This window comes from Passer montanus, unplaced genomic scaffold, assembly GCF_014805655.1.
Source record: "Passer montanus isolate IOZ18808 unplaced genomic scaffold, ASM1480565v1 scaffold27, whole genome shotgun sequence".
NCBI classification, from domain to species: Eukaryota; Metazoa; Chordata; class Aves; order Passeriformes; family Passeridae; genus Passer; species Passer montanus.
In genome coordinates this window covers 10,652,597-10,724,685 of record NW_024367372.1, presented here as the reverse complement: position 1 = coordinate 10,724,685, position 72,089 = coordinate 10,652,597, and the positions used below count along the sequence as shown (strand labels likewise).

Here is a 72,089-nt window from a genome sequence, read left to right as displayed (position 1 = left end):
GTTAAGGGAACCCAGTGGCTCCTTTCCCTTATTTCAGACAGCTGCTGTTTGTGGAGCAACTGTGCCTCAGGCAAGATGCAGATGCATGGAAATGAATTACAGAGTTGTAAATGCAGATAAATAGCCACATGAAATAAGTTTGAATTTACTGTGAAAATTATGTGTTGGTATTGTAAGTAATTTTTTATTTGCATTTGAGAGTGTTAATTCTCTCAATGCAGGGACAGTTAGATAAAAAGAGAAAATGTTTCTCAGAATTGTGCCAGGCTTTGTCAGTAGAGTGCATTTTCAGTCTGTGGTTTTCTCATGCTGGTGATGTCTCTAAACACTGGGATTGTTTCTGCCTCTAGAATTCAAGGAAGCCTTTTCCCTATTTGACAAAGATGGTGATGGTACTATCACAACAAAAGAACTGGGAACTGTCATGAGGTCACTGGGTCAAAATCCAACAGAAGCAGAATTGCAGGATATGATCAACGAGGTAGATGCTGATGGTAAGTGTTGGGAAGGTGCTGTGATCCTCTTTAATGTGTATGACCTCCACACCTGGGCTTCAACTGCATTGGCAAGACTATGACATAGAGCTCTTACAGCAGTTTCAAAATGCTGGGTAGACTCTAAATTCAGAAAGATGTCAAAGATGCTAGCAGTATTCATGAGACTAAATACAGGCAGGGACAAAGTTATGCCATTTGTCTTTAATATTTCATGGGTCACAGGCTTCGTATTGCTATCTGACCTGCCATTAACCTGTCTTTCCATCCAGCTTTTCTCTACGTGTTTTGTCAGCCCATAGCTTTACCAATGTCTGTGGTTTTGGCTAAGGCAAAAAATGTGTTAGAAGTGGAATGGTGTTTTCAATGGAAGTTTGGAAGGAGGAGTATATAGTTTATCTAATGTATTAAATCTGAAATAGAGAGGGGCTATTGGAGGTAAAGGCAGAAAACCCTTCCCATATCAAGGCTAACAGTTATTTTAAATGAACTCCAGAGAGCCCATATTGAAACACATGTTGTGTTTCTGAACTCCACATAGGCTAACAGTTTTAAAAAGGAATAATATTTCCCCTGCTCAAGGATGTCCTCTAGTCTTGTATGTTGGTTGTGATAGTGATTTTTCTCTTAACCATTCTGTAAAAGAAGAGTGAAAGCATATTGGCAAGAGTATAAATTACTGGATTATCTGGCCTTATTAAGTAAACTACTTTCTTAAAAAAGTGTGAGATGACTTTAACTGCTAGGTTTTTGCAGAGACTGAAAAGCGTCAGTGTCTGCAGTGGTATGTAGAATTTGTGTATAGTGGATTCTTTAGGCTGCAGACCAAATGGTGCTCTTGATGGATTTAAAACAGAAGGAGACTGAGGGCTTCAGACCAGTATGCCTGCCCAACTGTTTAAATTTGGGTTACAGCAGAATGCTTTGCTATTCTTCTGCGTGTTCATTGAGATTGTTTTCCAAACTGAGTGTGAGGCCTGTGTTCATATTTTACTGGTATGCAAAGCTGGCCATGATGACAGGTAGCTGTGCATGTCTCAGGCTGGAATCCCTAGGATGCAAGGATTTTCTTAAATTTCATTTGTTGCACAATTAATTTGTATGCTTCCTCAAATCAATGGGTAGGTCTTAGTTGAACAGTGACCTTTTTAATGTGATTTTGTGAACTACTTAATGTGCCTTACTGGCATATAGAGCTGCATCCTGACTATACAAGTCTAGTTTCTTCACCATACCACTTTTTCCCTAGCTTTAAGCAGCCTGAAATTTAAATCTTTGCTTTGAATGAAGAGCTTAATCTCAGGGGTGAGGCCTGGATGTCAGCAGGGATTATCAGTTTTGCAGTAAAATAACTGTAAGAACACCTACAGCTATCTTATCAGTAATAACAAATTATGACATCTTTTCTCGTGTCACTGGAATTTGCAGGTCCTTGATGCCCGTTAGAATGGTTTGTTGCTTTTGTTGTGTGCAACTTTGGTTCGTAAGGCAGTTGATTTTTAGAAAAAAAAAAGTATTTACAGTTTATTTATGAGTGATGTTCCCAAATATTAGATAACCTTGGATTGTAATGGCAGCTTAATATGCGTTCTTCTTGGAACATGCAACAACTGAGAGATTATAAAAAAATTAAATGGTTGATTTTGTGGGAGTTATTTGAAATAAAAAGAAATCTCATTATTGGCTAACCTTGACCCATCAAACTTGCATTTTACTTGTGGCTTTGGTGGCAAATGGTGTGACTTGTCCTTGAAAGAAGGCAGGAGTTGATTCTGTGCTGGAACAGAGTGGCTGCTGCATGTTATAATAGCAAAAAAGGCAGTGGTAGCAATTTAGAGAGAGGAACCAGTTCATCTGTAAGGACAGTTAACAGAGCATCTGGCAGTCTTGTCCCTGATGAAGTCAAATGCCAGATTTTGGTTTGTTTGTTACTGAAGAAAAGCTAGGAAGTTTAACGTTTGGAAGTTTCTTTTTGTTAAGGCAATGGCACTATCGACTTCCCTGAATTTTTAACCATGATGGCCAGAAAAATGAAGGACACAGACAGCGAGGAAGAAATCCGTGAGGCATTCCGAGTCTTTGACAAGGTATTACTACAAGTACAGCTACTCTTCTAAAGCAATAATGATGTCTATATTTTCCTTAGTGTTTTCTCTCTTCTTGTCTAGAAGGAGGAAGAATCCTCCAGTAGAAACAGATGAATTGGAAACATAACAGAGATTGTTCTGAATATAGAATCAGGATTTTTGCATGCTGATTCTACTTGCTTTATACAGCAAGATCTAAGCTTCAAGCTCATCCATGAGGAAAACTTTCTGGCCTTTCCTTAGAAACAGAGATTAGCAGACCTTAATGCTTGGCAGGGGTGAGAGGGGGGTGTGGGGTTTTTTTTTGAGATGCGTGGGTATAGGAGGAGGATTTTTCTCTGCCTTTTGACTTTGGGGAGAATGGGGAAACATTTGCATGGATGCACATGGTTTTATACTACCCTATGGAAGCTTTTGAAGTCAAGATGGTGTCATCAGTATTTGGAGTGACATGAAGTACTGCATGTTCTCTTTTCAAAATGTGAAGTTTGAGGTTGCTTTCATGAACACTTAAGAGCTCAGCTCTCTTGACCTTGTTTGAGAATACCTAGGCACATGTCAGTTTTCTAGAACAGGGGTTCTCCTCTTTGAGTTGTTTGAACATGACAGATGTTATACAGGAATTGTGTGGATTAGTGGCTAGTGCAGCTGTAAAGCTAATGCACGTGCATGTGCATTAAGAATACTTTGACTTTTTTTCTATAAAAAGTAGTAGTAGTACTGTGTACTTAGCTGAAAATGTGGGGGTATTTCTGCAGACAAGATTAGTGTTTAAAGCCACTGAGGTAGGTTATCTGTTGGGGATGGCCATATCCTGCTCTAAGATAGTGTATTCTTCCAGTGTATGGAATTTCTGAAGTGGCTCAGAGTGAGCTTTGGGTTTGGATATTGCAAATGGGGACACTGGTTTAGAAGTGTTGCTTTCTCTTTTTTTAATTTTGTCATAAAACTTCTCAAAACTCCTTATGAGTAGAATTTAAATGCTTCTTTGATTTGTTCTTTATCATCTTATCTGAGAAGCCTAACATAGTCAGCTGCTGTCTGGTTATAGAGGTAGTGTTAACACAGAAGAGAAAGTTGACTTCATTCTTGCTGGTGGGGAAGTGGGTCTCTTTGGCCTTGCTTAGGCAGCAGAGACTAAACAAAAACTTTTTTGGTTTTGTTTCTGTGTTTATTTTTGAAAGCTCTTTAAAAACATTAAAAATACCTTATCACAACTGCAAGTCAGGCACGTAGTTGTTACTACAGCACAATAATTGTATGGAAGGATATGGTGTCATGCATGCCTCACAAGGAGGTGGGACTGATACATACTGCAGTTTGTACAGTGTGCCAGGTCTGTACATCTGTCCCAAGTGCCATAAGGCAGCTTCAGAAGCAGTTACTGGAAACCTAGGTGTAGTTTCCACGTTAGTCAATGTCAGGATTGTTGTTCATGGTCTTGTGCAACTCTTTTCTCATAGGATGGCAACGGCTATATCAGTGCAGCAGAACTACGCCATGTTATGACAAACTTAGGAGAAAAGCTAACAGATGAAGAAGTAGATGAAATGATCAGAGAAGCAGACATTGATGGGGATGGGCAAGTCAACTATGAAGGTAAAAAGATGTTTGTCTTGACTCAAAACCATTATTCAGACTGAGGAAAGCCTGTTGCATAAGGCATTAATTTAATACTTGAGACACTAGTTATTTGCTTGTCCACTTCTGTGGACAAAACCTTAGCTGCAGTGAAAGGTGCTTTTTTATGCCAACTGTATTTTAGACACTTGATTTGAAGTACGCTGGAGACAGTAAATCACAGTGACTTTTTATCTTTTCAGAATTCGTACAGATGATGACTGCAAAGTGAAGAGACCTCCTTTACACCTTTTTTCCTCTAGAAGAATCAAATTGAATCTTTTACTTACCTCTTGCAAAAAAAAAATGTTCATTTATTCATTCTGTTTCTGTATAGCAAAACTGAATGTCAAATTACCTTCTGTCCACAAACTGCATGTAATGGTTGGTGGTCCTGTCCCTAAAAGATAAAGTTAAACATCAGTTTTACAATATAAATAATTGTACTACCTTGAAAATAAAAAAAAAAAGGAAGCACTTAGTGAACTCAAAAGTTCCATTTGCTAATGACTATTACACTGTTTGGGCTGGCCAGTTTTTCATGCATGCAGCTTGACAATTGAGCACAGTCAGACATGTGTATTAAAAGGAAAAAAAAACCTAAAGGATCCACTCTCTTGTTCAATAGTGGATTCTAGTTCAATTTGTAGTATAAATTGTCATAGCTGGTTTACTTTAAAATTGGTTTATACCTCAGGATGGTATGCAGCAAAATGGTTGAAGGATGCAAAACTTAAAGAAAATGCCCTAAAGGTCGAATGGTTCTCCTGTACGTAGCAGTGTGCTCCAAAAATAGGATGATCTTAACTATGGATGGCATGTCTGTGTTAAAATACTGGTTTAACATTGTCTGCATTGCACTATAGTGAAACGGGTGTCAGGCTGTTACCGTTCACAAAATTTTTAAAAGAAACCTTCACCAAGGGAGCATCTTTGGACTCTCATATTTTTAAAACCTTCTGTACCATGACTTGGAGCTGGCGGAGTAGCCTGTGGACTTCAGCACAACTATCAACATTGCTGTTCAAGATATTACAGTTTATGTCCATTCCAAGTTGTAAATGCTAGTCTTTTTTTTCCAATAAAAGACCATTAACTTAAAGGTGGTGTTAAATGCTTTGTAAAGTTAAAATATATATATATAATTGAGATAATAAACCAAAAAAGCAGTAGGAAGGAAGTGTTTCTATGAATGACTTGCTGCTAAATTATAATGCACATGTATGCAATAAGTTATCCCCTATCTTTTCAAGATGGCAAGAACTGACCTCCTGTAACCCAAGACCTTTGCTATAAATAAATGAACTTGTGCTTGCCTTTCATATTACGACAATGTTAATTTAGTTGGTCTCAAAGTCGTGTAGTGCTGACTCGTCAACTATCAGCACAGAAGTAACACCTCATTTCACTACAGTGGAGAGCTCTGAGCATGCATGTCAATACTGGGGAAACATGTATAGGTTGCTTATGTTTTTTTGACAGGTTATGAAAACTAGTGGGAGAATTTAAACAGCATGGACTTCATAGATATCCGTGATTCTCAAACATGCCAAAAATGCATTTATCTGCCCGCAGAAAGAAATCAAAAGGACATTTTACAATATATATTTAAAAAACCAAATTAAGCCTTTTTGGAAACGGGCTGTTATGTCTTGACTTTTCAAACACTTGCATGAATTTTGTGGGGTGGAGAAGAGGACTAGGGTTAATTTAAAAACGATCTTGTTACTTCTGCTTTGCATGCACTAGCAGTGCTTAGTCATTCCAGTTCTCTGAATAAGTGTTCTCTGATCCTTCAGCTTCCCCATGAATGAGTGGCAAAGCAGCCGTGTGCACTCTTCTTTGTCTGAAAGAAGAATGCTTCTTCTCTTTCTTTTTTCTTATTTTTTTTTTTTTAAGCAGAGCCTCCATGTGGAAGGCTTTTATGCTTGGGAGGGAGGGACTACAGCATAATTACTGACTGTAAGTTTTTGTTTCCAAATGTAATGGATTGAAAACCATAATTGTTTGATTGCATTTGGTTTTGGAGAATATTGATACCATCCCTAGGAAGAGATACAAGTCTCCATTCATCCTGTCTAACTGAGGTGCGTGTGTTAAGAACTTGGTTTGCTCAGTGGGGGTCAAGAGACACCTCCAGAAGGCAATTGAGACTGCCTGCCTTCAGTAATTATAATTTTTTTGCCCTGGGGGGTGGGGGGAGTTCTGGGTGACAAGGGACCCAGACACCTTAACCAAGTGCCTAAAAGTTAGATGGGCTGAATGTAGGCAATTGCTTAGGTATCTGTTTGTTGCAAAGGCTTAATACTGTGGCTGTGAATGCTGTCCAAGCAAACTGGCCTCAATGATGGGAATGTCTGACTACCATTTGAAAGTAGATTTTTGCATAGCAGCTGCAAACTACTACTTTAGTAGTGCTTGAGAATGGCTGCACTGATTCTGTAGACCAGCTTCTAAAAGAACCTGCTCAAGAGCAGGCAAGGTAGGAACGATGGTTGCAGCTCTGAACTAATTACTTCTGCCTGGGTGTGCAGAGATCTTGTCTAGTAGGTAAATGCTTCTTACCATCTTATCTGTCATTCACTCATGGTTGGTAGGGTAGTTCACCTAAGAACAGCTGCTTTTAGCTTACTCAGTGTGCTCTGTGCTTGCTAGCAAGAGACCTCATCCTGCAAGAGGTTCTTGGCTTGATTAGAAATTGTCTGGCAGTGTGCAGTGTTGGTATGCCCTGTAACTGAATCTGCCTGGAGGTATCTAATTATTAACTGACTTCAGTACCACATCAACCTCGAGTAAATGTATCCTCTGTACAGGACTTAAGCTCTGTTCCCTTCTGCATAGTGAATAACTAGAAAAATGAAATGGTGTCATCAAGGTCTTTTTTAATTTTTTTAAACTTTTTTTTCCTGTGAGTGTGTGTGTGTGGCTTTGGCTTTTTCCAAATGTGAAAGTGTGGGCTGGATACACTTGGTGCATGGCTTAGAAACATGGGACTGGAAAGAACTTCCTGGGTCATCAGATCCAGTCCCCTGCTATTGCAGGCAACCGTGTCATATAATCCTTTTAATAAACTGATCAAGCTTAAACACCTGCTTGTAAGTGGCTTGTTTTCATGGAAGTTCTGTAACTCATGTTGCTCTCAACTGATGCAAATAATATATGAAATATGAAGTTAATCAAAAGGTCCTCCAGCTTAGCTTTAGGTTTATCATTACATTTATTTAACTGACTTTCTTGAACCTGTTATTATTTGCACAACACTCAGGAAAGTGTTGAGTCTTTACCCCTCTTGCTATGAATAAGAGTTGGTGTGCTTGCTTATTTTTTTTAATGGAAAAGATGGATGTCTGGCTTGTTGAAACCTGTTAGATATGTTAATTGTCAAGGCAAGAAACAATTGAGTTACTTGTATTTGATACATAAATTTAAGGCTAGAGTATACATAACCATTTTTAAAACACATCAACTTGCAGTGTAGTTTTATATTTAATACTGAAATTGTACTGCTAAAGTTTAAACTGCTGTTAATCATATTCCTCTTCTGATCATAATGAAAAATAAAGGGTAAGAAAATGCTTAACATAGATTATTCATTATCATGCTTATTTTATTAATAATTCAGGCATCAAAACACCTCCAGGTATGGGGCGTTTGTTCTGTTTGCTGGGGTGGGCTGGAGTGAGGGGTGGGGAGGGTTAATGATGTAGGAAATTCTTAACCCCCAGCCATTTGTCTCACTTGCACAGCTTCAGAAGCACGGACATTCTGAGGAGCTGTTTAAGGAGCCTTGCCTTACTGCTGCCTTGGGTGCAGCGTGGCTGGGGCTGGTGTGGGCAGGGGACAGTGCTGTGGCTGCCAGCCCTGCGCCCTGCCAGGGCAGCGTGGAGCAGCCCGAGGCTGTCCTGGGCCTGCATTGCAGCACGTGTGTGATGGGAATGCAGATTCTTGTTCCCAGATGACAACATCCTAGACTAAAACCACAGTCTTGGGGTTTAGAAATACCAGAGTTAATACAGCTTGCTGATCCCCTGCCATGGAACTAACTGGAACACTTGTTTTGTTGCAATCCCCTTTGGGTTTGGGTTCTTTTTATTTCATAGTGTTGTTTTGGTTTGGGTTTTTTTTGTTTGGTTGGTTGGTTTGTTCATGGGGGTGGGTATGGTTGGTTGGTTTGGGTTATGGTGTTTTATTGTTGTTTAGGGGTTTTTTCCAATCTGCTAAGTGAAATCTGACGCAGAACTGTGGTAACACCACAGCATGTTCTGATACACAGACATACAACTATCAAGTGAACATAGGCAATGAAGGCTGATGCCCTGGTTCTCCTTACTGACATTTAGGAAACCAAATGTTTTATTTTCAACTAGAGTGGGTGGATCTTTAAAATCAGCAAGAGAAACATAAAAAGTTTTGTGGGGATTTTTTTCCTAACAGCATTGCAATTCCAAAATATTAATGATGTTGGGTTTTTTTAAAAATCCAAATACAAGATTGTGAAGTAATGAATGACATGATGAATTGTGTAAAGAACTGGGATTCCAGAGATTCTTGATGTTGTTGACTATAGAAACTTTGCATAAAGGTTCAAGCACTTAGTGGATTTTATGTTTTCTAAGAATTATCAGTGAGTATCCTAGGGTAGCAGTCAGAGGATATTTGAAAGAGTTGGTAATTTCTTTAATAGTAATAAATTGGGTTTCGAACTGAAGTGAACAAGTATCCCAATAAATGGCAGACCTGCTGATTAGGTAGACACCAAGAAAACCTCTTACAGTCTCATAGATGATTAGGCAGAGTTGTTATCTAGCAGTAAATGAGTGTGTTGCTCTCTATCCAGCTGATGACTGCAGCCAGGAGCAGAGCACACTCCAAAGCACAGCACAGCCCTTTGGGCCCTCCAACTATTAAACTCCAGGGGAAAAACTTGCAAACATTTAATACAAAAAATTGTATCACAGGCTTAAATTTCTCCTGCATCCCTGTGGAGACCAGCACCATGGAGCAATGCTACAGAAAGCTGAGAAGCAAATGTCCCAGCATTGCCACCAGCAGCCCTCAAAAAGGGGTTGCAAGTTGTCCTTTCCAGCATCCCTGTAGGTGAGGGACAAAGCCAGATCTGCCTGGCAGTGGGTACCACAGCCTCGTTTGTGGTGTTTTCTTCTTTTGATCTTTCATAGAAGTTTCATTGACTGGGAAAACTTGCACAGATCTCCTCTGAAGAGCTTATTTCATTTCAGTTGCCTTAGAAGTTAGTATCCACAGAAATACTGAAAGAATTATTCATAGTGCAGCATTTTCCTGATAAAAAACCTCCTAAAATAGTAGTTGAAGTACAATATGAAAACTGATCTAATAATCTAAAAATTAATCAAAATTATTTCAGAATATTATCCATTTCCATCTCTCTCAATATGATATATTTCAAAAACAGATTTTTCAACAAATGTCATGCTTGCTCTAAAACTTGCAGCATTTAAAATGAACACAATATTCGAATAGGAACCAACTGAATCAACTGAAAAGGCATTAAAAAGCATTCCCCATTTTACTAGTTTGCAGTGGGATTGCCAATAATAATGCTGTCAGTGTAGCAAGTATTCTGAAAAAGGGTATGATGAAAGAAATGGATGGAGGGAGAGTAAAAAGAATACCTGTCCATGGGACTGCTTTGCAGTCTTGTCCTGCCGAGTATTTGTTGTCCATAAGGCTATAAATATTTAATTGTGGGTTCCCTGGTTTTTTTAGAAGTGGTGCTGTTATTCAGCTTGTCCAGTTTTCCTGGCTCCCCATAGCTCCACCCTGCTCCATTCTAACTTCCTATTTACCTGAAAATACACAACCTGGAAAAGCTGTCAGCCTGCTGCTGTTCAGAACTTGCCAAATGTGCTCTGCTTGTTCTCAGCTTTAAAAAAAAATATATTTAGAAGAATAATTTCCTCCAGACATTCTGTTAGGAGAAAAAATGTGACCATGATTTCATTCACTGACTATCTTGTGAAGTGAAATTGTAGCCCAGAGTATTTAGCTGTCTAGGAATCTTTGTGCAACATCAACAAAATTAGTTTCTCAAGGGTTTTGACATAAAATTTGATAGATATTTCCTTATAACTAATTTTTCTATTTAGATATTAATAAATAAAAAATCCTACACAAATATACCAGATGCCCTGACAATCAGTGTGTATGAGGCTGTCCACCTTATATAGCTAAATTAAAGACAAATAGATTCAATTAGTGAATTAAGTCAGTAAGTAAAACAGATTTTTAGTATCAAAGAAGATATTTTGCACTATTGTACAGTTACGAAAGCATAGCTAAAGTATGAAAATAGCCTTGCTGATTTATTTTCCATCAAATTAATTTGTAGAGGAAGATAATTTCTTAAGTAGCTCAGGTTATTGTTATTTTCTGTATTAAACACTTGCACATGTGGAAAATACTATCGAAGAGAACTGGTCTTAGAGCACAAAATTAAGTACTCAAATGTTAAAAAAACCCCAAACAATTAAGTTATCCATGAAACTCGAGACTGGCCTATTGCAAATGTGATTGCAAAACATCATGACACTGTCTTATCTCAATCTATACTGCCCTCAGCATCTTTCCATCAGTGTGTTAAGCATTGCATTGCAACTTTACTTTTGAATGCATCATTTTATTCATACCCTAGTCACTACCCACTACGCAGCTCTTGCTCCAAAGTCAGAATTATTCTTTTCCTGTGGCTCTTAGGTGTCAGAGCTTCACAAATGCTGCGTTCTTTTAAGGACACAGTGAATTGAGGACACGCTTTATCCTCCCAAACAAAAGGAGCTGAGGTGCACTGAAGTCCAAAGCAGTATTTCTGAGAGTTCAATCTGAGATATTTTCATTTGTCAGAATCATAATCATGCCTTATGTGTTCTACAAAGACACCTTGTCAGTAAGAGCATCTTTCAAGTCTGAAAACCAGTCTAAGCCTCTGGCTCAGGCCATTGTTGTCCAACATTCTTGGAAGAAGCGACTGCCTGTAGACAGCAGAGTCTGAGTGGTCGACCCCCCCCACACAGGGCTCCATGCAGAGACCAAGAGCACTTGTTTTCCAGGGCAGCTGTGGCTCGCATTGCCCAGCAGGTCAGCTGCCTTCTTTCAGCCCCCACGTCACTTGCTATGCGTTGCCTTGTTCATGCAAAAGAAGAAAAGATATCAACTGTGCAGCATTTCTTTCATTGCACCACACCAATTCGTGCCCAGAGCAGCAGGGAAGGGAACAAACTGAAGGAAACAGGGTAATTTCATGCTAGGACCACAAAACAGGGGAGTGCTGGTGGAGCTGATGGTTTGTGAGAGGACAATAGGGGAATAAAAGTGGCAAACCCCCTCAATTGCAGCACTTTGTGCTTTCCAGCATAACCTTGTACTTTCGTTGCTGTTTCAATCCTGTAATTTAATACCACAAAAGGGAAAGCAGAACTACACCCCCAGCACAGGAAACTCGGTTGTGTGGCATCGTGGTGACACCCCAGTGAGTCATCATCCGAGCTGCTGCCATGGGGTTCCGCACTGACCTCTGTGACCTCCTGAGCCAGCAGAGGAACAGCAAGCAAAGCTCTTCCGCTTCCTCGGCCAGCCCAGCATGGGCAGGGAGTGCTTTGCCCACATATTTGCAGAGGAAATGTGGGTTCAGAACTGTGGGTGCAGCTCAGGGCTCTGCAGGAAGCTGTGCTTTCATGGTCCTAAGCTTTTCTACCCATCCCCTGTAACCATGACCCCATATCTCCTGTCCTGCCTGCTCCCTTCCTCTCCATTTTATTCTCTACCCATGTCAGGCCCAGCTTGTACCTCTCAGATGTTTCTAGGTTTCCTTGTCCCACAGTCCTTGCTCCTTTTTAATTTTTGCACTCATGGACTAACCACAATTGGGAGCTCAGCCCCACCAGCCACTGGCTTGCTCCCCTCCCCAGTGGGATGGGGGGGAGAATCAGAAGAATAAAAGTGAGAAAATTCATGGGTTGAGATTTAGAGAATTTGATCAGGAAAGTGCATGCACGTGCACAAATAAAGCAAAATAAAGCAAAATAAGGAATAAATTCACTACTCCCCATGGCAGGTGTTCAGCCATCCCTAGGAAAGCAGGGTTCCATCCCTTGTAATGATTATTTGAGAAAACACAATAACTGCAACAACATCCCCCCTTCCTTCTTCTTCCCCCAGACTTTATTTCTGAGCATAATACCTTATGGTATGGAATATCATAGAATGGTTTGCGTTGGAAGAGACCTAAAAGATCTCTTTTCTTCCCTAGAAGATCTCTTTTCTTCCCTAGTTCCAATCCCTCTTCCACTAGAGTGGGTTGCTCAATGCCTCATCCAGCCTGGCCTTGAACCCTGCCAGGGATGGGGCATCCGCAGCTCCTCTGGGCAGTTCCCTTGGGACAGCTGAAGTTGGCTTACCTGGCTACATTCCCTCTGCCTCTGTGCATCCCCAGCTTGCTTGCTGGTGGGGTGGGGTGAGAGCCTGAAAAAGTCTTGATGTTGTGCAAACACTGCTCAGTGACAGCTAAAACATCCCTTTGTTATCAACATTTTTTGTGTCACAAATCTAAAACTGGGCATCATACAAACAACTATGAAGAAAATGGACTTTACCCCAGCCCAAACCAGTACCCATCTATTTCTGTCATTAATGACGGCTGCCAATGATGTATCTTCTTCCAGATCTCCCTTCCCACAACTTTTGGTCCTAATTAGTTGACTTTTCACCAAACAACTTTATTGTCTGTGTTACCTAAGACAGGGTGATCACTCAGGTCAGGGCACAGACAAAAGTTTTCCTGTGCTCTGCTCAGGCCCCAGGTTGCAGGTTGGATCTGAGCCGTGCCTGTCTTGCTTGACTTGCAGCAGCAGAGAGCCGTGGTTGCAAAAAAGAAGATTCAGCACAGGCTGCCCCAAGCTTCAAGTTGGAGATACTTAGTCTAGGGTGAGGCAGCTGTTGGAAGCCCACCTTGGTCATCAGTGCTGCCTGTGAGAGTCCACTGCTCTGCCTCACCTCTTTCCTGAATCACTGCTTTTGTCTCAGAGGAGTTACTGCTTTTGTAAACATGGAGTGCACCACTCATATCTTCTGCACCACTCTCATACATTCTTGCACTCACGAAGAGCTTTGCTGTCCATTTTTGAGCAGAATCATACTGGGTGTAAGCTTAAGCAGTCACTTCATCCACCACTGATACTCAGCCATCTGGAATCTAAAACGTGGCAGATTTATAAGAGACAGTCTTTGCTCATGGGTTGTTCCCAGCAGACACCAATGCATTTTGAACTTAGGGCTATAATGTGGTGCAGAGACAGGAAGGAAAGATACCGACACAGAGATCCATCCCAGTCCTCTTCTCCTACCAACTCTCCTCTCCCTTTGCCTTCCCTAATCTCCATCTCTTACATGTCACGATAACTTTACCTATTCTCCAAATCCCACTCAATGAACCTAACTCTGTTAATAGGCAGCTTTAGATTAGGACATCAGTTACTATTTGCTAAACTACTGCAGGAGTACCCACACAGAAAAAGTACAAGCAAGAAGCTCTCAATTGCAGAAGTCTGCCCACACAAAAAGTCACATAAAGTTTGATTGCACTGATATTAAGTTATTGTGGTAGTTTGAAGTTTTATGAAGCCATATTTATAATAATGTCATTTTAGTACTCTGTACTTAAACACATTAGACCTGATTCCATACAGTAGGTAGTTGCTATTTGGGGGAAAATAACCTTCCTCCTCTGATGTGGCAAAAAGCTTTTTCATAGCAAAGCTGTTGCCACTAGTGAGCATGTATAAATGAAAAGGCAGTATCTAATAAAATATATATAGCTAGGTAGCTTTTTCAGACTTTTGCAGTACATTGCTTACTATGAAATAATGGAATGTAATTTAGTATTTCTCTTTTTAATAGGATAGGGAAGAATTCAGATTCTTGCTTATAATTAATGTCCATCACATGCAAGCTACTTCACACGGCCAGTCAAATGATGTTATTAGTTCAAGGATGAAATATGAAGTTATCTGTTTGCAGATTGTTAATTACTAGAACAATACTGAACCTCACATGCAGCTTTATCTCCTAAGACATTACTATTAGTTCAAGGATGAAATATGAAGTTATCTGTTTGCAGATTGTTAATTACTAGAACAATACTGAACCTCACTCCTTTATGCAGCTTTATCTCCTAAGACATTACCCAGAGGTCATATTATAATCAATGTAGGTGTTTTTAGTGATTTACAACATGCCAGGTATTGTCTTGACCAAATTCTAGATTAGTTTAATATGAACAGTTAATACAATAACAACTGGAACCAGCATTAGGTCACACAGCTGAATTGGTGAGAAAATAGAACAATATTTTTAGGGCTATTGCTGGCTGCACACTGTTGACTGCTAGTTTGGGAATTAATTTAATCTCCTCAGTTTTACTCTATGAGATTGGCAAAGTCCCCTTACCTGCAGATTTTCTAATGAATTTGGTATACTTCTTGCTGAGTGAATGGGTTGCGATTAAATATTTCAGTCTGGGATTTGACCCATTTTGCGAATTTATCACCTTCCAGCAAATTTTATCTCAATTTTATGTTTCCAAATAAGAAAACTTCATCACTCTTTTCAGCACAAACCAGTGAAAGCACCACTCTGTGATCATTTTGTTCTGTTCCTGCACTGACAGCCCATGAACTCTGGCAATTAGGCATGATTAGCTGAACAAGGCAGATTCATCATTAGCTCAGAATTTCTTTGATTCTGGCGATGTAGGTCAGACAAAGTTTTACAAAATGAAGCTTTGTGGTTTAACTTAATTTTTTATTATACTCTCTATAAAAAGAGAAGAAAGGTTTAAAAGGGAAAAGGTGTTAGTGACATAAACAAAGGTAGAAAAGCCTGACTGATGGACTTGGGGAGGAGTAAAAGATGAGTGTGTTTGGCAAAACCCTCACACAGAAGAGCTCTGCTAAGGATGATGAGAGATTTCTGTAGAGCCAGCTCTGGGAGAATCCCTGCAGAGAATAGAGGCAAGTGGGGGCAGAAGTGTGTGAGGAAAGATCTAAAATAGATAAAAAATGTGAAACATGCAAATGGCCTTGGGAATGCAACCTACTACAAATGATAGCAGCCCTGCTGCAGAGGCAAAGCTGCCACAGCCTGCATTAAGCTGAGCAAGGGTTTAGGGAACAGTGACTTGGGAGGAGTGGGATGCAATCCTTTGTGTTTCCAGTTCCAGCCATGACTAGGGATGGCTTGGCTTTCTGCCTAGTCTTCAAAGCTGACTCTCCTGTGCTGCAATCCATGTTTCCAAGCTGGGTACTACATTTTTAGGGTGTTTGCTTTGTATCCAGTTATTGCCCACATGCAGTTCTCCTCAATTTTTAAGATATTAGCAGACCAGAGTTTAGGACTTCACTTACAAGGGACTAGGCTTGAATATGAGCTAGTTGATTGAAAACTGTCAGACGAGAGCTTAAAACATATATGGAACACTTATGAGTGGTTTAAAAGACAGAGCTATATTTTTCATTTCCTTTTTTAACCTCTAGCCCTATTTTTCTATTTCATCCCACCAGTTTTAAAACTACTGAAACAGAGACAACAAAAAAGGTATAGCAGGTCCCAAATTAACACTTAGTAGCAAAATCAAATGCAAGAACTTTCCTTATTTTGAATAGTTTAGGAAATAGTCCAGAGAAAGGAATATGGTGCAGAAACATCCAGCCCAAGTTCACTGGTTCAGATGCAACTTGGAAGTTGAGTTACTGCCAGCAAATATCTGCTCTCAGTCTGCAGAGACCTCCTTGTCATGTTTCCTTACCTATGGTTGCCTATTTCCCTTTCTCAGGTGTTGCTGTGCCAGGGAACCTACTGTCTCCCATTCTGGTGACACTCCAGCTGCTAAAGAGATGTCCTTGTATTCAGCAGGCTGAGGACGCATAGCAGTGACTTTAAACCATGTGGCTCTGCAGGCCACCCTGCAGACAGAGCCCAAGGCTCCGCGTGTTGCAGTGGTGACCAGGGGCTGCTCGAGCAGCAAGGTTTGGCCAAGTGTCCTGATTGTCACCTGCTGTGGTGACACACGCTGGCCTGCTGGAGACTTGGGCTCAGCCACTTCCTGGGCAGGCTTTGCCAAGCACAGGCAGCTGATGAGCCCAGCCTAAACCAGCCATGAGAGCCCCACACTATGCTCTGGCTGCTGGGAATTACTTAAAGTCCCTTCTGGCTGCTCCACAGGACTGGGCTGGAAAAAGGGATTTATTGTTATTGTTGGTATCATTATTTGAGCAAACAGGCTGGTGTGAGGTCCCCACTCACTGCTTTTATTGTCCTTCACAAGGAAGTCAGCCATGGAGCCGGCTCCTTCCTGGCCAGCCAAGACTTCCCTGTGCCCACAGGAGCGGCGCAGCCACTAGGCCGGATCCCGCGGCCGTCGGATTGCTGCCCCAGCCCGGCACCTGCGGCTCACGGGCCGTGTCCCCAGCTGCCTGGCCCAGGGAAATGGGACAGGACATTTGCATGCTGGCAGCTGGGGAGCACTGGGGGAACTGGTCTCTGCCCAGCACTCCCAGTGCTGCCACCTGGGATATAATCGCGGAGAAGGAAACCCTTACGGCTGGACGCTGGCTGGAAGCAGCTTTGTGAATGAAACATCGGCAGCTGAACCAACTGGCAAATTCAGGTTTAAACTTCATTAGTGGTCTGTCTTGTTAATCAAATGAAAAACCCCCATCTCCCTCTGATCCTCAAATAGAGTTTATTTGATATTCATGTGAAGAGGGAAATTTTACACCTTTAAACCTCCCTATCCCCCAGCTGTTTATATTGTGTCAGTCACACGGTTCACTGGTTTTTCCTTTCTGGGTCAACATGAACATCTTTAGTACTTTTGTGATTGGTCTCTATAAAAATTATCAGGAAAACAAATTCCAGAAAAAGAATGGTCATTTAAATCAAGGGATAATTCTAGAAGGACCAATGGGTAGGAGTGTCCCAGGGTAAACCTACCTTGGAAATGAAAGTTTTCCTGGCATTGGAACAATGGCAACCATTTATGGCAAAATAGTTGTTTTTCCTTTGTCCAGCCAGTCTCCCTTTCCTAACTGAAAAGCTGTCTCATATTTTGGCTTGAATTTGGCTGTAGATTTGAAATATTTTGTAAAAATTACAGATCGTGCTTATTATGCCCACAGCAAACTGAGCAGAAGAAGAGCTTTCAATCAAATCCATCAAATTCTGGATGTCTTATCCAGCTCCCTTGCTTTGTTTTGGGGTTTTTTTTCCCAAATAAAACACCCTGAGTGTTTTGCAGTGATGCTGTTAGGGAACTGCCTGCCTGCATATAAACAGCATTGTCACATTATTTCCAAATGTACAAGTGATTAACTCAGCTTTTGCCTGTCTTCACTTTGTCTTTTTTTAGACAACTAACAGAGTTTCTTAAGTGTGTACTCAGGTCAATGAGCTCAAGAGCTAATGCTCAAAGAGGAGGACTTACTGGGAAATAAAAGGAAGAGCTCAATAAGGATTTATGACCCTCTGTCTGGTGAGGTTGAAGGCTGATCTGAGGCAATAGTGACAGGTATGCTATTATCATATGCCAAATATTTAATATTTTGCTGGAACAAGTTTGATAGTGACAGTTGACTTCCCCCAGGGCAAGTGGCCTCTTATGGATGTTATCTTCACTGTCAGCCTTGTTGGATGTCTTGAAGGACAAGCTGAGACCTAATTGGGAGCTGGATAGCAAAGGGCTCATGCATAGGGATGAGCCCTGGCTGTGGGTAGGTGGGATAAGGAAACCTGGTGTTATGAGTTCCAGGCTGTATGTGTTATGGGGTAATTAGAAGATTTCAATCTTCAGGGGTGCACAAACTCTGTTATCCAAACAGTCATTGCCTGAATTATTCACAACCCATTAAAAAAGATAAGGAAATTAAATATAAGATATATGCACATAAATCATTGTGAGATCTTCCCAGTTCCTGCTGTGGTCAAGAATGAAACCCAGCATCCATTACTATCTCCCTTTCTCACCCCTTTCTAACTTATAAAATAAAATGAAAAGTGAAATATCAATTTTGGAGCAAATATATATGAGTTGGTCACTCTTCAAGATTAATATTATGGAGGAGATTGACTATCACCTTTATGCCTTCACCCATAAGTGATTTTTTTTGTGTTTTTTTCCCTTTAAAAAGAAAATTATCAGAGAAATTAAATGCAAAATGTGTGAGTGCACAAGTTTCAGGATATTTCAAAGACAAGTTTCTAATCACCTCATTGTGGAACACTAGGGTTAATATAAACTTACATAAAATATTTTCTCTAGTTTAACTCACACCTTGCAGACTATCCAGGAACCAGGTTTTCAGAGTCAGTAATATCTCAGTTGAAAGGAGAACAGAAACTGCAAAATGGCAACGATTCTGGAAAAAAATCTGGCCTCTTTTCAATGCAGTGCTATGCCATAAATCCAGTGCCTACCTGGAGGATGTTAGAGGATGCAGGGTCACAGACCAAATGAACTTCAAAAATATACTGTGCAATAATCTTCTCACAGTAAAATGTATGTCTAACAAGTGTCTTGTTGCTATTAAGAAATTGGTAAATTAAAATAAGAGAAAAAACTGTAATTGTTGCTATAAAAGAGATCCTAGCATCAAAGAAGGCTCAGGATCTGGGATTTGGCTCAGATCCTAAAGACAGTCCAAAAAGCTCTGTGGATGGCTTAGTAAATTCCTAGGCATCAGCAGTATTTGTAGGCAACCAGATTGGTGGATTCAATGTATGTACATATTTTATGATATGGAAATATTGCAAAATCATTTTACATGGCTTGATCCGCATGGCTGTGATATGATACTTTCATGGATGGCTAAATGGGTGCACCCTTTTTGACCCAGTGAAATAGTGAAGGTGCTTACTAGTGTTTGGATTAGCTCCTAGAAATACTGTATCCCCTCAAGTATAATTTATGTTAACAGCTGATGTGAACACTGAGTACTGGGAGCTGCATGATGAGGCTGGTATTACCAGGTGCTCTGCAATCCTATGAGGTGCTGAGAGATTTCTAGTGAAGTCAGAGAGAGGGAGACTGTCAGCCTCTGGCTGGCTTGAGGCTTTGCAGAACACAAATTAGGTCCTATCTACTTCTCTGCACTTTAGCTGGAAATGCTCACTCTTTCATGCTGGCTAGTTATTGCTCTGCTTTATTACAGCTTATGAGAAACTAACAGAGTAATAAGAGTCAGGGTTTTTTATAATCGTGTTGGAGTAGTGATTTAACAGGACATCATGTTTTTCTGGAGAGATTTTACAAAGCTTGTTTTAGTAATTTGGAATGAAAACACACAAAGCAGTGCAGTCCTATTACCCAGTTAAAGATCATTGGAACAAATACACAATGTCATATGTAATAGAGTTGGATGGCTTATTTATTTGGAATAAAATACTGAAGAATTGCTCCAATTAGACTGATGTTTGTCCAGACCATCTTTGTGGGACTTGAAAAGTAATTACTGTTCTCTTCTTGCTGATCTTTTCTGGATTTTTCTTGCTCTCCTCACACTTGCTTAATCTCATAGCTTGTTTGGTTCGTGGCTACTGCAAGCCATGCAATTTAAGAAAAGACCTACAACTTGGGCTGTTGTGGTTTTGCTATGCATATGTATTCAAACAAGAAAAGAAAAAAGGCAGAATTTGAAGATAGACAGAGTCTACTGACATCACCATAGAGGTCTTTCTGAGGACCTGGAAACCTGTCAAATGAGGCATGGGAAACAGGAGGACACACACTTTTCCCTCCACTCTTTATTCACACAGACAACACCAGGATTTGAGCTCTCTCTGTGTCTGGCAATCTCCTGGACATGAACATTTTGTGCAAGACCACACAGGAAAAGATGGCATGCTCTTGAATCTTAAGAAGATAAGAGCCCACAGAGATGCTGTCCTGCTGGGAGCCTGTCTAGTCCTGAGTGTGCAGACCTGGTTCTTGGTGCCTCTCCCACATTCTCCCTGTCTGCAGCACTTGCTTCTGCTGCTGCTTTCCTGGCATGCAGTTGTACTGCAGCTGCAGTGGAAGTCCTTGCTCTGTTTCCCAGTGTGGATTTCAGATTTCAGTCCTGCAGTAAAAGCCATCTCAGGACTTTTCTGGAAGTTTCACCAACTCAGGGACTGGTAGCATTCATCAGGAGAGGATGTGAGCCTAGGAGGTAGCCCCCAAGTGCTTTATCCCTCAGGATCTGCCCATTCCAATGTAAATCATACCAGGGTTTTTGTTTAATTTTGCTTTCTTCACATAAATTTTACTTGAATTTAAGGCTTACAGCTAACTGCTTCTTTCTGCTTTGCAGCATATAGGATGAACATAATGTGTTCTCTAAAACACTGAATGATGTTCAGGAGGGCTGCAAAGACTCATGACCTGTTCAAATAATAACTGTAAACCTCCTGAGAGCCCTGGTAATATTTTAGCCAGTCATCATTCCCCAGGCTAGTGAAAAAACCCTGTATCACCCTCTGTCTGCACATGTAGCACTGGAATGATTCATCACACTTCTCTTTTTTCTCAGAAGCTGCCTGCACAGCCGTGTGGGCCTCATATGTCCTTTTGCAGAACTGAATTGGGCATCTTTTCAGAATTACAGAGAAAAATGTTCACACCATAATCACAAGATGAAGGAGCTTCGGGTTTTTCTGCCGGCATTTGGACATATGCATTTGTTTGCTACAAGCTATTTCCAGCTTCAGTGGTGACTATAGTAGTCAGAAAAGGGTTAATAACTGCTCTGCAGTTGCTAGGTAATGCTGTCTTATCATTGGGACCACTTACTAGTTAGTGACAGCCTTTCTGATGATGTAATGCTTAAGTAGTCATTGTGGAGTGCATTAAATTGCATTTTTATTTTTCTTGTTTCCTTTAGAAAGCTAGGAAATGAAACATAAAATGATATTATGGCTGCATGGATAAATCAACCAAAAGCCAGAAAATACAGGAGCTGAACATTAGTCCAAGGAGACATCTTCATCTCTGAGAGAGTGAGCTCCTTTTGTAATGTACTGTAGCACAGCATCTGTTAAAATGTATTGTTTCTTCACAGTTCTTGGACCAAAGTAGGTTGAAATGACAAATCCAAAGGGTCACTTCAATATTAAGCATGGAAATATCAAACAGGCTTTATTACGGTCAAAAAATTATTTGTATGCTTTTTTCCCTTATTTTTGTTTAATTCAGCAATTAGAGTCACTCATAAAACAACAAGCACTGTTGGGATTCAGGTTGCTTTTGGACACAGACCAAACCTCTCAAACCCACACGCAGACCAAGGTGCAGCCAGAACTCATGCAGTCAGGTCAGTTCAGAGGTGCATTCTTTGGGCATCAGATCTGAAGAAGTTGCTAATTTGTTTCTAGGTAACAGGAAAACACATTAAAGTGAATACAACTATCAATAAACATTTCATTCTCATTTCTTTTCATTTCACTCAGCCAAGTGGTCCAACTCCACGTCCCTCCTTTCCTAGACTGGGAAATGCTTCTGGAAGGAGCTGAGTCTCAGTGGGGTTTTACACCCTTAAAATCCTCAGGGCTTGAGAGTCCTTGACCCTGCCTGTGGCAGACCCCACCTGTGCTTGCTCTCAGCCTCCTGGGACCCCTTCCTCCATTCCCTGCCTTTCCCCTGCTCCCTGTGGACTGAGGCTGCTTTCACAAGGCAACACAACCCCAACCAAGGCTGCTTTAAAGTGAGCACAGTGCAGGCTCCGCAAGTAGTCCTAGACCAGCATTCAAATTCTTCCTCGACATGGCCTTTTCTTTTTCTCCTTGTAAAAGAAATAGTATTGGGAGTCTGAGGACTTGGGGCAATTGCAGTGTCTGACTATCTTTTCATGGAAGCAAGGAAAATCCACTTGTGGATGCTATTCCAGAGACCTTACACTAGATTAGATAGCAGTCACTCCATGGAGAAGCTGGGTTTACCTAGCTGGCACCAAACAATGGAGAGAGAAAGGTACAGTTAAACACCAGGTTCTTTTTTTCATCTCTTTGCATGATCATTTGTGAACCTTTTGGTGACTAGGAGAAACTGCATGCTCCCTCAAACCCATATGAATGTGCTGAACTCAGCCCAGATGCTGCTGGGAGGGGCTGCCTTAGCCAGCAACAGTGGCAACCCAGCATCTTTGTACTTCCCATCTGTCAAATTAAAAGGTCCTATTTCAGGCTTTCCCTCATGTATACTCCTACAGTGGACACATGAAAGGAGACCAATTGCTCCCTGACTGAGATATGTGTGGGACTCAGTGTCAGGAGAGAACAAGAAATCTGCAGGCTTCAGCACCCAGCTTTTGTATGCTGCTGACAAAACTAGCAGGAATAAAATATGCATGCTGAAAAGAAAAGGGAAATAATTGTTTCCTTACATGAGCCTTTCTCTGGGATCTAGGACATGCAGTCTTAATAATGGTGGACACTACACAGAAAACAATACACAGGGTGAGATCATTCTTGTAGTCAGGTTCAGTACAGGCATTATTTAACAGGACTGCAGAGTACAGAGATTGTTTGCAGGGCAAGTCTCTCCTATGACAGGTCATTCAAATGCTCGTGGCAAGTGAAATTACTGCTGATATGACAAAGTGGTAGCAGGAAAATAACTGACTGCAGACTGTGAACCACTTTAGATAGAAAGACTTTATTATGCTGAGTTTTAGCCCATATGTAGGTAGCTATAATAAGTAGGATGAAGTATCACCATAGCTGGGAATGGCATTACCAGTCACATTTTATTCCATTTGATTAGATAGGAGAGTTCATCCTACTCACTTTCTTGTCTCATCTCAGAAAATATAATCCTCTAATACCTGATACAAAACATCATCCCAGCTGAAGGAGCAGAACTGTTTTGAAGTTGTCCTGTTTTGCACTTGTGTTTCTCCCCACACAGAGCAGGTGGTAGGTAGATGCCTGTTGCAATGCTGAACGTCTGCATGGAGGGCTGACAGACGTGTTTGTGAGGTGAAGTCTGGTGTGCTGATTTGCTCATTTCTGAATCCTCCATTAACAATGGTGCCATGTCTGATGCATGAGAAGCATTTGAGAGAGTTACAGAAACATTGAAGGCTTTAAGGGGAGATGGTTTAGCTCCACAAATCAAGACCATCAGAGATAATCCCAGGTGATGATTCTCTCACTCTTTCCACTTAAGTAATAAAATCACAACAGAGAGTGAAAGAGGATGGTGAGTGATTGCACTACATTACTAGTGAAACTGAGCTATCATGTTGGTGCTCTTTGCAAATACTTTTCAGTGTAAGGATCAGTGCTCTCTGCAGTCATCAGTCACACCAGTGTACCCTTATAACCATGCTGTCTGAGCTTCCTGCCTGTGATGCTGGCAATTCTTGCTGCCCTGCATTCCAGAGAAACAACACAGCATGCCAGCAGTCCTCCTGTCCTCTTCCAAGTATAAACCTTGTCAAAATGTGGCCCAGAATTATTTATCTGGTCTGTAATGTATCTAATTGCAGAAAACTACAGCCACCTGAATCAGTACCTAGTGTAGCTCTGGTAGTGCTGCTTGGAGTGAACAATTCAACTTCCTTTGGCTTGGGAGAGGCAGAATGTCGTCCTCATTCACTGGCTTTGCTGCAGCAGATATGGACTTGGGTTTACTAACATGAGAAATACACAGGTTAAACCAAATAATGGAATAAACACATATTTCCAGTCTCTATTTTTCTAAGTATATCTAAGCTAGACCAGTGTCTATCCAAATGTCTCCCAAGATTTTGTGGCTTCTGCATGGATCCACAAATCCTTCCCCTTCTTGCAATCATTTTATTTGGCTTATTCTGCAAGTGACAAGATTTTAGGTAATATAAAAGCCTTCTCCAAAGCTTTCTTTTTGTCCCTACTTGCACCTTGCCAGGTTAATGAGTTCCAGCAGCAACATCTGCCTTCTGTGTCCAGCTGCTGCCAGTCTCCAACCTCTGCTGTGACCAAAATATCTGTCTGGTGTTACCTCCCAGGCAGCCCTTGAAGGGCCCCCAGCACCCTCCACACACATATGTGAATCAGAGACACCCGTGGTTCTGGGCACAAAGGGGACACTGAGGGTCCTGTGGGGAGCTCTGCTCCATCTTCCTTCACCTTACACCATCCAGGCCTAACCCTAGACTGAGAATGTCTGTTTTGTCCTTCACCCAAGCCCTCTCACAGTATCTTTGTCTGCAGGATTGGGATCCTGACAAGTTATTTCCATTCTGTTCATATGCTGTGTCATTCTCATCAAATGGCTGCAGAGGTTTTTTCATGCCTGTCCCCTCCTCAATAAATATGCAGTTTGGGAAGCAGATTTAATTTTGCTGATTTTTTCTGACTATTTATTATGCCGGGTTTCTAAGGCACTTGCACTTGGCTCAGCAATTCCTCAAAAAGGGAACGGTGCCTATTGTAGTTAACCCTGTTCAATGTCTAATGAATAATTAAATAGCATGTTGTCTGTAGCTCAGTGTTGTCAGTTGGGTCAGTCAGTTGCTGGTTTGCTGCTTCTATCAAACAAAAACCTTGCTGTGAAGCTTGCTTAAAATTCAGCATTTGCTAATTAGCATTGTTTCGAATGTAATTGTAAGTGCCACTTCTTCAGGCAATTCAAGAGAGCAATGTAGAACTTCAGTGTCTCTATGGAGACCATCTATAATTTCAAAGACAGAAACAACAGTTTAATGCCTTGTAATACTTAAAAAAATCACCAGTAGCTCTTTCCAAAATACCCCCAAAATACCAATAAGAAAGGATGGGGCTCTGCTCATATACAAAGCCAATTTGTTGAAGATCACTGAATTGTCATAGAGATGATTCAGTGAAACTAGTTGAGAGCTAAGTTAAAGCACCAGGATTAGTCTCAGGGGTGTAAATTAAATACTGAATAAATATTTAAAATGCAAAAGATCAAAACATTAGGCACATGTGCCAGCTGTAGGAAGGTAAAACGATTTTGTTAGATTTATGTACAGAAACACCAAGAAATAAATTCAACAGCCCTGCTAGCCATCTGGTTCACAGGACCATAAGCCACAACAGATCTTGATTTCTGAAGCAGAAGTGAAGAGGGTTAGATCACCCACACTGGGCATCTTGCCCCCAGCAATGCCTTGTATCCAATACCTCAGAGAAAAGCAGCTCTGGGGTGACACAAAGGCAGGGTCTCCTGTGCAGGAACAGTGACCACACAGGCAAGCTCTCCTGGATGAGCAGTGCAGGATTTCACAGAATCACAGAATAATGAGGTTGGAAGCAACCTCTAGAATCATCAAGTCCAACCTATGTCCTAACACCTCAACTCAGAATCTAGACTATAGCACCAAGTGCCATGTCCAGACTTTTTTAAAACACACACAGAGTTGGTGATTCTAACACCTCTCTGGGAAGAGCATTCCAGTACTTTATTATTCTTTTGGTGAAAAATTTTTTCCTAATAACCAACCCATACCTTCCCTGATGTAGCTTGAGACTGTGTCCTCTGGTTCTGTCAGCTGCTGCCTGGTGGAAGAGACCAACCCCCACCTGTCTACAGCCTCCCTTCAAGAAGTTGTAGAGAGCAATAAGGTCACCTTCAAGCCTCCTCTTCTCCAGGATAAACAACCCCAGCTCCTTCAAACATTCCTGTACAAACATTTGTGTACAAAGCTGTGCCTCCTCCTGTAGAGAATATCACGGCTGGTCAAAGCCCAGGGCTGAAACTGGTGGTGCTGCAGCCCGCCAGGGAGAGCAGAGCTGGCTGCCTGCAGCAGGGCACGGGGTAAATGCAGCTCCTCAGGCCTGCAGAGAGGCCACTGAGTCCTGGGAAACTCTCACATCATCGACAGAACAGTGCTGGGTATGATGTGGGGAAAATAAGCACAGCAAAAGCCCTGCTCCCTACAACTGAGGAGCAAAATAAAGGAAAAGGCAGATAGGGCAGGAGAAAAGGTGCCAGCAACTGTGAAAGCGCCCTGTTCCAGTTCAGAGCTGTGCTTAGCACTGGGCAGCTTCTGGGAGCTTCCTCATCTGATGACATGTCAGGACAGCAGGAAGGGTGGGAAAGGGAAACTAGGAAAGGAGGAGGAGAGGCTTCCTCATCTGATGGCATGTCAGGACAGCAGGAAGGGTGGGAAAGAAAGGGAAACTAGGAAAGGAGGAGGAGACAGGAGAGAGCCTGGGTGGGGACCAAAGCCCTTCTCAAATTTGGTGGAGACACCAGATATGAGGAGGGAGAAGCCCTGTCCCACAGTTGATGGGGAAACATAGTGCCTTGAAAGGCCCAGCTCTGTATCAGGCAGACTTTGGGCAAAAATACTTTGTGCCCTGAATTTCACAGGTCAAACAGAACACAATGAGTTCAAATCTCACCATGCAGCCTGTGAGAAGGCACAGGAATAAAGGTATGCTCCTCTGCCTGAAAAGAGCCAGCAGAAGTTAAAGAAAACATCTAAAACAGGTCTTTATTGCTTAAAGGTCCCTACCTTTTTCAAGGTTTCCTTGAAAACGTCTGCTCTCCTGGTGTGAAATATCCTAAAATAAATAATGCTATCTTCTCCAATGGTACATTATAATCAGAGTAGGAGTTTTTAAAAACCAAGCGGAAATGTGTGGTGTAATTTCTAGCTGAGCTGATCAGAGATCAGTTTTCTTACATCCTTAGAGGTATTTTAATATAGTAGAATTTCTTATTGTACCTTGTTAGATCACAGGAAAGATTTACTACTCAAAATAGTAAAGGAATGTGTTTTACCATATTCATTGTCTTATTTCCATTGCCCCTTTGGCAATAATGCTCATTAGTGTCTATAAAAATAGACATTTAATGAGATGTTTACTTCATTTAATTAAAGTCTAATATTTTTTGCCTGGAGTACAGTATCTGCTTAGTCTTTTTTTCTACAACAGATACAAGTTAACTACATAACTCAATATTAACAGCGATCAGAGATTTTGTTCTTTAATACAAATTTTTTCCTTATTATTCACTCACTGTTCCAGCTGATGCCAACTCAATGCCCTTCATGTTTCATACGCAGCAGTATTTTTTAGAAGAAACAAATGCTTTTTGCATACCAGCTCTAGTTTTTAGGTAGCTTATTAGGGATTTCTTGTCTTGCAATATCTTCATTTGGCGCACTAAAGTATAGGCAGCTATAGGATGAAAATAATGTTTTGTTAAGTGCAGATTTCACAAGTCCTACTTGGCATATAGAATCACAGAATCATAGACTGGTTTAGGATTCAAGAGACCTAAAAATCATCTCAATCTCTCTGTTGTGGGCAGGAAGACCTTTCACTAGACCAGGTTGCTCAAGAGCCCTATTCAACTTGGTGGCTCACTCCACTGCTGTCTGTGCCAGCTTGATGCTCAGCTCTCTCATTTTTGTTTCCTCTTTCACCTTTATCTTTTTGCTGTCCCAATGCTACTCTCGCTATATGTGACTAGTTATCAGAGCCTTCAGATTCCATGTTGAAATTCTTTCCTCATGGAAGCCTCTGCCTCACCCAGCCACAGAGCTGTTCACATTGCAGCTGTCCAGCGTCTGCATGAGCACACAAAGGGTGCAGTTCTGCAAGCAAATGTCTCAAAACCACAGGTTTGAGTCTTGCATCACAGCTGAGAGCTGAAGAAAGTGAGTAGCTGGAAGCCCCACATCCACAAAGCAAGCAGTGTGCGAGGGCAGAGCTGGTCATGCCAAGCCAAACAGCAGCAGAGTTGAATCAAGCCAGATGAATTTTGCCCAGAGTCTTACCCCCAGACATCATCCTTTTCAATCAGCCAACACTTAGCCTGAACTTATGCCTCATCAACACAGCCATATTTCTGTGGAACTTTTTTCTTTTCTGGTGGGGACTTGACTAGGAAAAATATTAAAATAAATACCCACTAGAAATTCTACCTCCTTTCAACCCCAGCTCCAGTGAGAGAATGCTGCTTGGATCCACACAGCTGGAATCAGCTGGACTTTACACCACTGAGGTATCCTGCCTGGAGCCAAAGAGGCCCCACCTCTCTAAGCAGATGTAAAACCTTTTTGAAAACAAAAAAATTAGGCTCCCCCCTCATTCCACTTTCTTTCTGTTTGTTGGCATAAATAGATACATGACTTATCTCAAGAGTGATATCTCAGAGATATATCTTCTGACCCACTGGATTGCACTTCAGATTTCTGCTTCAGACCTCTCTTTTGTACCATACCTCTTCCACTTCAGACTAGGTCAGTTATTATTGTGTTAAGAATATTATAAGTGTTTTTAAAACTGTAGTGAATTAAAACCAACAATTTCTTATGTGTCTCTTCTTCCTTTCCAATGACATTGTTTGGGGAATATATCATAAAAATATCTCACTGGTGTGATGTATGGCACTAATCTATCATGTGAGCACTATCTTTTCGGTGATATATTAGAACAATGCATCATTAAAACATCATTGATGTAGATACATATTACTCAGCTACCAACTGGCTAGCAGAAATATATATATATATATATATATATATATATATATATATATATAGGAATGAGATGAATTTAATGTATTAAATCAAAAGTGCATGGATTTGAATCTAAAATAATAATATCCAAATACTGTTAAAAATGGTGTTAGGTCATATATTAATAGCTATAATGAGAGATGCCACAAGACATTTAATTAAAAAAAAACAAATGCTGTTTTAATGAAGTGGTGGAAGCTGCCCTTCTACCACCCACATTGTTTTCCTGTTTCAGAATGGACTAGAAAGGAAAGTAAAAGTAGGAATAAAAAGATATAGGGCAATAGTCCAAAGGCATCACTGCCTCCCACAGCTTTGATGGAAAATAGGAAAAACAAGAAAAACAAATTAAAATATTTAAAAGGAGAAAATAAGTACATTTCTTTTAGGATTTGCTGACAGCTTTGGGTCTTTCTCATATGCCTGACTTTGAAGGTTAAACAGGATCCCTGAACTTTATTAAACTGAAGGGAGGTGGATCATATATGTGGGCACCAATAGAAAGAATAAAGGGAAATATGATGTGTGTGATTCATTAGTGTCTAGCAAATTATGTGATTTTGTCCTGAAGTATTTGTTGAATTCCCAGTCGTTCTGGGAAATCTAGAGTGATTTCTTTTGCCGAAATGAAAATATGGGGTCACATCTGTTGAGGGGAAACTGTAGTGACAGAGCCCTTTCCACTTGTGCCAGAACATGATGAACCTGCTGTTTCTCAATGGTGTTTGTTCTTCCTGGCCCCTCATCTTTTGGGAGTATTCAGGACACAGGGGGTAGAAAAAGGCCACTGTATTATTCTACAGGAGTCCTTTTTGCCTGCAAGAGCAAGACAAAGCAGAAGCTGTGTTACAAACCTCTGCCTGCTCTGGGTCCATTGGAGGATGTTTTTGGTTCTGCAGGAATTCTCAATGACCTGAAAGCTAACGTTTTTTTAATCATCTGCTTTTCTTTTTACAGGGTAAGGATATTCTACATGGTTAGTAATTTCATTTTATAACCCACCTTTGAACCATAGAAAAATTAACTAATTTTTCAGAAGATTATTACAGCAAAGCATAACAACTCCTCCATCCAAAGTCAAGAATCGTATAGTTGTCCAAGCTGGAATTGCAGTTAGCAAGCTCCCTCAGTGTCTTCCTAGAATTTAAACTGTATTTTAACTTCCAGAACTTCCACCAGTCCTTTACATTTGTTAACCATTTTTAGTCAGTCTGATGTCTTGTAATACCATATTACTAGCATAACCAAATTTTCACTGCCCACTGTCATAGCACAATAGATTCATCTCAGTAATATAAAAAGTCATAGAATAATTTGGGTTGGAAAAGACCTATAAGATCATCAAGCCCAACCATTAACTCAGTTCTACCAAGTCCACCATTAAACCATGTCCCTAAGTGCCACATCTAGGGATCATTTAAATAACTCCAGGGATGGTAACTCCATCACTTCTCTGGGCAGCCTGTTCCAATGCTTGATAAGCCTTCTGGTGAGGAAATTAAGTGGGCAGGGTTTGGAAAGGATAATCCAAACTCCAGAGTATCTCTATGGTGCAGATGTACTATGATATGCAGAATCAGAAAGCTACATATGAATATTAGACCGAAATCTTGAAACATTGTGGTTCAGTGATGAAACCACAAATTATTCAGCTCAGTTAACAGAAGGAAAGAGACAGAGGAGCGAGGAGCAGCAGGTTCAGCACCACGAGGAAACCACTTGGTAGCATTTTGTAATGGTGGGGGAGGAAGAGAGTGTGTTTCCGATGCCTGAGGCATCATTTTCCACACGAAGACCTTTCCCAGTGTACTGCCTCAAGTACATCCCGCACTCCACCAAAGCTCTCCACATTGCCAGGCATTGGGTCATCATATGCCTTATAACTTGCAATAATTAATTTCCTTTTCCATGGAAAGACTATGTTACATCAGTGAATATCATAGACACGGTGAGGTGGCGGCAGATATCCTGGTTCTGCTGTTAATAATGCAATACAGGACTCAGAAAATAAAGTGCCATGTAGTTTAAAGGTCTGGGAACATGATGTGGATGTAAAAAATTGGTAGTACAAACTCATTTGTTCTTTTGCAGTTTGGGCCATATTTTTTCTGTGGCTTTCAGCAAATCCCTCAGGTTTTCTGAGCCCAGTCTGTAAAATCTGGCTTGCAGTCTTTTGTCACGTCCCACATAAGGGACCATTAAAGATTGATTCATTTGTGTTTGAAAATTGCTGTGGAGATGAAAACTGCAGTATAAATTCTGCCTATTGTTCCAGTGGCCTCCTGATTTCAAAGGCTGCCAGGGTTAAAGTGGTACTAGAGTGATTTAAGTGGAAATCAAGTCACAGTGTGGCTGATGCCGCAGTCAGACAGAACATGTTCAACCAGCAGCAGCCTGAGAGGAAGCGATACAGAGAGATGATACATAAAGCTCTTCAATACCACAAAGTTGCACATAAAATAAATCTCATTACTGCTTTTCGCACTCTCTGGCCACTGTTCCTACAACTCTATTGGGCTCTGGCAGTAGTGAGAAACATATTAATGAAACAGAACAGTATCTGGGAAGGATAAAGTGCCAGGTTGTATGATGTGAGACACAGACATCCTTTGGAGTTTACCAAGAGTGAGACAGTAATATGCACGCTCAGAATAAAACCCTTGCCTTTGCAAGCAGATAGTGAAACATCAGAGGGGCAAAGAGGTGGGAAGACAAGCTCACACTGTGACACACAGTGACTCTGTCAGAGTGCATGAAAGGAGCTGGCAAACGCTTCATCAGTGCCTTTCATAAAACCTGTCAAGGTAAGAAAAGAGGTGAATACCAAAGCAATGGATACCAGTGTGCTTGCCTTGATAAGAGCCAGAGCACAAACCCATGACTCCACCCCACAAGGACACAGCTGCTTGTTGCTGCAGACAGGAAAAGGTCCAGAGACTTTCATTCAGATTTTCTGTCTAAGAAACGAAACAGCAAAATTAACAGGGTTAATTAATAACCTTAGAAATCCATCATTAATTAAAAACCAGTACTGGCTCATTGAAGTCCAAGGATATTGGCACTCACAGTGTGGATGATGATGCTTGAGACAGCCCTAATCACCTAATTGAACACGCTGTTGATGTGTGCAGCCTCGTGGCACAGGAGTGGGAATGCCTCCTGCCAGTGTGTGTGCCCTGCTGCCTGTGGGAGGCCTGAAAGCCATCGGGAAACCCGGGGCAGCCTGGAAGCAGGAGCTGCGCTTGGGAGCTGACCAAAGCCCAGAGATATCTGTAGTAAGCCATATGTCAAACAGAAGATGTCTGACTTGTGCTGCAGTGTTGTTGCCATCACTCCTCTCCTTTCTGGCTGTGTCTGTGGAGGTGACCGTGGTGGCAGGACCACAGAGCCACACACACCTGCGGTGACAGCCTGGCCCCGCCGCTCGGGGCAGGACAGCCCGCTCCAGCAGCCTGGGTCTCTGTCAACCCAGAGACCTGGAAAAAGATGCAAACAACACACAAACACGGGGAAAATGCCATCCAAATGGTGAGAAACTGCAGATGATTCAGCAGGTTATCTGACTCAGCGCTTTCCTGCTGAGCGCAGGCTGCCGTGCGGTGGCACAAGGTGTGGGAACAGCTTTCCCAGCATGCAGGGGAAACAAAGGCTTTTTGGTGGGCATGGGAGCAAAGCAGCCCAGGATAGCCCTGGAAGCTGCCAAGATACCACTATGTTTCCTGCAGTAGCCCTTTTCCTCTATACATTTCAAGGACTAACAATAATTTATTAAAACATTGCCTTTCTACCCTGCCTTTCAGTCACAGCATTTTATAAGCATTGCCAAACAAAGCTTCCCAATCCTTCTGGAAGGTGATTGCTATCCATGTTTTGTGGCTGGACAAGCAAAGTCCTGGGGAGAAGAAAGGCTGGCTGCTCCCAGCCTTGTCCAAATGGGCAAGGAAACAAACACCCAGGGGCCATAAAACTTCCCCTTTCTTCTTTCATGGCCTTTCCTACCCCAGATATCCCACCAGGAAAGAGAGACTGGGAATTCTGGTGTTTCTGTCTGTCACTGTGACACACGGGAGCTTTCCCAGAGGGATGGGATTGTGTGTTTCACCACAGCCATGCCAGGAGCAAAGGGAGCCATCTCTAGGACAGAGAAAAAGGCACGTGCCACCTGACAGATCATTTGCGTGCACCAGCAGGGAATTTTTTGCGCCCAGGACTTTCAGGACTGACTTTTCCCCTGCCAGCAAGATGGCATGACTTAGGGTTGGCTGAAATATGCAGTCTGTAAGTGAGCAGGCCAAGTTTTCGTCATCTAAAAAAGGGAGATGATCAGGGTCAAGACATTGGAGTGACTGCTCATAACCAAGCTGTCTTATTAGATTGCTAGCTCCAATTTTGGACCCAGATGTTGTAGCATATAAAAACTGACATAAATTTATGGTAGAAAAGTTGCCTTTGGGCTCTCTAGTGTCCATCATGAGCAATGCACACAGTTACTTAATGTTTCCTCTGGGCATCCAGCATAAACACTGCTTTTACGTAACATACCTACACACATGCACATATGTGCAGGAGGATTTGGGAATAGCTTCCCTGAATTCTGAGTGGAAAAATTAGTCTACCTGAATGCCATGTTGAATTTCATTGTGCTCATATCAATACACATCTGGCACAGCTGTGGCTTTCTCTGGCAGACTGACAGAATGTGCCTACCACAACAGCTACATGGCAAAGGCCTTCTGTTTGTAATGCTGCCTTCTGCAGCCCTCTCCCACCCCTAAGAGTCTTTAGATCATATAATCTATACCATTGTTTCAGTTGCTCCTTTTTCATCCAGCAGATAAATTATTATGAAGGCAAACTTTGCCTTCCCCTGACCACAGCTTCCTCCATATAGCGAAGATAGATTTAGACAAGCCACTCATCTCAAAAAATATCTAGGAAAGCATTCATCCTATTTTAAAAACTCCCTGCTCAACACCATAGCAGCAATTGCCTCAAAAAATCCCAAACTATAAAGAAAGTAAACAAATACAACATCACTGAGAATGAGAAGAAAGCAATAGTAATGCTTGCTATTCTGCAACCACTCCAAAATTCAAAACAAAGCAACTAAAATTGCTTTCCTAATTCTCTTTTTATCCTTTTCCCTAGGCCTTTTCCATAAGGTACCTAGTGGAAATTAAAGCAATAGTTTTATATAGATAAATCCATAGCATTGAAAAGAGTCTGATCTCTTTTCCCTAGCTGCTCAAAGACTGCACCAGTCTATGTGGTGTTTGAAAATCATGTGGGAAGGAGATCATTCTCTCCTAAATTCAATAAACTTTTAGAATCACATTTATTCACTTCTATAGAGTTTTCCATACGGGATTTCAGAGCCTTTTATACAAGAAGGTGCCCCCTTTTCTCCTCTTCTCTCCTTCCTTTGTGCTTGTTCTTTCATCAGCACAAAGCTGAAGTGAACAATAGTACACACTCAGCTTTACATCCCGCAACATCCAGGACTCTGAAGAACAAAGAAACAAATACCCAACCAAGGGACTAAAGATAGCAAATTCAGTGTGATGGGTACCTTTAGCTACAGTGGAAAGTTCTGGTGCTGGTGGAAGAAGGTTCCTTTTAGGAGCCAGAGAAGATGAGTACTGAAAGCTGGTTCTGATGTGGGCTGGCTATAAAATCCTAACTGAGTCACTCTGCCTCTCTAAGCTGCATTTTCTACAGCTGCAAAATGGGGGTTTAGCCCAGAAACCTGGGTAGTGGTTTTATAAGGCATTATAAAGGACTGCAAGGATATAAACAAATAACTATTTTTTCATGTGGGAGTGCAGGAGCAAAGACAGAAGGGAGAAGAGCAAATACATTGAGTGGGAGTGTGGGGATAGCAGTTGGGACAATTTATTAATTTGGTTTCCATGTCATTCTCATAAACAGCCTACAGATGAGTGAATCTGCTTGTTGATCACTCTCTGCCTGCTGGGTGTTTCCCTGCACTAGGTCCTGGGTCCTGCTCCATGCTGCCCTGCATCTCCACCCTGTCAGAGCTTGCTCCCACCTCAAGGTGCTGAGCCCAAGCAGCTCCCTGCTTTGGTCCATGGGGACAGATGGGGTGACTGTGACTCTGCACCCTTTGGTCACTGCATCATCCTGTTTGCCCTTGGTCTGGAAACTGGGCTGGGGAATCACATATCCTTCCCCAGCTGACTTGTTACAGAAGGAGAAAGAAAACTGTTTTTCTCTCCCTAGCTCAGATGTCCCTCAGAGACCTCAGTGCAAGGCTGATGACGCCTGTGGAACCTGGGAAGCAGGGAGGGGGAGTGGGGCAGGTCAAATCCCTGTGTGATGCTGTGTAAGGAAAGATGAGATCTTGCATTTGTCCTCTTCTCACTGAATCTCTGGTAAATCATGTCCTTGCCTGCTGCTATAATCACTGATTGCATGTTGTTTGCCTGTTGCATTAAAGCTGCTTTCTTAATTAATATCATTTTAAAGGGCGGGCTTGGCACAAAGGAGACAAGCTGTTTTGAACTCCAGTAAACACATTTTGTATGTGACCATCCTAAGCAACTCCTGCAGGGTTTCTAGGGTGAGCAGGCAGAAAGCACCACGAGTTAATGACCTGTGTTTTAACCACCTGATGCTGGTCAAAGCTTTGATCTATCAGGTTTAAGGCTGGGTGGAGGAGGGGAGGCAGAGTGCTCTGCCACGCTCCCCAGTACCACCAGAACTGTTAATCAGCCTGCTCTGCAGTCTGCTGCAGAGTTTGCTTTATTAAAGCTCCCTGCTGCCTGCACACGTTCACTGGCACAGACACCGAGAGACAAGCAAACCCTTACCCGAGAGCTGAGCGCTCGCTGCTGCATTGCAGAGTTTGCTGCCACAAAGTGATGGGGGTAGGTAATCGCAGGTGGAGACTGGGTCCTCCCTCAGCTCGCCTGCATCTGCAATCTCCTGGATTTCTCTAACCGGATACAAGGAGAGCTGGCAGCAGAACATGCTTTTTAGGGTTTTCTATCCAATTCCTGAATATCTGGATGGCATTGCTTATATTAGTCTCAAGTGTAGTCTGTACTGCTTAATGTGGGTTTTGTTCACAGTTACTCTAAAAACCTAAAAATTAATGTCCTTTGTGGTACTTGAAGGGGTAAGCATAATTGTATTTATTATTGTTATAAACTAACCTTGCCTCTGCCTAGAGGCCCTCTCTAAGGCTGAGGATGCCATTGTGCTGTTGAAATATTCAAATTAAATTCTGCTGCCTTTCAAGGACCTGGCAGCCTGAGCATTACAGGCTTTTTGGTTTTCCTATAGGTTGTCTCATAAAGAAGATTGAGCAGGATTAAGTAACTTTTGGAGGAAACTGTAGGTGATTCAGTTAATTTCCTTTGTCCCCTCCTACCCCCCCTTCCCCTGCCCCCCTCACCCTGGTTAGGCTTTTTTCCTTTTCTTTATTTCTTCTGTGACAGCACAGAAACATTTTATTATTTCTTAAGGTTTAATACCAAATAGCTGCTCTGTTTGGTAATATCTGTAACCACATTGGATTTGTTGTTTTTAACAGACAATTTTTTCTGGAAGAAAGCTGGTATTTGTTTAAGAATTGTTAGGCATGTCATTTCTAATCTGTAAATATGCATGTGGAAATTTGATTGTAATAATTTTGTTCTTTGTGAACAGCTGATCTAGGATTTCTTAGTTCCCCTTGTATTTTTCAGGTATGTATCTCTTTTTTTTTTTTTCTTTTGTGAAACAAGGATGGCTCAGATTTCTCCTCCTTACGTGTTTCCTGGTGATACAGTACTGCAGTCTCTGCCTTACTCAGCTTATGTCTAATTGCAGAGCGTTTAGCAAAAGAATTCAAATGTAAGTTTTAGATTTGGAGTTAACCATCTATTACACTCAGCTTTGTTAGAAGATGTCATCTGAACATCAAAGATAGGCCTGGGGTTTAATTTCTCCTTATTAGATTGTGTGAAGGTGGGCTTGCATCAGTCTGAATCAAGAACTTGTGGCTTGGTAGAGTTTAGGGAAAAGGAAATTTTCTTTCCACTGAAAAGCCAGGATATATCTGTGTATGTGTGACATCTGTTGCAGCACTGCTTGTTGACAGTCTTCTGGGACAAGCTGGCCAGAAGGACTGGATATTGTGGGAATTAAAGCTTGGTGTTCGTATGGCAGCTTAACTGCTGAGTGCCCATGTTCTGAAGGAAAAATGTGATTTACCTAAAAGATCTTCTGGGGCTGGATTTCTGGAGCTGTTGAAAAAAATTCTTGACTGGTGGGAGTCCTGGTTTCCAGATGCTTCCAAACACAAAGTCTCATTGTCAAGATGAAGGCTCTGACAAAAGAAGCCAGATACTATTTCATTATTATTTTAACCTTCCACATCAGAATTTTCATACAACTAAAGCAAGGATGACACTTGACTACCTTCCAGGAATGGTAAGGGTTAACATAATGTAATATTCCTGCAAGGAACACATTGGTAAGTGACATAGTTGTTATGCTGTTAGTGGCCATTTTGGAGCAATTTTTCCTCATTGTTCAGATCCTTCTGTAATTCACTTCTTCCAGTGACCCTTTCAGTGTTAATCCACCACACAGAAGCGTTGCAGTTTTAATTAAAAAGGAAATCTCTATCTCACTAAGCTTAGTCTGCCATCTGATCATGCAGTATGGTTTACAGACAGTATTATCTGTCTAATTTGCATCATAAAACCATGACTTAAGCAAGGCAGAAGACATTGGCAACCCCCAGGAAGTAATGCAGCTCTAACCAAAACCAGCCATGTTTTAAGCAAAAGTTCACTGTAAGAATGGAGATGTGTATCTCACATGGTGCTGCACACAAGGAGGGTTACAGGGACCCAGAGAGCTCAGTGGGATACCTCTTTAAAATAAAACCTGTAGACTGAGTTTGGAGCAGCTCCTGAAAATATATGCTCCAGCTTGACAACAAGATGGGAATTTGAGGTGAGATTTACTGGATTCAATTTTTTGGCTTTTGGTAATGAAGGCTAGTAGTGCCTACTGACCTTTAAAACCTGTGATCTTATATACTGGCAGTTGTTATGTTCCTGTCTCTTGGAACTTCATTAACTAAATTGAGTGGTAAGCTGCAAGGCTATGAACTGTCCTGAGGGCCTACACATGACAAAAATTCACACTGGGCTGGGTGGTATCCCCAAATCCCATTCCAGCAGGTGATCAGCAGAAGTCCACGACTGGGCAAAAATCTCCTCATAGTTGTTCTCACATTTGCAGTTCTCAAGCAGCTGTCCCAGGGCAGAAATGGCTCAAAGGAGAGCAGTAACACCAGCCTTGCTGCTCAGCTCCCAACTGCACCCGCACATCAAGGGAGCAAACATAATCTGGGAGTCCCTGAGTGACAACAGAGCCATACAGAACTATTTTTTGCATTATTGTCAGATTTTTGAAACATTGTGGGAGGAAAGCAGTGGGGGAAGGGAGAGAGAAGTTGGATCTTGTATTTCTTATTAGCAGAGGAAGGAGGGAGGTATGAGATCGGTGTTACTCTGTGAGCTCTTTACCTCAGAGGAAGGTGAACCCCACCTGGCAGAAATTAAATGTTAATGTATCAAATTATGTCCAAAAGCACATAAAGCTCAAGGGACACCTTATGATACCCCTTGAAAACAAGATCTAATTTAATTCATTTGCATATCCTGATACCCAATACTGCAAATTGGCATTGGTGTGTTAATGCACTGCTACCATTAGGCTCTCTTGAGCTTATTGGAAAACCATAGTCAACAAACTGCAGGCACTGAATTGAAGTGTCTGGTCAGGGAAAACCAGATCAAACTACATCGTCTTAATTGTGACCTGTTTTGGGATGCAGAAGGGTGGCAGCAGCCCTTGGTGGAAAGAAACAATAAATTGATTTTGCTGAGAACCTCATCAATCACTGGTCACAGTGACCCATGGATCATTAATCTCATTAAAAACTTCAGCCTCGTGGCAAAAGTAATAGCAGACACACTAAAAGTGTGCAAATTAGATATGCTTTCACAAATGTGAATGGGTCTGCTGTCCCTGAGGAGAACTCCATTCCTAAATTGGGCAAACTTTTCACTGACTCCAGCTGAACTTCAGCCATTTGCTCTGTGTCAGATGGCATCTTCAGGAGCTGTGAAAGCTGTATGGAAGGTGTGTGGCCTGTTAGTGAGTCATGTTTATGTACTCAGTTCAGAGAAGGGAGAGCTGAACAGGGGGCACAGGATGCTTAATGCTGTGACCTTCTTGCCAGCCTCTCTCTGCTGCCTGCACTCTTCAGGTGAGGTGATTCCAAAAGAGTCTGGGAAACTGCTCTGGTTCTGGCCCACATCAGTGGGAGGATATGGCCAAGGCACTGTGTAATTTGGTACAATCTTATGTCATGGGCTGGGCAAAAGGACTCCCTGAGAAGGGACTTGTGAGAAGAAGGGGTGTGGTTTCCAGCTGGGAACAGGTGTGGCAGATGGAGAAGTTGGGGTGGGGTGCCACTGGCTGTGGTTGTGTCAGCTTGGGCTCAGTGAGCATCTTCCATGTAAATCACACTCTTTTTTTAGCACACTTTTGTTATTAATATTGTTGCTGTTACTGTTCTTTTTCTTATCCCATTGCTGTTCCCAGTAAATTGTTCTTATTTCAACTCATGATTTTTCACATAATTCTCAACTTCATCCCTGGAGCAGGGAGTGGGAGGGAAAATGAGGGAGCAAGTGCTTGACATCTTGTTTGGGTGTCTCGAGAGAGGCTGTGACAGGAACATATCAACAGTACACAGGTAACACTGATTTTCTGTGTGTCTGTGAGTCCAAAGAGTTTGCATTTTCTTGGAGAATGATATGTGTCAAAGAGTATAGTCAGTTGGTCATGTGGGTCCTTTCAAATAGGGCACAGCCTGTTGTACCACTGAGATGCAGGCTTTGCTGTTATCTGTAGAACAGTATGCATGCAGCTGCCAAAACTGCTAACGTGCACAGTACAGCTGCAAAATTTGTACTTGCTCCTCTCAGACCTTGTGAACACAATCCATGACTCTGAGTGCATCCGTGCAGGTCAGATGGCACTTGGCCCTGGTCTCCCAGTCATCCGTGTGCAACCATATTGGCCCTGCTGAAGCAAGCTAAATAGCTACCTCTGCTTAGAAAGTTAAGTGCATTTGAGAGGGTTGTTCTCAGGGATTTGCACACCCCAGACACCATCTACACACCAGGACACATTCACTTCCTCCTCCCAAGAATGTTCTCCAGTGCCCCTAGACTTATGTACACAAATCTCACCCAGCTGTGCTCACCAGCCTCCCAGCTGGCCCCAAGACCTGGGGAGCTCTATATCAACCCTCTTATTATTTGACTGCTTGGGATTTTTACTGAACCCTGTGAATAAAAAATCTAAAAGCTTTTTGGGTGCAAAAAGTGTTTCAGAGCTTCCATAGTCAGCACTTCCAGGTTATTTGCACATCACATAACTGAGGCTATTTCATGCTGTGGGTTTGGCCTGCAGCAGTAAGTACTTTGACTTCAAATTCATCCAAACAAAGGCTTTGCATGTAGAGAGCTGTGATGCCAGTGATTATGCTGGAGCAGCTTGGCTGACATGCCTCCTTCTGTGATGAAATACACCAGCTCGGGACCCATGTACCATAACAGTAAGCTCTGTGTTGCACTGTCACCAAGGACTTGAGCATCTTGATGGGTCTGAGAGGTCTGGGACCTTAACAAGCCTTGCAACAGATCAGATTCTCTGAGGCCATTCATTCATCCTTTCCATCTCCACTGCCATGCTCAGGACAAGTGGAGGGGCCCCAGGCATGAAGCCATGTTTCAGGCATTGCCTGTGGCTCTGGTAGGTGTCTTGTCTGAGTTATACTTACTGAAGAAATGAGAGCAATAGGATGTGTTTAGGTACAGCTGTGCTTAGGAAAGATACACTGTGTGATTCAGCCATTCTCCAGCAGAGCTGGGCAGCTCAGGGGTCAGGACAGAGATTCACCTCACCCTGTGCTTTGGGTACTGCTAACGTGTGCACACACACAGACAGCCTTTTCCAACAGCAGCCTCCTGCCCTCGTTTGCCAACAATGACATCCAGACCCTGCAAGCACTTCCATATAACAACCTGCTATGTCACAGCTTGGCTGACAGTTAAGAGTCAGGAATATAATTGGGGCAACAAACACCATCTGGCCAAGCCTGGCTCTAACAGGCATCTGTGTGTAGCCATCCATAGCCCTAGTCTGAGCTGGCTCTGTCAGCACCCCAGTGCATGAGGTTTTCTGAGGTGGGACTGACATGGTACTGGAGAAGCAATGGCAGCAGACATGGTCAGAGCAGAAGCAAGCAGTGTGCTTTTGTAGCAGCCTCTGAGCTCCTTTATTTGGCTTGGTCACCTCACAAGGAGGGTGCTGATGTGGTTATCTGCCATGCCTGGGGCAAGTGCATTCTGACACCGGTGTTGGGAGAGTGAGGAGATGCTTGCCTGCAGGTGCAGACTGCAGTGGAGGCTGATAAGATGCCAGGTTTGTTCCCAGAGCACTGCAGCGTGGTCATGGTTTGTGTGTTCCTGAGGGACACAGGCCATGCTGTACAGGCTGCCAGGGAGCCAGGGCTTGCTCCAGGAGTGAGCTGCAAAGACAGTGTAAATAGGGCTTTTTGTCCCCTTCACAGCAGGGTCACAGGACGTACTGGTGTGTTTGAACACAGCACACAAACCCAAGGCTCAGCCATGGGTGCAGGGGAGCATACCAGATCATTGCTTCTTAGAGTGTTGAGTTAAATGTGCAATGCCTAATGTTAATATTAACCTATATACTGAATGGCTTGGAAAGTACCTGTTTGTACTGAGCTCTCCCAACTGAAACATTTCAACTGCAGTGTTCTCAGCAGAGAATTCATTATTCTGAGACTTGCTCTCCCAGTTAGCTGGAAAGAGCCTAATTGTTTTCACCCTTTCAATGATATTTTAGCTCCTGTAATAGCTTTACCTGAGGTAGATTGATGAGCACAAATTTCTTTTAAAATGCTATGATTATGGACAGATTTCACATTCTCTGTGAATGAAACTTCTCATGTAATTGGTGTGAATTGAGGGAGAGCCTTTTTAAACTTCATTAGTAATGCAGCTAGTTCTCTCTTCTGACTGGTACAATGTACATCTGTCATACAAGAGTATAACACTGAGCTGTGTACTTAATTAAATGTGAACATGCAAACATGAACTTAGACCAAACTCAACGTCCCGAGTTCTACTCACACCTCAGCATGAACCCAGGGTCTCTGTCATGTAATTTTGACTCTTCCAGATGCCTGTCTCAATGCCTTCCTGATTAAAGAGATATTGCCAAACTATTGCCAGAAACCTGGACAGAAACTGCATAGCTCAGAGGTGCAGCATGACTGAGCCTGTGGTCAGTCTGCTGCTTTCATTTCAATATGTTTGTTTCATTTATGGCTTGCAGAATATCTGCCCTGCTTTCACAGATAATGCACCATGGAGTTAAAGAGCTTAGGGAAAATATACTTTGTGAGAATAGATGGAGAACAATTAGGTTGTTTTGTTCAGACAAAAGTTGACTGAGGAAGAAAGGAGAACCTGTGTTCAAACATATAAAAGGCACTGCAGAGAGGAGGGGACAACCTGTTTGTTACACATGCTGTGAGCAAGACAAGAAGCAAGGCTCTTGAATTGCAGTAAGATAGAAAAAGGCAAAAACTTCTTGACAGTAAAGAAGTAAGGGGTGGAAACCACTTCTGAGGAGGGCATGGAGCTCCCACCATTTCCCCAAATGCCTGTTGGGCGTGCCATCGGCAAAGGCAGGCATAGACCAGCACAAGCAGGCTGAGACAGGCAGGGTCAGAAAGGGGAAGACACTCAGCTTCCCTGAGCAGATCTAGGGGCACCACGGGCAACAGCAGAGAGGCTCACTCCTTCTAGCTCCTCCATTAATGGGGTTGCATAAATATCTGCCACAGGTACAATTCCTTCAAATTTATTTTCAAATCACAATCATTAAATTGCAGAGCTGAGAGCAGAGGGTAGGTAATCTAGTTCTTAGTTATCTGTGCTGCCCACCACACCACAAATACCCCTATTCTGACACATGAAATTAAGCTAGGCTGAAAATGACTTTTCACCTCAGTATGGTCTAACACAGTGGCCCCAAGTCCCAGGGGACCAGAGGAGACCTTAATTAGGAGGTGTGGCTTTTTCTGGAGAAAAGGGATTTGGCAGGTTAGAAAAGTATTCAGTGTCTTCCCGTGGATGCCATCATGAGCAATAAGTGATCCTTGTGCCCCAGGTTTGTAAGAGGGTCATATTTTTACGATGTCAAGCATGCTGCTGTCTTTTCTGCAATAAAGCTCACCTAATCAAAACAAGTCAGAGCTTATCTAATCCCCTAGCCAGAGATATTTCTGTGGTGGCTACAGAGCCAGGTTTCCTAGCAACCTAAAAGGCATTAGACAGGGCTTTGTCGACATTTATCTGTTACACACAAAACCCCCTGTTCGAATAATATCATGGGTGTAACATCAACTGACAAAAGCCAGGAAATTCAGAGCTGGGGCTGATTTTCTATCCTTGCCTCTCATCAGGCTGAAAAACAAAAGGCACAGTCATGTGAGTGATGAGCAGAGCAAACCAACCTTTATATTTCCTGGCTTTCTCCCAAAGTAGATGCCATTCAAATGAGGTGCTTGGTATTAATTTCCTCTGTTTAAGACAGGTTTAATGCTCACATTAGGTAGCATGTTGGCAGTGCTGCCAGTTTCTGCATGGGCTACCATTTTTCCTTGGAGGGGCCAGCTGGAGTGAGGAAAGAGATATCCCAGCCCCTCTGAAACCTTTGGTTTGCCCATGGTGAAACCAGTTTTCAGATCTGTGGGTTCACAGGTGAGGACTGCAAGCCCGCTCTACACAGGGCCACCATGGCATCCTCAGGAGATCAGTGCTAGCCCAGGGTGGAGCCAGTGAGGATACACAGGTTAAAAACACTCCATCTTCCTGCTGGTGCCCAGCTCTAGATACAGGAAGAAGATTTTCACGGGTTTCAAGGGATTCTTGAGAGGGATCTCGGAATGGATATTGTTTTCAAGCATTTTGAAAACAACAGATATGGGGGAAAAAGGATTTAATGTAGAGGGGTTTTTTCCCAGACCAAAAATATACTGAGGACTGATGAATGGTCTGAAAAGTGATACTACAGTAATGCCTTTTATTTCTTCACTTATAGCAATAGCAGTGTTTAAAACCTTACAACTTGAAGTCTGTGGAGGAGACTGATGGACGAAGGGATGGAAGAACTGCCATTGCTGCTGATTGTCACTTTAAATCCTTTGGGAAAGAGTCTTCTGGAAGTGAATAGAAACTGATCACCTTTCTCCAGACTTGAGTCATCTCACAGAATTTAACATAAAATAATTATTTTGCTTCAAATTGATACAATGTGGCTTCAAATTCTTGAAGATGAAAGATGTGTTCATTTATACAATCTAAGTTATCAGCTGGGATAAATTAACTCTCTGAATCCTGTGCAATTCTGTATGTGTGCCATCTCTAAATAGGTAGATTTTCACATGTGTATTTGCACTGCTTTAGTAGCTCCATTTCTGGGGCTTTCACAAAAAGATAACAACCATTTTACAATCTAAGTTATCAGCTGGGATAAATTAACTCTCTGAATTCTGTGCAATTCTGTATGTGTACCTCTAAATAGGTAGATTTTCACATATGTATTTGCACTGCTTTAGTAGCTCCATTTCTGGGGCTTTCACAAAAAGATAACAACCATTTTTACATTTGCTTGAGGCCTGACTGAAGGGTTTATCTCCATGTAAACTTTCCAGCCCAGCTGTGAAACCTCTGAAATGGATGGTAAAGAAAGTTTTGATGAAACTTAACTGTAGTTGGGTACTTCACTGCTGTAAGGGAAAATCCCCCAGTTGCTGTCAGTGGGTGAGCAGCTGGGCTTCCATCCCTCCATTCTTCACTGTAATCTTCATTAACATAAGAGTTGGTGTTTTGCTCCCCACACATGGATTCCATACTGTTTGAGATCCAGGAGGCTGCAGGGATAAAGGCATGTGTGCAGGCCTCTCTGCTGACCACAGCCAGCATTTCTTTAGCAAGCATAGCATGAATATAAACGTTGCATACACCACAATGGAGAGGAATTACTATGCACACTATCACTTTCAAGCCTTTGAAAGAAACAGAAGCAGAAGGAGGTTCTTGCACTTTCTGCCTACATCATCTTTACTGTCCATCCATTTGTTCCCCATTTAGCCTCCCCACTGGCAAAGCCTCTATTATGTGCTCCAAGAGCAGACAATGGGAGCCCGCTATGGCTGGCAATGCCTGCATTGTTCCACAGGCTCCCTATAGAAATCCCTGTGTTCACATGACCCCTTTTCCAAAACTTAGGGTTTTTATTTCCCTAAGGGGGAGGGTGAGAGGAAAAGGACAGTGTCTCACAGCTCTGTGCAGATTAGTGGTACGTTCATGCCCATATATTGAAATGGATAAAATAGCCATAAATTTTTCCCAAAGTGCTTTTTTGTAATGCATGCATGAACTCACTTAACAAGCTTAAAATATTTAGTGAACATTGAAATGAATGGAGAGTGTGGGAGGGGGGGACAAAACTAGCAGAGATAATGGAATACACTTAGCAGTCATAGCAGCTTTACATAGCTGTATCATATTCTCTATGGATAACACAGCTGGGACATTATGGTTAGAGTTTTAAAATATCTAGGGATTTCTGTCTTAAGATAGTTATCAATAATTGCAAACTTAAACATTAAATATTTTTGGCTTTGTTAAGATATATACCTCTTTATTTAATGCAGGATAAAATATCGTGAAATAGAGAACATTCTTCCCTTGGCATTTCTTCAGGACTCGGGTAAGCAGGAAGGATCTCTGAGTGGGGATCTAAAGTCTGTCTTGGGGAAACCACAGGCTGCCAAAGACAGGTGAATTAAAGCACAGAAGTCCCTCAGACTTGACAGTGTTTGAAATGCCAAATGAGAACAAGGAGATGGGTTGCTATAACACAGGTTCATACCACCTGTGAAACTGGTGAAGTCCTTCAGCACTGCAGAAAATCTTGCCAGATTAAATCATAAATTGCTGCTTCATTCCAACTGAGCCAAAATTTGCACTCTTGCCCTAGTTCTGACTGGGACTAGGACCTCAAACCCACAGACTGCAGCAACACATCCATCAGCTCACACCTAATTAACTGCTTAATTAGAGCAGCACTGGGGAAAGTCTGCTCTTTGTTTTTCCTTTCTCTCTGGTGCCTGAATGCCACTTGTAGCACCACAAAGCTCTTTGAGTGGCTGAGCCTTCCTGGTCACACATAGTTCAAGGTGAAGGTCTCTTCTGCTGGGCTTTTCCTCTCTCTTCTGAGATAATTGACCTTGATGTCACCATGAAGCTCCTCCCCGGGTCACACCACTCGCACAGAGCCAGTGCCTCAGCTAGAGCTGGAGACTAACGCACGCCTGTTTAATTTGGAAGAGCAAAATGAAGGTCACTGAGGAAGGTAATGCAGTCCTGTTGATTGAACATGTGGATAAGGGCTCCACAAAAGCATAATCTACTTTATTGGGAATGCGATAAACCAGGTTTATGTGGGCAGTTGGCAAGCAGTACTTCTGGTGTTACTCCATCAGATAATCCAGGCAGCAGAACACTTATGTATCCTTCTGGTCCCCTAATATGGCTTGAATCTAAAGATTAGGTAATTTTCATATTTTTAGGGTTTTCTAAAACAGTATTATTTATTTCCTATTCTTTACTTATGAAATTCTTATTTCTGTAACCAAGCAAAGGTAGTCCAAGAGGAAGATTTCTGATATTCCAAGGGAAAACCCCTCCTTTTCCATCCAGAGTGAAATATGCAGAAACCCCAGAGGATTCACTGGGGTTTGCAGACAGACTCAGCAGCTTTGCTGCATGTGAACATGTGGTTGGGGTGTTCCTCATGTGAGACTCATCACACACATGGAGCCCAGGTGGTGTGTAGCTGGGCAGTACATTTGCTGTATATATTTCTCCAGCTCAGGTGTCACAAGATACACCAGGGACTTTAGGTCTTGTAAAACAGCCCTGCACAACATTTGCACACCCTTCTCTGTCCCAGGGAGGTTGTGAGAGAGAAGGAAGGAGGTGGTTGTGTTGTTAAGGTATGATGGATGTGGTCTAGAGGAAGCTTTGGCAGAAGATGGCTCTATCTTCTAGCTCTTGGATCAGGGTCCTGAATCAGAACTGCAAGAGGGTTTGTGTGATTCAGCTGCTAGGCTGAGGGACACCTTTCTGACCAGGGAATGTCACGTCTATACACTTATTTATTATCAGGTGTTTGGCAGCAGGTCAGGCAGGGAGACAGCTTAAACTAAGCATAAAACCAGAATGGTGAGGTTTACATCCAGGGACAGCTACTTGAGCTGTAGGTAGGACTACAGCTTGAATTCCACAAGAAGATGTGGACATATATTTATGAATAAAATTAGGCTAGAAATTAAAAGGATTTTAGCCATGAGAGGAGAGAGATTCTAAAATAGCTTTCCAATGAGAGTAGAAGAAAAAAGTCTGAGATTGAGATTTACATGATACAGTTGCTGCAGTATTGAGGGGTGTGGGCCAAAGACTAGAAGGTGTATTTCCACCCTATCTTCCCTGCTTGTTTTCATTTTGATCCTCTCTGTTACTCTAATTTCTCCTTCTTTTTCTCCTGTTCCTTTTCTACTTGGATGACAGGCCGGAAAATCCTCTCTGTGCGTTTCTCCTGTCATTGTTACATCCATTTGGTAGAACAAAGCAAAGGCAAATCCCATTCTGGTACATCTCAGCATGCTTATTGAGGTCTGCAGGCAGAGCCAGCGTGGGGCTGACCCTTGGGCACAGGAGCAGGGGCTGAAGGAGGCAATGATGCCCTGGTGACACAGTAGAGTCCTTGTCCTCCTGGTGCATGGCTGACTCCCCTTGCTCTGTGCCACAGACACGCTCTTGCCTTGGCAGGGCATTCAGTTTCAAAGCACTTGATTTCTGCCTGGGAAAGCTGATGACACAGTATCTAGCCAAGAAGACTTGAGGGGTAGGATTCATTTAGGGGGTGGATGCCGAGTTTCTGTGCAGCAGAAAGGTCCAAACTACAGCTGTAGTGAACACCACTGTAAAGAGAATATTCTGTTTAATTGGAGAGGGAGAGGCTGCCCAGATAGCATTTGTTGGGGGGAAGCAGGAGATGCCCTCAGGACCCAGTGCCAGGAGCTGCAGGGCAGCTGCACCTTGACCTGCAATTGTCACTAGCTGTGGGTGCCCATCATTTCTGAAACCCACTCCTCCCATGCTCAGCAGGGCTGGTCTGAAGCAAAACAACAGTGCCAGGATTCCTGCACTGTACACTGGCACTGTCACAGTATCCAATCAATCCTGCACCTACCTCTAGACTCGGAAATGGAGCTTGCAGAGAGCAGCTTGTTTTAACATACAATAAATACGAAGAGGGGCTCTTTGGCAGGGGGTACAATGCTTCCTGGCACTGGCTGCTTCATCTGCACTTGTGCCCACTTGCAGTGACTCTTATTTTGCAGCTTGCAGAAGAGTTGCTTGTCTTTCACTACATGTTTTTCTGAAAAAAGTGAGCATGTCTTGCAAGAAGTTTGGCCAGTTAATACAAAAGTGATTTAGATGCTAGTCAGACCTAGTCACTTTTTTCTTCTATCATACTGTTGTAGCAGATGTTTGGGTCATGGGCAGCCACCTGAGAAGTTGCCACAGCTCTGTTAGCTGGCATCAACACCTTCCTTTCACAGAAAGAAAACTGTTGTTTTTCACTGTTTGGGCTGCAATTTGACAAGCACCTCAGCTGGGTATCAGCTAGTTGCCATTGGTCATGCTCTTCCTTGCATCCTGGCCATGGGACCTTGCCTCCTTCCTCAGACAGCTGCAACACTGACCAGCTCCAGTGCCTTGGCATTTCAGCATGCCTAACTGGCAGAAAGATATTCACATTAAATTTTAGCAGGCCAAGGGGGAATGTCCAAATTCACAGGAGCTAGCCAGAGTACACCCAAACCTGAGGATTCTGCAGTTAGGTGGACTCAGGCTGATGAAGAACCAGCATCCATGTGTTGCTCACAATTTGTGGGGAACAGATTTAAGGCATCCAGTGGCTTAATTCACCTTGTGTGTGATCCTGCTGTAGCTTTTCTTAATTGCCACAACAATGAATTTAACTTCTTTCTGTGAAACCTGGTCATTAGAGATGATATGCCACTACAACCAAATCCTTCTAAGTACAGTATTAACAGCTGAGTGAAGGGGACTATTAGAACTGTTGCAGTTTTCTTCTCTTGATCAGTGTTCTGTGGGTTTTCCTTTGTTGGAAGAATAAGTTAGTACTAATTAAGATGAAAGCAGAATACAAAGTGGAAACTTCCAAAGTGTCTGTCACTTGCATTTGTGCAAATTAAAACATCTCACATACAGCAAACCCAGGACCTTTGTTTTCTTCCTGTAGATTTTGTATTCCACAACCAGCCTGTGGAGCAAGATGTGTGCTGTCATCCTGCTCACTCTGATGCAGCCCCTGCTCCAGTAATCCCACAGGACCTCACAACAGGTTGGTATCCTACACTGGCAGCAGTTTCATCATCAGGTGCCTGGGGGAAGGGCTGCCAGCCAGAAGTACCTCTAGCACAGGCAGGAGGATGTGACCAGGTGTCCTTTTGGCACCATAAACCCTCTGAGTGGCTAGGCAATATTCAGAGCCTTTAAATTTTTGGGTGTTATTTTGTTTTGTTTTTGAAGTTTCTGATGAGATTTAATCTTTTTAAAAAAAGGTGGTTTTTGTTTGTCTAATTGTAATAGAAATAGGAAACAGCCAAGCCATTTTCACAACCTCAATTTCCCTGTATTCTGTGGCCATAGACCTTTCTGCTGACTCCTTGGGGATGTTCTTGCAACATGGCCCATTGCTGTTTGGGCAGTTTTTGCAGCTTTTTCCCTTGCACATACACACATCTAACTTGTGTTGGTTTTGGCCAAAGAATCCCTTGCTCTACCCATCACTGGGCCCAGAGGTTGGCCCATTGCATTGGATGGCTATTACTGTTATCTCATTCCACAGGATTATAAAGAATTTTTTGGGTTGAAAGGGACCTTGAAGGCCATTTAGTTCCAACCCCCTGCCATGGGCAGGGACACCTTCCACTAGAACATGTTGCTCAGAGCCCCATCCAACCTGGCCTTGAGCACTTCCAGGGATATGGCATCCACAGCTTCTCTGGGCAACCTTTCAAGAGTTTCACCACCCGTGCTGTAAAGAATTTCCTCCTAACACCTAATCTAAAACTCTCCTGTTTTATTTTTAAACCATTTCCCCTTTGTCCTATCATGACATGCATTTGTAAAAGGTCTCTCTCTGCCTTTCTTGTAGGCCTCCTTTAGGTACAGTTTATTAGGTGTTTCACTCTACAAAGGGTCTTAACCGAGCCTGAAGGACATTTTCTTAGTGCTTTAATCAGAATGATTTTAAGTAAGACAGATTAATGCCTTCCAGTATTATTAGTTCTCTTGCAGCAATGGGTAAAGTATCAGATCTTAGAGAAACACTTATCAGCAGTAATGTACTTCTCATCAAAATCTGAGCCTATAAATAATGAAGTTCTTCCCTTTCTGGAACATCCTTGATTATCATAAATCCAGAGGGATAGTTACAACCTGTATGATGTATCCATGCACGTAACAAAATTTTGAATGGTGCCAAAACATTCCCTGTAGTTGGAGGGACCATGTAATAAAAAAAGAAGAAATTGTCCAGCATGGTGGAAATCATCTGCTTAAAATGAATCATGATTGAATGAACTGCCTCAGGAGCAGAAGGAGCTCAAAGAGTCAGCAGAGCCCATGTTCTGAGTGCTAATGATACTGCCTACTGATCTGGCAGAAATGTGGGCATTTATATCTCTCATATGTGGAAAGGCATGTCAGCTGAAGAGAAAAACAGCTGGTATTCTATGAGACTAGACCTGATGGATACCTGCCTACAAGCTAACATAGTATCTGTGTGCTAGATAACCCTACATGATGCCCAGACCACAGAATAATCTGTAATAACCTGACTTTTTGGTAAAGGACTTTATTTAACGAGGCAGATAAAATATTATGAGACAGAAGAATGTGGGGAGAAATTCAGCAAATGTTTGTGGTAGCTCAGTGAACTACAGATCTATTTTTCCGCAGACCTCATTGCTGCTCCATCCTGTGATCACGTTCTTGGATGCTCTGCCTCTGCATCCTTCCCTCACTTCATTGACCACTGCTCACATGGCAGCAGTGTGTGCTGCCTCTTCAGCCACCCCCCTCTGGACTTCTTGCATGAGGTTACTCTTTTAGTTTGGATAATGTGGGCTCAGAATGAGCCATGGATCTACAGAAGGTTTCCTGTGCTCTCCTGCCTATTCCTTATTGGATTGTATCTTCACAAGTGCAGTTTCATTAGAAAGGCCAGTAACAGAGATTGCCTTCCCTCTCTTTCCTGTTTACATGGTACTGCTTGTGTGTGAAGGGCACAATAGTCTTTTTCCTCTCTGCATTCCCAGTACAAGACATTTATAAATGCATAGTGGCCACTTTAGTCTAATTTTGTAGTGTCTCTGTAGGAGGGAATGTGGAGCTAAAGCAGTCCATTGGGGCCTAAGAACACTGGGATCAATTCTTCACCTAATATACAGCTAAATTGGGTAATTTGGTTCATTTCCTTTCTTATCCTAGGTGTCTTTTGAAACTGGGGATAGTGACATTCACATAGGTAGGATCACAGCAGGCAGGGCTGACTGCTGCAGCAGTGGGCATGGCCATCACAGCTCCAAGCTCACCACCATGGCAGCAAGACAGGAGATTTCAGCCCAGGCTTTCACACTGGAGCTTTTTGAGATGCCCACAGCTGTGTCTGCTGGCTGTGCTGGCTGCCCCAGCTGGTGTGCAGGTCTGTGCCGCAGGCACAGCTGTGGCCAGGCTTGCTTATGTGCTGTGCTTGTTTTTGGGGTGCTGTGGTCACCTGCAGGACAGCGTAGCCCAGAGCCTCTCGGTGCTCTTGTAAGAGAAGCAAGAACCACTTGCTAAAACTTCCTGGGCTGTCTTTCATCCCTTTCTTCAAAGAGAGAGGCATGTTTTGAAGAGGTAGAACTGCTGCAATCACTTGGTGTCTGTGACCTAGATAGCCTCGCATTTTGTCTGGTAAGGACACCCACCAGGCATCTAGGAGGACAAAGCAAGAAGAAGCACAGAAGGGCAACAGCAGTAATGTCCCACCAAGAAAATCTCACTGGTAATCTCCCATGCTGAAATATGACATGGAACTTGATTTATATTTGAGTTTGCTCTTGTGATGTACTTGTAACCCATTAAAGTGCCTATTCTTCCCTTGAATTCTACTCTCTACATAACAGTCTGTGACAATGAGTTTCACTGTCTAATTATTGATTGTGGGGAAAAATAGTCTTTGAATTACCAAACATTTCATTTGCTGAATATCCTCTGAATCTCTGCTAAGAATATTCTCTTTTCTGTATAAGCTCTACAGGACTTCAGAAGGATACCATATGCTGTATGGATATTTCAGTATTTTATTTTACTTTGGAGCCCTAGTGTTGAAATTATATATGGTAATTTTTTAAAAAACAAGTAATATATTTTCTATCATGATCATGTCTTGCTCAAACTAGAAGAAAAAATTAAACTTTTTTAAACTTAAAATCAGAGACTCATAGAATCATTGAAGTCAGGAAAGAATTAGGTAATAAACTTTCCTTTTTCTTCCTGAGTTCCAGCCACAGCTTTCTTGAACAAGGTCACCAGCTCATCTTTTGGCACATGTGAACCACATGAAAAATCTGAATTCCTCCTCTGGTGAAGCTGCTTGGCTCCTCTCTCAGCTAACCTATGTCTGCTACAGGCATATACAAATGCATACGAAGAAATCTCTATTCCTCCTGATGAGGCTGGCAATTGCCTAATTGCCTAATTTTGGCAATTAACTAACCCTGAAGAGCCAAATGATGAAAATAACTAGTTTTGATTGATTCACATAGTTTTATATTACTAAATTTTGAAACTTTTCAGAGACTGAAGATATAATTGAATGTACCATTATATTTTTACCTGTTTGATCTTCTATTTTGTCTTAACTGTTGACTTCTTTTGTATTATATTTAGTCCCTGGTTCAAGTACATGCCTAAAGCATTGAATTGCTTCCTTAAGGAAAAGATACATTTCCAGATCTAGAATTAAATCAGTGTGACTAGAAGTCCTTGAATATATACTGCATTTGTATTTCATCTGAGTTTGCTTCTTACAAATATTCCTTTCCCTTACAGGTTTTTAGCTTATTCACTCACATGGACTGGATATTTTCAGTAGCTGCTTGGAAAACAGAGAGACTTAGATGGGCTGGAGCAGATTTAAGGCTGAGATTCAAGAACTTTGCAGTGCATTTGCCTAGTGAAGACAAGGAGCTAAAGAGCAGGGACTAATTTATTCAACAGTGATTATAAAAACATTTTATTCTCTGCCCATAGTTAACCAATTCATTCAGAGACCACACAAGCAGGAATTTCTGATGTGAAAACCTTTGGGTTCCCTAGGTGTCTTATGTGCAAACAGCAGGGCAGAAATGAGGAAAAACTGACACTTGCGTGAGAGTTTCAGGTACTGACTGCCACATCCACTTCAGACTTAAATAACCATATTTTTTCTGCTTCAGAGGCTGACTTTGGACGTCCTTGAAGTCTGGTATTATGCATTCTGGCAGGCAAGTGGAGAAATGAACCAGATGCAGCAATTTAGTCATATAGGGAGGTTTCTAGTAAATTTTGCACGACGGGGTAGTGACAGTGTACTTAGTAAAGCCACATGCCTTTGTAAAAATAGTGCTATTGATTTTCTTAGTGTGTGTATCAAATGTTAGCACATTCATTAGAACAGCAGCCTTCCAAACGCTGCTGTAGAACAACCAGCAGGCCCAGAGTCAATATCCATCTGAATACTGGCTCGCTTTCAAAGGGCAAATTAATATTAGAGCATTGACTTTTCATGTTATAGAGGAAAGATTTTAAAGGGAGCATTTATCAAATACAGTTAGGCAAGATTTAACAAATACAGCTAGGCTGCAGGTCCTATTTGAGCAGGCAAAGATGTGTGCATGCAACCATGTACAGCACTAGCAAAAAAGCATAATGCATGTTTGTACATGTACGTATATATATATTCATTTAGGGTATTGGTCTAATACAGTTACATGAGAAAAAAATGTGGAAGATACTTATCTAAGGAAACTTTCAGTTCTGAACTCCTGTGTGAGTATATTGAAATATCACTGAGTAGGAATGTAATGTATTACAGTGATTGAATAAATACTGTGTCTGTGTCCTCATAATGTAACTTCTTGTACAGTGCTGTGAACAAAGCAGCACATTAGTCCAAATATAACCTTGGCTGGCAGTAGCTTTACAGGAACAAAATACAGCGCACTGAGTCTATTGAAAAAGAGATAACATAGTAAAATCAACCTTTTATCCTTGTAAGAATGAGAGATGAAGGAAGATGAGTAAAGGTCAGTACACTTCTCATAAATTTCTTATGAATTTCGGATTTACCTGTTCTTAGTGTTTCCCCTTTGTATCTGTTTGTGCAATCATTCAAACTTTCGTGGTCCCTGAGGAAAGACCCTGTGGAATGTGTTTGGTGTTTGTTGTGCCCATCTGTACTCTTAATTTGATTCTGTATTCTTAAACCCATGAGGATGACCATGTCTCTGGAGAACAAATGGTCTCATTATCAGGTCATACTTTTTTCATCCACTAAACTTATCTAATAAGCTTATCTAATTTCTGTGGGGTTTATTTGGTTGGTCATGTAGTTGGCTGGTTGGGGTTTTTTGAGTTTTCTTGTAACCCGTTTCACAGTGTTGCTCCACTGTCAACTACCTACCTGTGCTGTGGGTGGGGAGCAGAGGAGGTGAAGATTACATTGCTTTAGCTACCAGCAAAAATTACCCCTTGGAAACAAAGCCAAAGCCACCTCCTGAAGTACCCTACTTCTTTTTATTACTTAGAGAGGGGTACCAAAGCTTCTAACTTAAGCACCTTAGTTAGGAGGAAGAGAACAGGCCTGTACACTCCCAGGTAGTTACACACAGATTTTAGCTGTGTTGATTGACCCTTCAGAATGTCCCTCACTGCTGGGACTGCAGAAGGATACCTGGGAAGGTGCCTGATGCACTGGTGATAGCACAGGGGCATTGTGTCTGAGCCAGGACTGCTGATACAGATGCTGAATTCAGTGACATCTTCACAAAATCCCAGGTGGATCTCTTCCTGCTTCCTAGCCACATGCTGCAGCATTTTCCTTCCATTCTCTATTTCCCTTACTTTCTCTTTCATAATGCAGTGTCAGTCTGAGAGGATGATTTAATTTGTTTTATTGTTTACTAGTCCTGTTAATTTTCAACCTACTTGCCCCAGTGAGTTGTTTTGTGAGGTTTGGGGTTTGCAGCTTCTGAAGTCTCAGCTGTCACGCTGAAAAGTGCTTTTGTGGTATTATTGTGTAGCAAACAGTTAAACAAACATTTTGGAGGTTCTCTGTGTTTCTAATGCAAACAAAAGGTTTCTGTCTCTGTATTATTTTCTCCATTCAGCTGTCCTTGTAGCTGGTACTGGAGGCCTCTTTCCAGTGTGTATCGCATTTTGAAATAGATTCAAGTGTGCTTAATGATGAGACTTATGTTAGTTTATCTCTTTCATGTTGAAGGCATTATTACTGCAAAGGAATTTTACTCTTTGCTCAAGATGCATATCCCAAATATTTAGATTTCCTGCTCCAGAAAAAAAGGCCATGGCTTTGGGCAGTCAGCCTGTGTAAAGGACAGTTTTGTTGTTCCCCACAGAATATGACCTCTCTGAAGTCTTTCTGAATTCCTGAATCTCCTCCTCCAGTGTTGCCAAAGTTGTGCTCTAGAGTCTAAGGGGTCACCCAGAAATCTTTATCATTATAATGTATTGCATTTATCTTGTCTTCTTTGATGAATGCTGAGCAATAATGTTAAACCTTTCTTCCCTTCCCAGCAGGATAGATTTTCATCTGGAGTTCGGTGTCTTCAAAATAAATCTGAGATAAAGTCATCAACAGAATGAGCAAATGGAGCATTGAGGAGTAAATATGAGGACCAGTGGGGGTTTGACTCTTCCTTGTCATTATATCACCAAAAAGAACTATTGTAACCAGCAAAATTAATTCAAGACTTCTTTTCCACCTAAACCACCAATTCGGAGGGCGACTTTAAATTCATCTTTCAGAGCAGTAACTCACAAGTGGCAGCAGATTCAGGATGAATTTAAAATGCTGGTTTGAGAAACTTGAGCTCTATGGCAGAAAAGTTGAGCTCCAAAATGGTGAAGTGCCCAAAATATGGACTCTTATGATTTTATTAAATAAGACTGACATTCTTTAGCATGTGTTTAAAATTCTCTGGATCAAGGCTGCCATGGATGGGCAATATAGTAAACTACAGTTATTTAGGTGACCTTTCTCCTCCTTAACCTTCTCCTCTTTTTGAGCACCTTGTAACTAACTGTGCCCAGTCTGGGATCTGCCTTGTGGATGACAGAGCTCCGAGAAACAGAAAGTGTAGGCACCGTGTGGAAATCAACCAGATTACCGAGCTCAGATGATTTATAAATGTTAGCTTTTGGTGTCCTTTTTATAAAAAATTGAAAGAAAAAATATAACAGAAAAATTCCTTTAAAAACAACCGGATCCTTTTGGAGCATGACAAACAAAAAATGTAGCATTAATTAATCCCATGAAAATTTCCCTTTGGCAATGCCTTCCTGTAAGTAAAACACAGTCCCCTAAAACTGCATTCCAGAAGGAAAAGGTTCTCAGATGGCCACTGAGATAATATGAGAAAATTATTTTTGGACACATTTGCAGCCGAAGCCCCTCAGAGGAGCTGCTTTGATAACTGGACACTTCCAGTGTGGAAGGAGTAAAAAAATCTGGTTTTCCCCATGCCAGCCCCAGCCACTCTGAGCCTACACCCACCGCTAAACCTGGGCCCATTTCTAGGCTGGTGTGAGATGTTCCCACAGCTCTGCTGAGGGCTGTACTTCACTCTCTGCCTTCTGTAGGGATGAACACATCAGAAAGGGGGAAGTGAGCCCCGTGCATCTCTCAAGGATGAATGGGACATGGAGCTGAGGTGGAAAAGATGATAGAAACTGCTCAGAAATCAAGAAGAGTTCTGCATTTTATGAACTTGATTCATGAAATTACCCCCAGATTTTATTTTTTGCTCAAAAAGGGGCTTCTTCCTGACAAGAAAATTATCTGTTTGAAGTTTAAATTACTTGGAGATTAAATTAAAAATTAGATTTCTGGATTTTAAAATTTCATTTTAATTAAATGTTGCAGCCCTTTGGAATTCAAAGAAACTGAAACTCTCCTAAGACAAATGGCAGACACAATATTTGAAATTTGATTACAATTTTCCCTTAATTTTATCCAATTATATTAAGAGGTCTTTGAGCTACAAAGCATTAAAAAGCACTACTGAGGCCAGAGACATGCTAGTGAAATATTGTTTCTGTCATGTGGAGCTTTGTACAGAATTGTGTGGGCTTAAATAAATGTATCTTGATAGTTTACCTTAAAACTCTCTGTCCTTTTCCTCAGTTCAGCTGAATCCTATGAAATAGATACGCAGCTTGAAGAAGTTCTTCACACCCCCACAAACGCTAAAAATGGCCCTGATACAACATGTATTTATGTAACAAAATCATCTGCATTAATATCTTCCTTTCCTTTCTTCAAGAAGCACAGGAGGGACCCAGGCTGACACATTTTCCTGCAGCCCCTTCCAGTTTTCTCCTTGCATTTGGGGCAGCAGGGCTGAGCTGTGTTTTCCCTTAAAAAAAAGGCCACTGAATAAACAAGAATTTGATGTGGCTATTAATAGGGTCAGCTGCAAACCTGCAGCCCAGGCTTTTGATTCTCTCCCCTTGAATATTCAGTATCCTGTTATGGATTGAAACTATGTGATAACAAGAGTTCTGGTCACTGCTGTTATCCTGATCTTTTAAAATAAAGAGGGTATTAAAACAAATATATTTCTTCCAGTTTTCTGAAAAGACAAGAGACTGGCTGATGGGATCAAGTGTGATGTATTGAGCTGTTAACTTCTTCTTCATATCTGACAGAATGAAGAGAAAAATGGCCCCACCTGGCAGCTGTTTGCTGCCCCCATTTGTCACCATCAAGATCAGGTGGCTGTGTGCTCTCTAGATCACAGTGAAGCCCCAGCACCTGGGCAGGTGTGCAGCTTGAGGAGAGGGCTCAGGTGCTGTGGAAACAAAGCCAGGGGCTCTGTGTTGGTCTCCCAGGGCTGCCTGCTGGCCTGGGATGAAGGGGAGGAAGACTGCATTGTAGCTACTGCTGCTACCAATAGGGTCAGAGAAAGTCTTGGTAACCCTGCCATGTTTAGCATCACAAAGTACCTGGAAAAATCAACAGCCAACAAGCCTCCTCATTTTTCATATGGAGACTTCTGCCCCAGCTGCTCCATCTGGATACTGAGAGCTGGAAGTGTCACAGCCCTTCCTCACACCACGGCTCACCAGGATGGCTCCCAGCACCAGCTGGCTCCTTGGAGGGCAGTGCTACTGCCACAGGGCTGTCCTGAAGAGTGACCAGAATGACCTCCTAAGTCTGCTAAACCAACACTCACTGCCCCAACCTGCTGCCTGCTGTGGAAATAAATCCCGAGCAGCAGTGAAAATCAAACCAATATTCTCAGCAGCAGCTGTAAACTCGATAAGCTCTCTGTCCTCCTTTCTCTCCCCCTGCCCTGTCCCTCCCTTTGGAGTTGAAATGAAGGCAGAGACATGCTGAGAGAAGCAGTGCAGTGCTCTGTTTGCAGGATAATATGCAGACCACATGTATGTATTAAAGACTGTATGGAGTTATAATTGAGCCAGGAGCATTTAAATGCAAGCCAAGGGGAATTTGCTATTCTGTGTGGGCAGATTTCAATTGTAAGGTTGGCAGCTCTGGTATCCTGTTCTCTAATACCATGAGATGAGAAAAAGCAGGCTTTTCTTTCAGAGCAGTTGATTATTGAATCCGCACCAGCTGTTCACCCTAATCCAAGCTTTCTGTGCTCGTTCCTTGTAATAGAGGCATCCCTCATCCGTCCATCCATCCGTCCATCTCCCCACTCTCATTTCCACGGGACTTTTGTAATCTTTCAGAAAGGTGGTTAGCAGATATCAGCCACCTAAAGTAATAAAAACATTGGTGCAGGCAAGGGTAATAACTAATTAACAAGAGAAGAAAACCATCCCAGCTACATATTGAAACTCAAATTATATTTCACATCCATTGCAAGATGGAAAAAAAAAAAAAGCCATCATGAATCAGAAGGCAGAGAACCATTTTTTAACAGTGACACCTGACTCTGTGCCCAGCACACCGAGTGGGATCAGAGCTGGAGTGAGTCCTGAGCCAGCACAGAGTGGCAGCTGTCCCTGCTACCCCACTGCCAGCCCAGGGACCTGCACCCAGGCATGGGGCAGCAGTAAAGGAAATATAACTGTTTTGTTCCTTTTATTCCTTTCTTTTTTTTCCTTTTTTCATAATAAAGGAGGAGGAAGGGGTGAGATAAGTGAGTTCCTTCTGGGTGCTTCTCACTCAGCCTGCAATGTTATGTAAGGCTGGTACAGCTAATGCCTGCTCTGCTTCACCATCAGCCTGGCTGCTTCATCCCCACTACACAATTATTTCATCAGTCTCTCCTACTAGACATCACAGTGCTGTTGTGATTAGTCACTTTTATTAGGAGAGCAGCTAAAATAAAATTAGCAAGCACAGGAGCCCAGTTGCTCAAGGGACTGGGTGAACACAGCTCCAAGTAGTCCTTGCCCCAGAAAGATTCTAATCCCCTGGAGGAGGAGGACTAGGGACATGGGGGTGACACATAGGACCCAAAAGAGGGCTGTGAAAGCAGCAGGAGGAATGCTGTTTCCATGAAGAGCTTTGGCAGGGGAGGGTGAATCTAAGTCAGAATGAGTCAACTGGGAATAAAAGGCAGCGGGAGAAAGGACATTGTAGGGGAAAGTAGGGTGGAGGAAAAGGTAATACAGTAAGTGACAAGCTGAAGAACAGAGGTTGATGGTGGGGAAAAAATACAAGTTTATGCAAAAAGGCAACCAGCACAGCAAATCCTCCCTGTCTGCCTGTCCCCTGCCCATTTTTTCTGCTGCTGCTGCTACACATTTTTGCCCTCAGTCCAGTTTCCTCACAGTGTTTCTCTGTGTGAAGGGTGCCTCCTTCCCTGCTCACCAAGTCCTCCTGGGCTCAGAGGATTACCCCACGCTCTGTGCATGGGCAGCCTATAGCATCCTCTCTGGAAATCTTGGCTGAATCACAGAGACTGTGTGTAATGCCAGAACCATGCAAACTGAAAAGCTGCATTAGCAGTACAGATTGTATGTGCAGATTTGGAAAACAGAGACACGGAATGTTCTGGGGCACCGTGCAGAAAATGGACTGGATGACCTGAGAGAGGACAGACAGACAGGCATGTACAATTGCATTTCTGTATGTTATGAGCATATGGATGGAAAAATGAGCCCTTGAAATGACTACTGGACTTTCAGGAGTTGGAGATGCCAAATGGTGTATGTCATTTAGCTATCAATTTAAATCAGTGTATCTGGACAATTTATAGATAAAACTCCATAAAGAATTGTCTTGACAACTCATTAGATAACAGACCTTAATATAAAAGGAGGTCTGAATGTGATTCTTGGATGAGAGTAGGGAGAAAAACAAGAAAGTGCATATTTTTCCTTTGCAAATAGCATTGATGGTACTTCAAGTGGGTTGCTGGATAAGGCTCAGGTGGCCACATTTTCAACAGAATATTGTAAAAATTATGAAGTTGCAGAAAAGAGTTCCAAAACGATTTTGAGAAAATAGGATTATACTTTGATATAATGCTTTCTATTAAAAAAACTTGCAATACTTAATCCATTGTGCTTATCAAAAAGAAAATTGAGAAATGTTCTGATTACGGTGTGTGCAACTTCACAGTGAGAAAACACCAGGTACTAAAGAATGCTTTAATTTAGTGGAGAAAAGCAGAATAAGAAACAATAGTTGTAAGCTGCAGTTGACCAGAAAAATTTAAAAGAGAAACTAAAAATAATTCTCTTTTTAACAGAAGTAATTATTTCTGAATGAAATTCTAATTTACCTCTCTGTTTGTCAGATGACGATTAAACTCTTTTCATAAAGGTTCAGTCAAAAACAATCTTTCTGATTTGCTGCTGATGGTATTGGGTGCGAGTTGATGGTTTGTGTCATAACTTGGTGGTGTTTTGTTGCCTAGAATTCCATGAGCAGCTTATGCATCCACCAGAGCTAAAAGCTTTGTATTCCACCAACTTTATGTGATTTACAGGATTTGTTATCAGTTCACAGGTAGAAAGCTGATGAATCGCTACACATTTGCAGAGCAGTTAGCTCAAATCCTGGAGATCCTCCCATTCACATGGTGAATAACTGTAATTAAAATTTAAAATGCTTACAGCCTCAGTTTCAATCAAGACTAACTTCTGAGGATATTCTTTTGAGCTGACAACAACAGGAAGGCAAATACAAAGGTTATATGAGTTGAGGGAAAATTGGACAGAAGAGAAGTGTTAAATTGTCAGTGTGGAATGTTCCTTAAATCTGGCACTCAGCAGGTACCTAAAATGGTTAAAACTGACACATAGCTCTTGACAAGTACTGCTATAGTGCTGGGAACCACTTGGTGTAGAGTAGATGCTGTCTGGACCCTTCTGGATTACACAAGTATTACATGAAGTCTGCAATCAGGGCTGGATTCAGTAATTCAGTTGCTTCAAGTCATATGGTCCTAAAACATCTGCTGCTGGGCAGTGCAGATATGCACCAGCACGAGCTCTAATCCAGACCCTGCGAACATGTTTGCTTGGTCCAGCGTGTCTGCCATTGCTGAGGGTGCTCCCTGAATAGTCTGACAGGGGAGCTGGCTGGCATGAAGCTTGGTGTCAACAGCAAATATGTCCCAAGTTTAGAGCCAGCAAGTTTAATAGACATAGTACTTCATAAAACTGCTGAAAATGAGCCACAGTTGCCAGGCTGCTTGTTTTACCTCTACCACTCCATGAGTCCTGTCAAAAAAATGGGAAAGAACATGCCAGTCAAACAAAAGCCTGGTACAAAGCCTGCCCAAATGTGAATAATGCAGAGCCCTTAAGTTCCTATGCCCTAGCCCCACTTTTGGCAAATTTACCCCATGATGAACCAGGACTAAAGCTGTCACTTCTCACAAGGCTGTCTTTCTGAGCACAGCCCGCTCGCTCCTTTCTCACACCTTCAAACGCAGAGCTGGCCCATTTTGTACACAGCTGCCACAGTTTGATTTGCTTTGTGTTTGTGCCTTAAGCTTTGCCTCTCTGTTTCCACGTCCACAGCCCCAGTCTATTTTATGTCATCTTATCTGGAATGCCCGGAAGATAAACATCCCCTTCAGTCAGCCACGCGTGAGGGCATCAGGGCTGCAGTGACACAGAAGAAGCACGCTTAATTTCTCTGCTTGGCTCTGGCTGGTGTCGTGGGGTGATGGGGTGTCCTCGTACTTGCCACTGTGCCTATTCCCACCCAGCACCCCACCAGCTGCAGCTGGGCCACGCATCCCAGGGTGCCGGTCTCGGGCAGCCCTTGCACTGCCTCCTGTCCCTCAGCCGGGGCAGAGCAGAGCACAGCCAGCCCGGCAGACACGGCACGGCCTGGCCTGGGCACCCTGCAGCTCACAGCTCCTTGCTCCGCTGCGGCTGCAGCTGCAGCTGTGTGCCCGCCCGGTGGAGCCGGGTGCGCCTGGGCAGCAGCCGCAGCAGCCCCAGCAGCAGCAGCAGCAGCAGCAGCAGCACCGGCAGCAGCAGCAGCAGCCCCAGCAGCCCCAGCAGCAGCAGCCCCAGCCCCAGCCCCAGCAGCCCCAGCAGCAGCCCCAGCCCCAGCAGCCCCAGCAGCCCCAGCAGCAGCCCCAGCCCCAGCAGCAGCCCCAGCAGCAGCAGCAGCAGCAGCAGCAGCTCTGCAGCGGGGGCTGCAGCGCCCGTGTGCGGTGACGCCGCGGGCTGAGCTTGGGTTCCAGGGAGGGAGCACTAAGGTAACCACAGAAACAGGGTATCCTTGGATATCAGCAATCCTGACCTACTTCTGGGTGTTCACTCACTGCTGTTGACAAAAGAGGAGTAAGATGGAGGGCTTAAAGCTCTGAGGAAAAAAAAAAATTATCTTTCCATAATTTTCTAGATCAAGACTGTTCCTGATAATATTCATCTAATTAAAGTCTTTAAGTTTTATTGCCTTGCACATCATACTGTTTTCATTCTTGCTTTATATACTATAGAAAGTATTTTAATAATACATTACTGAAATATAATGGCACATGTATTGTTATGTATAGGGTGTAGATCAGAGTGACTGATGGGGATGTGATTATACATGTATAACCTAGCTGTTGTCAGTGGTGTTAATCTGGCTCTGCATTTCATTTAGACCAGTGAGAAACCCTTTTCCACAGTTGAAGGTCTACTGGTGATCCAGATACAGCTCTCCACTTGCATCAGTAAAATCACATTGTTGTAATTGCAGGAAAAATCAAGCCCTGGACTTCAGTGAGACATGGAGAATTTACACTAGTAAGCAACTGGGAGCAACTGAGTCTGTCTATTTTATACCAGATTAAATACCTGTTTCAGTCCAAAAAACAAGTGACAGGGCAAATGACTTTGGGATTCACAGTCATTCCTAAACTATCAAGGGGAGGACTTTTTGATAAACAAAACCAGCTGGGGAGACAAGAGTGCTGTCTGCTGTTGAGCTCCAAGTGTCCATTGCAAAGCATGGAAAATGCATAGTTTAGGGCTCCAGCTGAACTCCATTAAAGTTTTCATTTCAGTGGACCATGTACCACTGTCTTGCAAAAATCTGTATCTGGTGTGTTAATAAAGACTGAAATTGAGGTTTAAAGCCATAGCTTCAGCTTCTAGTCTTTTCTTATTTTTGACAGTTCTGTGGCAATTAAAAAAAAAAATTAATCAGGGCTTGTCAAGGTGTTTTTAATATTTTTCTCAGCTGCAATTCTTTTCTGCATACACAGTCTCAAACATTTAGACTATGCTGGCAAAATGAACCAAAAAGAGTCTGAAGGGGAATGGTAGCAAAAGTGGAGCTTTTCAGCATGACTTTTTATTAACTGGTAAATGAAAACCAGATTGGGTAGTGATGCTAACATAATGGTGCCTGAGTTCTCTTCCAATATTGGGTATATGCAGAGCTGCCTTCTCTGCAAATTGAAATGTACAGGTATTTATATATCATCTGCAAAACTTGCATCTCAACAGCATGGTACTGACTAAAGGCATGGTTTAAAGAAATCCCATGTAGCCCTTCCCCTACACCAGGCCTGGTTCAAGTCCTGTTATTAGTCCTCAGAGCTGTAAATTATGTGCTCAGATTCTACAATTCCCACTTCATTGGAGAAAAACTTGTATTAGATGGAGGTTAAATAATCTACCAAATGCCACTCAATGATTATTTTCACAGGATTGAGTGGAACTTAATGAATTCCCAGTCTGCATAGTGCCAGACCAAGCCCTTGCCTTTGTAGGCATTGGTCCAAATACTTTCACAATTTCTTTCATCTGTTCAAGAAGGATTCATAGCTGGTTTCTGCTGATAATTCAGGCATTGTCTCATGCAGAATTGCTCTGATCAGACTTAGACTGTCTGTATTGGAATCTTGGCTCCACAGAGGTCACGAAGAGTCTCACCATTGACATCAATGAGTTATGATAAATGGTACTAAATCTCTGCCAGTTGCTCTGACTGGTAGCCTTGTTCACTCTGCATGGTAAAGCCTCACATACACAGCCCTACCTGACAGTAAACATGGAGTGATGCTTTCAGTGGAAACAGCAGCAAATTTGGAGCATGCACTGCACCCTGCCTCTGCCTGCCTCCCCTTATCCCCCACTGTCAGCACGGACACCCTGGAAAGGGAGGAAGAACGTGTTGGTGGGCTGTGGATAATGCTGAGCAAAATGTGCAGTTTTGCAGTGCTGTCTAATGCCTGTGTCCTCAGGGAAGTACACTTTCTTATTTGAAAAGGGCTTGTGCAGCAGGTTCATGAAAGATTTTTCAGAAAAAAGCCTGTCTCAACAACCTTTTAGTAACACAGCCTTATGAAAGACTCAGATATATTTCTAAAGATGTTGGCTTAATTTATTGTGGTTGGACTGTGGGATCTGAGACTTTATATTTTGAAAGGAGATTTTTTTGCCCTACTGCACTCCAAATTTGGTGTTTTTCAATTAAAAATACATGACACATGACACTTCTGGTCAGATTACTGAATCAGCCCCTGCACCATACTAAAGTGTCTCTGCTAGTGGGATCTCATTCATAGAATAGTATTTCCCACAAGCTTGCAAATTTCCTTCTTCATTTAGATAGTTACTTGGTCTTTCTTAACTCCAAAGCTGAACTTAAATGAAATGCAATTTACATAACAAGTCACTCGGAACCTATTGTGTGTCAAATGGAAAAACCTGTCATATTTTATCCTTTCCAGATGACAAGTAGAAAGAAATATGTTGAAAGGGACATACCCAGTTATTAAGGAGGTCTGACAGTATTTTATTATTTTATTTTAATTTAGCAAAGTGTCCTTGCAACAAACTCAGATTTTTAAACATAAAATATCCTGAAATATTAGGTTGCGCTATGTGGACTTCATTCTTAACAACAGGCAGGATCACAAGGTAAATGGTATGTAGGAAGAAGCTCCAAAAAAGAGGCTAATAAGCCTCTAAATAGCCTCTAAAACTAATAAGAAATCCATGGATGGAGTGGAAACCAGGAAACTGGTTCTTGCATACTATACATGAGCAATTCCATTGACTTAAGTAAAACATTGTATGCTACATACTCTAATTCTTACTCATTTTCTGGAAGTTGAAGATGTGCTTTGCTGTATGGGATTCACAGTGAACAGTGGCTTGAAAGACTGAATTGTAGCTGGAGTCTAAGCTTACAGTTATCATCAAACACCTGAAGCTGTAAGGAACATTTGGGCAGCAGTAAAGCCTTCTAAGCTATGAAATGCACAACAGAGGTCATGACCACCCAAGGATATTAAATATGCAATGCAGTTTTCTCAGTCTAGAAATTGGGTTTGCAGTACAGATCATATTTGAAAGTGGTAATAATGTAGCAATGGCAGTTTTATCCACCTCCACTGTTATATTCTGTCACAAGCCCCAATATGACATCCTCATCACTGACAAAAAACTCCTGCTCTTCAGCACAGAAGTTATAGTCTCACAGTGGGCAGAGATACCAGTGTGCTGCAGACAATGTGACAAGAAAATATTTGTGGTGAACAGAAACATGTAAATACAACCTTTTCTTTGAAGAAGGTGTGGTCTTCTGGGGCTTGACCCCACCCATGAGCCCTCGTGGGTGGGAAGTCCTGACATGGAGCAGCACCAAGGACTGACAGGTTTGTTCATGGCCTGCATTGGCAGCAGCCACTTCCTCCTGGTGTCTCCATGGGGAAACAAGCCCTGTATTTGCAGCTTTTTGCCAGTGACAGGATTAGTGGCAACACTGGGTATCCCACTGAGGAAAAATCCAAGAATAACATGAATAATGTAATCCTTACAAACCCAAGTGTGTGCCAGTCTTTCAGAAGCAGTGGAAAGGACACGATACATCCTGCAGCTAACACAGCAACTTCAAAGAGCACGGGCAGCGTGCACACAGTGCCACTAAGTGATATAAATACTTCTCTTAGCACTCCAGGCTAGGCTCCCTGTTGATACAAGCTGTTCATGAGACATCCAGGCTAAACCTATCCCTTGACAGAAGGAACACAAAAGGTTAGGATGTTTTAGATAGAAGGTATTCCAGGTCTATAAGCTTCCAGTCACTAATTATCCCATAATTCTTCAAGGTACAATTTTTATTTTTTTTTTGTGAGTCAATCTCTGTATTTTAACTTACATATTTACCCACCAGGGACAGCTTACTTTGGGAATGATGGGGTTTATCCTCACCAGAATGATGCAAAACTTTGTAGGATCCTTTTGTGCCATATTCCCACCCCCACTACACAAGGACAGTACACAGAGTAGCACTGAGCCCAGCACCACATCTCACCACACTGAGAAGTGCACACCATGAAGAGGGAAGAGCACTGTGCCTGCATAATACCCCTTAACAGGGACACCCATCAGTCAAAACACAGCCAAACACAGACCTCAGGCAGGACCTAATTAAAAAAAAATAATTATAGAACTGCCTGTAACAGGATCAAAGTCATAGTGGAAATCCTGCAGTCAGAGGCTGGCTACACATGGCTCTATGCTGGCTTGGGGAGACAACTTCTTCCCTCAGAGCAGCTCAGCAAAGCAGAGCCATTTGTTACATTTCTGCCATTTGTTACAGTGCTCAATGACAACTCTACAGCAATGCATTATGCAAGCAGGACGTGTAAGAATGCTGGCTGTGCCAGGCAGCTAGAGAGATTTGGAGTGTCCATGATTGCATCCCTGCAGCAGGATACAGGTTGTGTTGCCTAGGAATGGAAACAACCCCAAAGGACGGGCTGGGAAGAATGAGCCAGTAAGTGGCTGGTGATCACTGGGTGTTCCTCCTCTGCCTAAAATTCCCTAGTTTTGAAATACCATGTTTCTGAGGAAAGTAGCTTACCCTTTCCTTCAGTATGTCCTCAGTACAATGACAAGTGCAGTACCTCTGGCATAGGACTACCTGATTATTTCTAAAATGGAAAGACAAAGGGTTAGCATTCAAAAAGATCATTATTGTGCTGTTGATCTCAGCAGAGGGGTGAATTTGAATAGGAAAGGAACATTACTACAGCAACACATAATGTAAGCATAAAGCCATAGCTTCCAGAAGCTCCTAGAAGCTGCATAGGTCTTGTTTTCCTTTGGACAGCTCTTCTTTATTCTAAAACAGATTTTGTGGGAAGTTGGTAGCAGGAAATCTACATCTGCTTTACCTGCTTTCATTACTGGTGACAGAGAACAGCAACTGGAGGCATTTGCAGATTGTTACATTTTTAAGATATGGTTTTGCATAGCTTAGGAGTCTATATGCTGTTTTGCAAAAGCTGCTCATTGATTAAAACATTAACTTGGATGCTCAAAATGCTCCTGGCCAGCTATGAAGCTGGGTGACCTTGGATATGTTACTTAACCACTATATATATTACTAAAAGACATCTTTCCCTTATAAGGTTTTGTTAGACTAAGAATATAAAAGATTGCAAACTTTCAATGTGGTACAATGGACAATGCATGTTTAAGACAGATATTTTTGTATTGATAAAGCATGAGTCTTGGGTGACTTTATTTGGTTTGCTTAATCATGCAAACACTGAAGTAATCAGGGAGCTGATTAAAAGTATTCTGCCTAACTTTGTTGAGAATAAAGCAAGTTGTACTAACTATAGTTATTTTGGAGAGTATCTTGACAGAAAAGGACCTTGCAGTTCAGGACCAAACAGTTTCTGTATGGCAGCTGGAGATCTCATCCTTTCTGTCTATTCCTTTTCTGCTTTTATGTGTTTCTGCATTTCTGGTCCCTTCCCTGCCAGGATTTTTAAAAGTGACTATGCAGCTTGGAAGCTTCAGTTTCTAGACAGCTCTGAGGTGTCCCCTCAGTGCCTAGGTGTTCCTGTAAACAGGCTGTAGGTACGGAAGAGCAGGAGGTGCAGATGCAGAAACAGGCTCAGAGTTCAGTCTCTTTTCTTCCTAGAGATGCAGATGTGCAAGGCAGGAGCTGTGCAAGGCTGCTCCACATTTCTGCGTGTTGCTCTTTGTATGCTTCCATCTGGGAGATGCTCTAGTGAGCCTGGGAATACATGTATATATATATATATTTACATATCTATAGGGTGCTAGTTTGCATAAAAATTTGTGTTCTGCATTTTTGCAATCCTGTAACATGTTAGAGACAGACTGACAGCAGTCAGACCAATTAATCTTGGTAATCATGTTCAGTTCTTCCCTGGGTACTGGAGGTCTTAAAATAGTGACCAATATGTCCATGTGACCATGTGGCCACCAGCCTGATAAACTGGGTGGTTTGACTTAAGAACAGAACAACACAGACAGAAATAGTAGATAAGTAATGAGATCCCTTTGATTCTGGGAATAAAGATTTTCACTCTCCAGCAAAGCTGGTGCTAGCCAGTACCCTGATTCTGGGATTTGCCCCATACAAAGCTCAGTTTCCTCAGGGGAACATACAGGAATATGTATTGAAAGGCTATGGAAAAATCTGCTAATAATGGAGGTTTCTTTTATGCTTAACATTAAGCCTAGACTAAAAACATAGGGAGAAATTGCCCTTTAAACCATTTTCAGTCTTGTCGAGTAAAATCATGGATATTTTTGTCATTCATATCAGAATGTAATTCATCTTCTCTCTCCTTTCAGGATGAAATTCTGCTTCTGGCATTGAAGTTAATGCCAGTGCTTGTCCTTCAGAAAATGTGGGGCATCGCCCTCCGTTCACCCGCTCGTTCTTGTCATGCCATGTTCTTTTCTTTCCACCCTGAGAAACTAAAGCACAAAGCCTGACTGCACTGCTTGCTGCAGGGAAGGACAACTATTCATGGGAATGGGACCAGGAGTGGCAAAATCTAGAAGGGAATTGAAGCGGTGATAAAGACTCAGGCCGAGGCTCCTGGTCCTTTCCCATCCCGTGTGCACCCCTGGCACTCAGCTGCCAGGGCAGGAGCAGCCTGCAGCACCCCTGCCCTGCCAGGCCTCTCTCTCAGGTACATGTCAGTCCTAGTGGCTTTGGCCACAAAGTTATGCAGAATACTTTTAATCAGCTCCCTGATTACTTCAGTGTTTGCATGATTAAGCTTTCTCCAGCACTGGGAGAGCTGGTGCTACTGTACCTTACAGGGTAAAGAAACCAGACAGAGGTCCAATGAGACAGATATTCTCGGATGAAGTCCTCATCTAGTCCTGTGTTGTACTGTGGTTTATTAGTTTTGTATTGAACTTTTGTTCTGTAGGAAGAGTCTTTTCTGGAAATTAAGTAAATGAACAAAGGCCAGACTGGATTCCCTTTGGCTACTGCTGTTGCTCATGCAATGCACAAAGTCTCACAGCACTCTCACCTCCTCACAGCAGCACCCTTGGACTATGTCTCATGCCAACCCAGGTCTGAGGCTCATGTCTAAATAATCTTCTCTCCAGATGATGAAACAAGTGAAAAACAGACAATCTGTATAAGGATTAATTCAACATAGAAATATAAGATAAAAGCACATCTATAAATGTTTCCTCTTTTTATTCTTCCCCCCTCTTTCATACTAAGCTGTGTTGAGATTGGTCTTCTAATATTTTTAGAAATATTGAAATAACTGATGCATTGTAATACCAGTAGAGGCCTCACCATGGTACCCTTAGGCATTGCTTTGCTATTTCAGGCTCTGAAACAGTGCAGTTTGATAGAGTGAGGAGATCAGAAAGCTTTGTCTTTGTCCTAACTTGATGTCTGAGTCCTCCAGAATCTGCTTAAATGCCCTGGGACTTTTGCTTAGTTCTTTTGAGCATTATTCTGGTGCTGTAACAGAAGCAGAGGCCATGAGCTGGGCCCATGCTTCATCTCCAGAGGCAAAGAACCCTTAGGGAAATAATTTCATTGCCTAGGGATTTGGGGGAAGCTTAAGGCATCATTGTGCCTTAGGATTTCAAGCTATATCAGGGACCAGAAAAGCTGCTGGCATACATCAGAGTAGCTTCCACAGCCTAAATCAGCCCACAGCCTCCAGAGCAGCACATGCTGCATAATATTTGCTGCTCTTAGTGCTTTTCCTTTCATCCCTGCCATCTTTTCTAGACCTCATAAGGTATCAGTATTGGAAGCACAGTAGGGATTGTTCTTGTTCTTACTCAGCTCTGGTCCACATATGCCTTTAGAAATGTACACTACAACTATACCTAGGGCAGAATCTCCCCCTATTCATCTGGATTTCCAATTATTTTCAAATCAATTATATAAACTCACTATAGAAAAAGATCTAGAGGAATTTCATATAACATGAATAATTATTTACAGTAATAACAGAGCAATTGTTACGCTATGCAAGTGGCTGCACATCTGTTCCTATCTTTAGGTATTCAAACCAATATTAGAAATAAAAATATATAACAAATAGGTAATGAATATAATAAAAATTCACAAGCATAGTCATTCAGATTTAAAATTCATTCCCATAAATTCTGTTCATTCCCATCATCAATGAATATTCAAGAAAAGGGTTCATGAACAAAAATGTTCACAAAAATAGCTTGCTTTAATTAAGTGATGCAGCATATTCACAGAAGTGAATTTCCTATTCATAACTGTCAAAATCACATCAGAAACCTTTCTTTAATAATTTTGTCTAGTCTAGCAGGATAGAAAGACCTTCAACTGGACCTCTGTGTCCCACCAAAGTGCTTGAGCTTTCTACACAGAGGAACAAGGTTCCCATCTGACCATTTTCTATTTGAAATTGTACTTGATGCTGTTGCATATCCACAAGAACCTAAGGTTTTTCTATATTCTCATCCTCTGTGTTCTTGCCTGATGTTTGTCATCAAAGCCCCCTTCTTGAACAAAATGATTTAAATGCCCAAAGCAGTGGCTAAGGGGAAAACATGACTATTTGATTTCTGTAAGCAAGTGTATTCAATGTACACAGAAAAACTCAAGTTAATGGTTACCTATGGCAGAAAGCCAGGACCATGCAGGAACAGTTTGTGGAAGGAAACTGATTTTTTATTAAAATGTACTGTGATGGTGCATTTGTGGATATCTTTTGTAACCAAAGAGGGATCTGTAAAACTCAGTTTCCATGGACAACACACAACCAAAAGGCATGATAGTTGTTTCAGAAAAACACAGGTAGGTGTTAAAAAGCGGATATTTAGCTGATACATTAAAAAAAAAAATGAAAGATTAAAAAAGATGAGAGGGGAGTTAAGACATGAGGCGCTGGAGTGGGAGGTCATAGCCATGGCTATGGACTCTGTCTGGAGGGGTTGTCTGCCCTGTGGGCTGAGCTACTGCCTGGGCTGAAACAGCAAATGGAAGAAGGAGAAAAAGCATTTTCTGGTCTAAATAAGCTTGCTGAGTCTGAACCTGGCCACAGAATG

General features: G+C 42.2%; 1 protein-coding gene and 1 long non-coding RNA gene across 2 annotated transcripts in view; both read left to right on the top strand.

Moving 5' to 3' along the window:
- CALM1 (calmodulin 1) overlaps positions 1 to 7,287 on the top strand; it is an 11,134-nt gene extending 3,847 nt beyond the window's left edge. Inside the window, exons 3-6 of the mRNA XM_039712890.1 lie at positions 351 to 494; positions 2,475 to 2,581; positions 4,045 to 4,180; positions 4,405 to 7,287. Of these exons, the coding sequence (XP_039568824.1) occupies positions 351 to 494; positions 2,475 to 2,581; positions 4,045 to 4,180; positions 4,405 to 4,433 (416 nt within the window). The 3' untranslated portion in view covers positions 4,434 to 7,287. The remainder of the gene's footprint in view (positions 1 to 350; positions 495 to 2,474; positions 2,582 to 4,044; positions 4,181 to 4,404) is intronic.
- Positions 7,288 to 35,433: 28,146 nt separating this feature from the next.
- Positions 35,434 to 57,853, top strand: LOC120503906. Its single transcript, XR_005627883.1, has 5 exons — positions 35,434 to 35,627; positions 36,412 to 36,449; positions 45,590 to 45,645; positions 49,273 to 49,374; positions 55,878 to 57,853. It is a non-coding gene; the product is annotated as an uncharacterized LOC120503906 (long non-coding RNA).
- The last annotated feature ends 14,236 nt before the right edge of the window (positions 57,854 to 72,089 follow it).